The 70,191-nt window shown below is 33.6% G+C and overlaps 7 protein-coding genes across 27 annotated transcripts in view; 4 read left to right on the forward strand and 3 right to left on the reverse strand.

Annotated features, from left to right (window-relative positions):
* The window catches only part of LOC18098315 (uncharacterized), a 10,180-nt gene extending 4,599 nt beyond the window's left edge, over window positions 1–5,581 (forward strand). For 5 of the 9 annotated variants that reach the window (XM_024599859.2, XM_024599860.2, XM_052452470.1 and 2 more), the window contains 9 exons: window positions 1,283–1,477; window positions 1,621–1,890; window positions 2,381–2,775; window positions 2,949–3,152; window positions 3,248–3,340; window positions 3,419–3,526; window positions 3,852–4,214; window positions 4,330–4,377; window positions 5,159–5,581. In XM_024599859.2, the coding sequence (XP_024455627.1) occupies window positions 1,283–1,477; window positions 1,621–1,890; window positions 2,381–2,775; window positions 2,949–3,152; window positions 3,248–3,340; window positions 3,419–3,526; window positions 3,852–4,214; window positions 4,330–4,377; window positions 5,159–5,179 (1,697 nt within the window). In that variant the 3' untranslated portion in view covers window positions 5,180–5,581. Of the gene's footprint in view, window positions 1–1,282; window positions 1,478–1,620; window positions 1,891–2,380; window positions 2,776–2,948; window positions 3,153–3,247; window positions 3,527–3,851; window positions 4,215–4,329; window positions 4,378–5,158 lie in introns of those variants that run through there. The other 4 variants (XM_024599861.2, XM_024599862.2, XM_024599863.2 and 1 more) reach the window with 4 other exon arrangements.
* Window positions 5,582–7,337: 1,756 nt separating this feature from the next.
* On the forward strand, window positions 7,338–13,336 carry LOC18098316 (transcription factor GTE11). Of its 2 annotated transcripts, none has more exons than XM_024599803.2 (7): window positions 7,338–8,110; window positions 8,176–8,253; window positions 8,633–8,876; window positions 10,045–10,135; window positions 11,217–11,352; window positions 12,242–12,652; window positions 12,824–13,336. In XM_024599803.2, the coding sequence occupies exons 1-7, from the start codon at window positions 7,442–7,444 to the stop codon at window positions 13,025–13,027; spliced, it is 1,833 nt and encodes a 610-aa protein (XP_024455571.2). In that variant the 5' UTR covers window positions 7,338–7,441; the 3' UTR covers window positions 13,028–13,336. The 2 variants fall into 2 exon arrangements, with proteins under 2 accessions (XP_024455571.2, XP_006385032.2); XM_006384970.3 differs by having other exon boundaries at window positions 7,339–8,110; window positions 11,214–11,352.
* A 1,185-nt stretch (window positions 13,337–14,521) lies between these two features.
* LOC18098317 (YTH domain-containing protein ECT1) lies at window positions 14,522–20,305 on the reverse strand. 2 transcript variants are annotated; one of them, XM_024599914.2, is made up of 10 exons: window positions 20,129–20,305; window positions 19,545–19,598; window positions 19,363–19,409; window positions 19,056–19,236; window positions 18,010–18,074; window positions 17,229–17,585; window positions 16,403–16,945; window positions 16,043–16,255; window positions 15,250–15,423; window positions 14,522–14,930 (listed from the first exon to the last, which is right to left on the reverse strand). In XM_024599914.2, the coding sequence occupies exons 2-10, from the start codon at window positions 19,570–19,572 to the stop codon at window positions 14,754–14,756; spliced, it is 1,785 nt and encodes a 594-aa protein (XP_024455682.1). In that variant the 5' UTR covers window positions 19,573–19,598; window positions 20,129–20,305; the 3' UTR covers window positions 14,522–14,753. The 2 variants fall into 2 exon arrangements, with proteins under 2 accessions (XP_024455682.1, XP_006385033.1); XM_006384971.3 differs by having other exon boundaries at window positions 19,056–19,233; window positions 20,129–20,304.
* Window positions 20,306–29,179: 8,874 nt separating this feature from the next.
* Window positions 29,180–34,290, reverse strand: LOC18098318 (leucine-rich repeat receptor-like serine/threonine-protein kinase BAM1). Its single transcript, XM_006384972.3, has 2 exons — window positions 31,214–34,290; window positions 29,180–29,923 (listed from the first exon to the last, which is right to left on the reverse strand). The coding sequence occupies exons 1-2, from the start codon at window positions 33,780–33,782 to the stop codon at window positions 29,487–29,489; spliced, it is 3,006 nt and encodes a 1,001-aa protein (XP_006385034.1). The 5' UTR covers window positions 33,783–34,290; the 3' UTR covers window positions 29,180–29,486.
* Window positions 34,291–50,189: 15,899 nt separating this feature from the next.
* LOC18098319 (DEAD-box ATP-dependent RNA helicase 35) lies at window positions 50,190–56,324 on the forward strand. 3 transcript variants are annotated; one of them, XM_052452286.1, is made up of 4 exons: window positions 50,190–50,340; window positions 51,399–51,841; window positions 53,428–54,337; window positions 55,230–56,324. In XM_052452286.1, the coding sequence occupies exons 3-4, from the start codon at window positions 53,439–53,441 to the stop codon at window positions 56,092–56,094; spliced, it is 1,764 nt and encodes a 587-aa protein (XP_052308246.1). In that variant the 5' UTR covers window positions 50,190–50,340; window positions 51,399–51,841; window positions 53,428–53,438; the 3' UTR covers window positions 56,095–56,324. The 3 variants fall into 3 exon arrangements, with proteins under 3 accessions (XP_052308246.1, XP_052308247.1, XP_052308248.1); XM_052452287.1 differs by having other exon boundaries at window positions 51,710–51,841; XM_052452288.1 differs by lacking the exon at window positions 51,399–51,841.
* Window positions 56,325–60,684: 4,360 nt separating this feature from the next.
* On the forward strand, window positions 60,685–64,121 carry LOC18098321 (uncharacterized). 9 transcript variants are annotated; one of them, XM_024600053.2, is made up of 5 exons: window positions 60,685–60,715; window positions 61,955–62,052; window positions 62,135–62,211; window positions 63,078–63,509; window positions 63,887–64,121. In XM_024600053.2, exons 4-5 carry the CDS (start codon window positions 63,216–63,218, stop codon window positions 64,028–64,030), a joined length of 438 nt encoding a protein of 145 aa, XP_024455821.1. In that variant the 5' UTR covers window positions 60,685–60,715; window positions 61,955–62,052; window positions 62,135–62,211; window positions 63,078–63,215; the 3' UTR covers window positions 64,031–64,121. The 9 variants fall into 9 exon arrangements, with proteins under 9 accessions (XP_024455821.1, XP_024455819.1, XP_024455826.1 ...); XM_024600051.2 differs by lacking the exon at window positions 60,685–60,715 and adding an exon at window positions 60,824–60,969; XM_024600052.2 differs by lacking the exon at window positions 60,685–60,715 and adding an exon at window positions 60,995–61,785.
* Window positions 64,122–68,755: 4,634 nt separating this feature from the next.
* LOC18098322 (uncharacterized) lies at window positions 68,756–69,518 on the reverse strand. The gene has a single exon (XM_006384976.3). The coding sequence runs from the start codon at window positions 69,400–69,402 to the stop codon at window positions 68,875–68,877; it is 528 nt and encodes a 175-aa protein (XP_006385038.2). The 5' UTR covers window positions 69,403–69,518; the 3' UTR covers window positions 68,756–68,874.
* Window positions 69,519–70,191: the final 673 nt, after the last annotated feature.

Consider the following 70,191-nt stretch of genomic DNA (forward strand, 5'->3'; position numbering starts at 1 on the left):
TTTTTATTATGTGACTTTGAAATTCCTGAATCACAATTAACATAAAGGAATCCAAGGCAGTTGATTTTGAAAATTCATAAAGCATATTTTTTTTTTGTTTTCTTGAAGTTTGACAAAGAAGATAGAATAAAATTTGATTTTGCTGATATTCTTATATTTGTGAACGTTGTTTTTGTTTCATTCCCTCAAGCTTTAGGTCTTGGTTGAATGATCCACGCTACTATGACTTTTGTGTGTCTGTTCAATCTGCTACCTTTTCTGATGTATCTGCTGAGATCAGTGGTTGATTTGCCCTGGTCCATTTCCACATATGGTCTCTAATCTTTCTTCTCGTCCTTGTTTTCTGCAAAACATGAAGTGAGAAAACATGAAAGTGAAAATGTTCAAGAATAATCCATTAAGAGGAAAAAAGAGCTAAATGACATTACTTGTTGGGCGCGGAGGTGAAAATTTGAGCTGTCATATTCAACCCTAACTGTTTTTTCCTCATGTACCTTGATTCTTTTGAACTTGATGTTTGATATGAGATGTTGTGACCTTTGTCGAGGCAACCCTATTCAAGATAAAACTTTAAAGATTATTCAAGAGCTATGATGGATTTGTTATCAGAAGGAAGGGCTTAGATCATAGCAAAGAGGGAAAAAATGGATTCAATGACTTTACTGAGATAAGCTTTGGCAGTCTTCAAACTGTTATATTGAGGTAATTTAAAAAGGAAGACGGTTAGTGTGCCATGTAATTTATAGGATGTGGCATTCATCTTTGTCAAGATGGAATGGGATATAAAAAGAAACATTTTATAGAATGCGTGAAGGGCTTTTGAGGCTAGGTGCATTTGCCTTGGAGCCTTGGCACACCTGCCTTCTGCCACTCTCTCAGGGTAGGTGTTATTGGTGGCTAGGGGATCATGTGTGAGCAAACATTGCTGTGTTTGGCAAAATAGAAGGGGATAGACTGGATTGAAATGCTTCCAGTAATTTGAGCGAGGAGGCTTGCTGTTTATTAGGGATACGATGGTTTTGAAGAAATGCATATTCTCTGTTATGAAATTAGTAATGAAGGGACATTTTGTCCATTAGCCAAAGTTCAGGACAAGGGATGCTTGGTAGTTAGGTTAAGATCCATGGGGTTAAAGTGCAAGTTTGACTCTATTATTTTAATGTAATCATTGATTTGTGAAAGATCTCAGTATCATTTGGAATCAAACATGCAACATAAGGATCTTGTTCCTCCTGTCCATGTATATTATTTAACCTCTATTATCTTGCCATTTTTCTTTCAGGACATTCAAAATTAGCTGCTCTAATGGGTCGCTCCACGAGGCAGAAAAAATATGCAACCAGGCATTCGATGGTCTCCATGATGAGTGGCCCTACCCATTCCAAGCAGCAACAACCCCAACCAAGTTCATGTCATTTATGGCAATCCCAGCAAAGCACCTCCCAGGAACATGTTGGTGTAGATATTGATGGTGCAGGTATGGCATGGACCAAAATTTTCATATATACAGAGAAAGCTTCCTTTCTACTTCAATTCCATCCAATGTATCCATCCCTATCATCAACAGTGTTTCAATCATGTGTTTGTCTTTACAATTTGGGTTGCATCTACCATTTGTAGGACATCCGCCACTGCCTACAGTGGATTGTCCCATGGAGCAAAATGGATATGTGCCTGTGTGTCTAGTGGATCCTGTGGATTGTGCAATGGAGCACAATGGAGATGTGCCTGGGTGTCCAGTGGGCCCTGTGGTTGTCAATCAAAGTGAATTGCATGCCCAACAGCCCCCATTAAGCTGTAACCAACCAAATGTACCACATCAGCCTGAGTCAAGCATTGGGCAGCCCCAGCCATCTCAGCCGCTGACTAGTTTAGATATTTCTAGTCCTGGTATGCTGCTGTGAAGTTCATAATTTTGTAAATGAAATACTTTTCAGGATTCTGATGCCAGTACTGGACATTTTGATGTCTGGTTTGTGACTGAAACAATCAATAAAACCAAAAGAATATGTTCTGTGTCTTTTTTTCACATCAGGTCTCGGAGACAAGTTTTTATTTCTTTTCTTTAGTTTCCTTCTTTTGGTGTTTCCTCTGTGCATTTCTCTTGTACTAGGATTGCATTCCTCCTCTTTTGACATCTTTTTAAACTCAAGCTCTGTTCAGTTGTTATGGCCAGAAAACAGTCTCATAAGAACATAGCTTAGGCTTTATATTTTCCTTTCTCCATACCTGCATGGTAATTTTTTTATGTAAATCTTGAGTGTGCGTGCGTGCGTGCGTGCGTGTGTGTGTGTGTTATAGCCATCTTGTTTGTTGTGTTTTAGACATTTACAATGTAGTAATTGGTATTGCCTCTTTATTTTGGTATTCTTCTATGCAGGACTAGCAAACACTAGCGGGAGGGGGAGGAGAAATACACAGAGGAGCTCTGAGGACCCGTGCACCAGAACACCATTGGTTTCAGGCTGTCACTCGCCTCAGCAGCCCTCAGGGAGTCACAGCCATCCAGACAGCCCAGAGCAGCCAACACAAAAGACAAAGAAGAGGACTCGAGTTAGAGGCCCTACTCTGTGCCGTGACATGTGGGACATGTGTGATGGTGAACAGATAGCTGTTCCCATCAACACATTGGGGCAGCCTGTTGGTCCTGAAGCATCTAAGCTAAGTACTTTCCTGGGAACTGTTGCACGGAATGGTGAGATGGCACCCCTTACTTTTGTGGATTGGTTTGCAATGCCAGATGAAAAGAAGGAGAACATGTGGCAGTTTGTCCAGGTATTAATAAATAAAACTTTTGTTCTCAAGTGGCACGTGGACAAGGATGGGGGTAGAAATAGGTCCTAAGTTCATTTTTTACTAACAAAGGAAAAGAAAGAACTTTTTACTTCCTTAAACAATCATTTCTTGGTGTTCATTCATGATTGTTTCTTCTTTTTTATGCTTTACAGACGAAATTTGACATTGAGCCCGTGTGCAAAACTTGGGTACTGAGATCCCTCGCATCAAAATGGAGGAATTGGAAAGCAAAATTGAAGTCTGAACATTATTATCCTCATAAAACTGATGAGGAGCGCCTGAATGATCGTGATAGAAGAGTCCTTCCAGAGCAATGGGCAATCCTCATTTCCTATTGGAACTCTGAAGAGGCACAAGTATGTGCAAGCGATGATTGCAAGATCTGTGTTATACCATTGATATTCTCTCACATAAAAATGGGAAACTTAATTCTTTTATATGAAATTTGTAGTTGCGTAGTGCAAAAAATAAGGCCAACCGCTCAAACCAGAAGAGTACCCACACTGCAGGCTCAAAGAGTTTTGCAAGGATACGTGAGGAAGAGGTAACTTCTACATTGGAATCTTATTACTGCTCTCGTGATGTCTATTTTGACATGCAGACTGCTGTCATTTGAGGATAGAGGACAAAGAAGTCTGGTGGAAAGGAGCCAACCAGGGCAGAGCTATACATAAAGACCCGTACTCGTAAGGATGGACAGCCTATGAATAATGTAGCAGCAGAAATAATTGTAGGTTTAATGAACACAACTATGGAAATCCATTTTTTTTACCTTTATTGTAGTTTTTCAAAAAATTTCAAATACCAATAGTACAAGAAAATTTACGCGGCATAGAACTTGGTCTTGCTTTTTTTCTGATGTCATGCAATAGCTTTCTAGGGGTGTTTCTTTATCTGGTATTCAGTGGGGTTAAGTGTTGCTTCTTATGTTGTGATCTTCTTTCACTTTTGAAGATGTCTTGTTCTCTTAATTTTCTCTTACATTATTTTCTTTGTAATATATTTTTTCTTTCTTTTATAACTTTTATGATTTGGAACACTGGTTTTCATTCCAGTCTAAACTCCGTGAACAAGAAACTCAGAAACAACAGACTTCAAATGACAGTAATGACTGGGATGATGCTTTCTTCCAAGTTATGGGAGAAGAAAAAAATGGCCATGTGCGCACATATGGGTTGGGTCCTAACCCTTCTGATCTTTGGGGCCAAAAACTTGGCCATATTGAGCTCATCAGGATGGCATCTGAGGCCAAAAAATCAGCTAATGAAGAGGTAAGCAAGATGTTGGGTAAAATGGAGGCCATGGAGAAGAAGTATGCAAGTATGGAAACACAGATAGCTAGGATGGCTTCAAGCATGCAGAATTTCTTTGAGAAGATGGGTGCCGGTGAACCATCTAAAGGCTTGGGTTCAAAACAGGTACCTTTGGTGATGCTGTGAATCTGATAGTAAAATTTTATCTCGGGCTTTGCATGACATTCAGTTAAATGACAAGCTACCTAGTAACATTAGTGCTCATGATGATTCATTGCAGGCACAAGAACACTCCTCGTCATCAAGTCATGAAGTTCCATCAAATGAGGTGACAAAACTATTTTATCCCCCCCCCCCCCAACCTGGGAAAAACATAAACAAAAGGTCACTGATTGTGTCTCATAGATGGAAGGAAACGTAATGAATTGCCAGGATTCAGTCATTTTAATAACAGCAAACCTCTGGAGTTTTTGGCACAGTGAAACTTCATAATGTAGGAGTCCTGACGTGTCATTTCAAGAAGAAGATTGATTAATCCAAGTCACTCAGGAGTTGGTTGGTGTAATCTGCCCAATTTTCTATTGTGAACAGTAAAAATATTAACTTCTTTTTGCTGCTTTTAGATATCTAATCTAAGGCAAGGTCAAGAACCCTTGTCATCCCCAACATGAACACCTTTAGCTGATTACAAGTGGCCTCCTTATTTTCTCCATTTTTGCTTCCCTTTTGAGGTAGGAAGAGCTAGGTTATGTAATTATCTGGTCCATTGCCGTATCTAATTGGGACTTGTATCTGAAAAGTATGCCGAGTTTCATGTATCAATCATGTAGCATGGTGCTTTCTGTGAACCTCAACAAAGTGCTGAACTATTTGAATTTCATGTTAAAAATGGAAAAATAGATCATGCCTGCATTTAGTAGTGTGGGATGGGATTGCAGGTGTAGGAACTACATTACAGAAAAAACGGTACAAGAACCAGATTCTGAGAATTCAAAAAGTACCAGATGGAACAATACAATTAATCCATGTATTTTCAGTTTGCCCCAAAAATCACATACAAGTGCATATTTTTTGTATTATCCAGTTAAATTATTTGTTTTTTCATGCAGATTGATCGCGGAGAGATGTGATGCTCAATGGCCTTCACCAGCTTCTGGAACCATAAACAAGTTACTAGTCATGTATATTGTCTGTGGCTGAAATGGCTAGCTAGACATGCATTTTGTAATTTATGAAGGAGCATTAAACATATTTTGATGGCATATGAGATTGTAGGAGAGTGATGAGCTAATTCCAGTGAACTCTTGCTGTGTCTTGAAATAAAGATGCATGGATGATCAATGATGGTGTGTTGCTGGCACAACTGATCATGCAAGGTGGTGGTAGGTTTTCTTTGTTGCTTCTTTCTGGGCATGCCCTATTTCATATTTCCTCCATGATATATTTCAATTTTAATCAATTGAAAAGCTTGAACTCACTCTTTAGCTAATATTCTGTATTTCATGTTTTTCAATAGAATATGAAATTGGTAAGAGAGCGATACTCCGACTAGTAGTGGCCTATATTTTTACAATATTTTAATAATTGTGATTTTCCTTAATTTGAATGTAAAATACCTTTGTTGAATATTCTTACTATTTGATTCAAACAAAGCAGAAAACTGAAGTAATTGAAATCATGATGAAATTGAAGGTGAAGAGGAACCTAAATGGAAATTCTCTAATTATAGCGTTAGCTCAATGTTGATACTCTTTATTGTTGTGATTAAGGTAATGTTTAAGAGTATACTAGTAGTTATTTTTTAAAATATTTTTTATTTGAAAATATATAAAAATAATATTATAGTTTTGTGATTAATCAAGAAGGAAATGTAAAGAGAACTTGGATTTTTGGTGTAATTGTTAACACAATTGAAGTTATGTTTTTTAAAAATTTAAATTTTTTTTATAGTTATAGATTGTTTTGATGTGCTGATATGAATGAAAAAAAAATTATTTTGATGTGTTTTTAAATAAAAAATATTTTAAAAAACAACATTTGTTATACTTCTAAATACCCTCTTCAACTTTAAAGTAGCTTTAAAGTAGCGTGGTTAAGAGAGAAAACAATTAAAATAGAAAGGATATATTTTTTAATTCTATTTATTTTAAATGGATATAAATTCATACCAAAACTATTTCAAAAATAAATTTATTTTACATATTTGCTTTATTTTTTTAATCAAATATATTTTATCTTTTTTTATATTTATTTTTTATGCCATTGTACATTAATCAAATATAAAATATATTATATTCTTCCATTCAATTCCATTGCATTGGATGTGGTATGTTAAATATATGCATGCCATTGAAAAATTAAGAGAAAAGGCCCAAAACTTGATTTCTATTTTTTTTAAAAAAAAAAAAAAAACCAACAACGTTTTTCTTATAATTTCATGAAAATACTATTTAGTCCTTACGATGAATTCTTTTTTACAATAAGGTATTTGCATGATTCCTTTTAATCATGTAGTTCTTCATCTTATAGCCTTTTTTTAGTAGTGCTTGTATTGTAATAAATCATTATAATTTTAATAATCCATTATATTATAATGTTTATAATTTCATAAAAAGAACAGAACTAGAGATATAGACAGAATTCTATTTAATAATAAAGATATACAAGTTGGTATACAAGATAAAGTTAGAGTCACAATAATAAATTTGTTCTTATAAAAAAGAAGTAGGGTTTGTTAATGCAAAATCAAAAAGATAAAGTTGAGATTATTGAATATTTACAAGGAAATTATTGAAAAAATAAACAAATAATTGTCTTCAATTTCTATTTCCCCAAAAACTATCTTAATAAGAAATATATTATAAATTAAATTAAATTAAATCTCTGTAAATTAATATAATTGAGACCATACAAGTTTATTAATTAATCAATATATTATTTAAACTTTAATTTTTTTATTCTTATTCGGATATCCTCACATCTTTTTAAAAGGTGAGACTAGTCTCGTTCGAGGCTCGTGGTTGTTCCTCCCAATAAGTGCATTTTTTAGGGATCGAACTTGTGTTCTCATCCTTGCAGGGATATAATAATGTCTTAACTACTAGAGCAATATTTCATTTGTAAAAACTTCAAATTTAAGATCGAACAAATATTATTTAAAAGGAATCATTTTTTTCTGGAGTAAAGGAGTCATATAAATAAAAAGAAAAGTAGAGTGGTCACATAAGAAAATATCAAAAATAGAGGGACGAAATAAATACACTAATCCATAAATAAATAGTAGTCCTGTCTTTCTCTTAACAACAAACAAACGAACGACGCATCGCTTAGGTCTCTCTCTGCAAACGCCAAACTGTTACCGTTAGGGTTTACTGATTTTGATTTCTTAGAAGATGAAGAAGCGAAAGAGAGCGAGGAAGAAAGGAAAAGCAGCGAAGCCAAAAGCCGAAGCTGCGGTGAGCGGTGGCGAGGGTTCTGCCGATGAAGATCAAACACTTATCAATTTAATCACTCTAAGCAGGGAAGATCATAATGATGATCATGACGGTGATGATGATGATGATGATGATAATCAATCTCCAATGGAGGTCAATACACCTTCTTCCACCGGAACCGACCAGCCATTGCATCTTGCAAGTATTAATCCTGATGGTTCTATCGATAAGGCTGCTGCCACGGCAGCATCAGGAGGAGGAGGAGTAAAGGGTGTTGGGCGTGTGAAGGTTAAGCTAAAAAGTTCGAAGATTTTGGAGTCTCGGACTGATACGGATAGGAGTAGCCCAGTGCAGAACTTGGGGTTGGAGAAACAAGGTGAGGATAGTGGGAATTCGGTTGTTCCTGAAATTAAGATGTATGTTTCGAGGAGACCTGGGGGTATAAAGATTAAGTCTTCTTCGTCGACGAAGGTGTTGGGAGGAGGAGGAAGAGGAGGAGGTGCGAGCAGTGGTGATGTGGTGGTGGTGGAGGATGAGGATGAGGATGAGGGTTTGCCAAACAAGGAATTGGAGACGCCACATAAGGAGAATCGATATGATAAGAAAGAATTGGATTCTGCCTTATTGGTATGTTGGGAGTTTGTTTTTAGTTGTTGTTTTTGTTTGTGTGTAATTGTTTATCCTATTTGTAGGTTATTAAGAAGGTGATGAAAATGGATGCAGCCGAACCCTTTAACGCTCCTGTCAATCCTGATGCTCTTGGAATACCTGTAAGTTGGTATCTTGATTATTATGGCGCGATGCTTTGTTGTTTTATGTTTGTTTTGGAGTAGAGAGTTCTCATGTTAAGGACTCGATTTTGTGAAGATTAAGTTCCTATGCTGCTCAGCTATGGGTGTTATAGAGGAATGGTCTGAATGGATATCTTAGTTGACATTGCCTGCAAATACATTGAAGAGGTCTTATATTTTAGTTGCAAGGTTTTCTTGAGAATTGAAACTATGTATTATCCTCCATCTTCTATATTCATCCATACTGCCTAATAAGATTGTTTTTGAAAAATAAAAATCCACTGAGCTCTCTTTGTTCTGTATTGCTTGATATGTCCATATTTATCTATGATATCAAAATGACTTTCCTCTTTTACAGGATTATTTTGATATCATAGATACACCAATGGACTTTGGAACAATCTGCAGCAATCTTGAGAAAGGTGACAAGTACATGAATTCAAAGGATGTCTACAAGGATGTTCAATACATTTGGTACAACTGTTTTAAGTATAACAGCAAAGGTGACTATATCTTGGATCTTATGAAGCGTGTTAAGAAGAATTTTATGAAGTATTGGACAACAGCTGGGTTATACACTGAACTATCAAAAGGAAGTAATGGTGAGGATCTTATGGTTTTGTTCTTTCCAATCAATTCATTTTTATTTTTCTTCATCATGTTGAGTCATGAGTGTACTTAACCCTTTTGCTCTCATACTTTCTGTTAACAATGCATGGCAACTCTAGGTCTAAAAGAGGAAATCTGTCTTCTACATCATGTGAACACTAATGCGGTGTTTCTTTGGCTGGTTGTTTAAGCCGTTTAGCTGCCCATCAGACAAATTGGGTTTTTTGATTTCCTAACTTGCTCCATTGAAGGAAAAAATATCACCTCAAAAAGAGGAGTTTTTGTTCTGTATAAGTCTATTATTTCCTGGTTTCTTTCGTTTTCTCCCTTTTCCAGATTATATGTTGTATTCTTTTAGGGCTGTAGAGCAATGAAGCTTATATCTTTCTTTTGGCATGATAGTTCAAGACCATTATGGTGTTGCGCTCCTCGCATGTATATTTCTAATATGACAAGTCATCTTATTTAAAATTTAGCAATATATCACCTATCAGTATTCTGACAACAGTTAGCTTGGTGACACACATCTATAATTATTTCTTGCTGATGATTAATGGATGAATGGGTGGCAAAGTTCCAATATTCAATGTATTTTAGAGCAGTCAATGAGTGCTTAGACAGCACTGAGTTACCTTTGTTAGATGATTTCTGTGTGGTATAATTTGTAACTAGCATCACTTGTCATGGTAGGTGCTAAGATGGTACAGCTCATCATTGTAATTGATCTAGACAAACATTTCTTTTCATTGTTTAGTATACCAGATCTAGTTTATTCCAGAAAATGTAGATTTCGAAGTGTTCACATGTTCATAGCAGAGATTGCATTGGCAATCGCTACACCCACTGCTGGGTTAAACAGGAAGTACCCAATTAGAAACCTAGGATTAGGGTTATTAATTCTGTTTCTTGAAAGGCTGCATTTTGCTGCAAGTTAAAGTCCCATAGATATTCACTGTATCAATTTGTAATTAAGAAAATATATTTATCTGAGTTATACTTTATACTGACAGCTGAAATAGTTGATCAATATTCTTGTTTTCTGGTTCATGCATGTTGGCTATTTTAGGCAACATGTGTTGCTGCTTAAAATATGGAACTCTCTTGTATTTAGGCTCCATATGCCAATGGTGATCCGAACACTATTTGTTTCCTTTATGGTAGGTGATGAAGGTGTTCATGGTGAGGATGTTGCAGCTTCTAGTCATGCACATAATAAAATTGTGCCACCAAAGAAGTCAAAAAAGCGTCATGGGTATGTTTCTGCAGGATAAGTTTCTTTTTTCTGTTCTTGCATTGTCCTATTACTTCCTAGAAGTTGAGTATCCAAATTTCAGATGTCCATAAGGACCAATGGTAAACTAGCAGCATAAGTTTAACAGAGAAGAATTAGTAAACTAATGAAGTGGAAGACAGTTACTTGTCGGACAATGAAAATCTGTGGTACATGTAGTTAATATGGACCAGTTGCTAACACTGCTATTATTAGATCGTTCTTTCTTTTGTATTTTTTTTGGCTCATTCTAATAAATATTTTCTTGTATCACCCCTTCTCAAAAACTTTACCTCAAAATTTCTACTCCAGCAGTCTGAATTAACTTACCCTCACCTTTATGTCCGACTCTGGTCCATAAATAATAAGAAGTGTCCAACTTCCAATTATTCTTTTCTCTTCTAAATCCCTGGCTTCCAGTCATAGTGTCATTTGAGTTCTCAAAGAAGGCAGCCAGTTTAACATTTTTATATTTAATATGAAATGTTTTTTTAGGAAAAACAAGTTCTGGAGGCAACTTCTCACTTCAACGTTCTGAGTTTTCCATTGAGTGATTAATAGAAAAGGTCCAAACCTTTCTTGGTTCCTTCCCATTGCATATTATGTATGCCAATTGACATCCTCCTTTGTAATTACACATATTGCCAAGGTGGATGGTCTTCTTCTATATGGAATTCCTGATAACACATTTGTCATTTTATTCATGACTCTGCTTGTTGCAACGTATTATAGTGAATTATTAGATTTCACTCTCTTAGTTTGTCATTTTACTCTGAAGGGTTCCCTTTTCTTTTGGAGTATATTCTTTAGTTTTCTTAGGAGCTGTATGTTATATGTTTGTCTAAGACCTGGCTTCATTAACTACTCATTTAATTTGTCTAAATTGGTAACTCAAGCAATGAAAGGGGTAGGGCGGGATGGGAAAGCATGGGCCCTGATAAATGGATATCATATTTGTATTTTTCTAGTCTCTCTTTTCTCTCTCTTTTGAGTGCAGTAAGCGGGACTGAGCATATCATAAACTTGATTTTCATTTTATATGTGATTTTTCCTTTTGCAGAAGGCGCCATAAACTTGATTGTTTATGTGCCATATGTGTTCTAAAGCGCCGTAGAAGAGAGCGAGAAGAGAATGCTCGACTTGCTAAAGGCCAGATCGGAGTTTCTGATAACGAACTTGGTCAAGAGTTCAAGCAAGAGGTGCAGTTATGTTTTTAAACATTTATTGAAATTTCTTAAATGTGTGAAACAGTCCTGAAATAAGTGTTAACTATCCTGTGATTAATAATGCTCTAGAATAAAATATATTAACATAGAAGTAATAAGCTGGGTTGGTGTTTATCTTGGTTTTGAATCTGTACTTGGCTACCTAGCATGCTGTGCTTGTGGACAGAGATCAGTTCTCGATTTTGAAGTACTATTTTCCGTTGAATTTTCTAGAGTCACCATAAGGCTTTTGGTGGTGTAAATTATGAATGTAGATATGCACGCTTGATTGCCTATGATAATGAACATTTGGTGTTACAAATGACCGTTCTGATTTTCACAGCATTTTCCCTGAGAAAATGATTCTCCTTTGGCTTTGCACAAACTCACGATGCACTTCTGTTAGTCCAATAACATCCAGTAATTGGATCCAGTTTTCTTTGCATGTAACAGAAAAACAAAGATGAGGGGATTTTGCATTTGTAGCTTATATTGCATACAAATTGTCACAAGTTTGTTAAGAGTGCAAATGAGGTATCACAATAAGAAAAGACATCTAAACCTTTTCATTCAATTCTTCTCACGCTCTTCTAACTCTTTTAAAAAAGGTTCTCATTTGGAAGCGTTTGCCTTGCTGTGGTTTATTCAAAATACTATCTTTTGTACAGCTAAACTAGAAAATGACATTATGACTGCCTAGAATGAGAGCATGGATTTCATAAAAGCATGCTTGAGCTTGAAGTTCATTCTAATTAAGAACCCACTTTTTTTATATATTGAATTGTCTTTATTATCAAAGAGCAAATAGTTTGTGATGCTGTCAATTGAAAGAAAAACCTTTTGTTAAAGTTCATTCTATATATATTCTTTTCTTCTGCTGAAGGAATCTTCACTTGCCGGAAGTCCTTGTGAGGATTCATCATCAAATATGGGTGAATCATTGGACCCAGATGCGTATGTTGAAGTGGAAGGAAAAGCACATGAGGGGAAAGTGGAGGTTACAGAAAGGCAGCAGAGCCCTGTGGAGAAGCGAGAGGAGGAGGAGGAGGAGGAGGAAGAGGAGGAGGAGGAGGACGATGAAGAAGAAGATGAAGACAATGAGATGGAGATTCAGAAGCAAGGGAAGGATGAATTACCAGAGAAATCACAGTTTGCTGATGGATCTGGGAAGGAGCCTAATCAACAACCTCAGCCTGTAATATCCGAAAATGCAAATATCCGTATACATATTCAGAAAGATGCATTAGTGCTGCAAGAGGAAGAAACTATGGCAGTTCAGCAAAATAAGCGCAAGGTATTGGAGTTTATGAATTAACTTTACATGGCAAATTTATGCACATACAGCACTTTTGTGTGTATGCGGGGGTGTGAACAGGAAAAGCACTATGGGGCTTGTGATCGAATTTTACTATATATTTACACGTGTTATTGTCATGTTATATGTACTGATTTTGTCTTGCTACAGTTGCAGGAATTGCAAGAAAGGGAAGAGAAGGTTAAAGTGTTTAAGAAATTCTACATTGAAAATCCCTTGCTTCTCAGCCTATGTGGAACTCTATTCCCTGACAATCAAAGATCTGTCTGGAGTGGACCTCACTCGCTGGTTCAGCATCAGGATTCTGGCCATACAAGTTCCATTCATGCTGCCATTGAGACGTTTATGAAGTAGGTTTTCATAGCTGTGTCAATACCTTGACCACCTCCGTCGAGTGATGAATTGATGCAGTTTTATACCATGGATAGATGTGATGAATAGAAACAGAATGCCTGTTTATTACTGTAATGGTATCTCGCATCTGCTTGATACGGGATGCTCATCAGATGCTGTTAATGGATCTGCAGCGCATCCATTATTCAAATCCGAGTCGTTTTACTGACTAGTCTCCAGTAGCCTTTCTGGGTATTACTCGCTGTGAAAATACATGCTAATTACTGTAATGATTTATTATGCTGCAAGGATGATTTGATTAGTTCCTCACTCAGGTTGCTTTGCCATTTTCTATCACCAATATTATAAATGTTTTTCTTGAAAAGAAAATGATCAAATCCTTGAAAGAAAGAAAAAAAATCTAGTTCTTCCAAGTGTTTCCATGCAACTAAATAAGGCCTTGACCCGCAGGTATATGCTATGTAAATCATGGAAATATCTCTAGCGTTTGAAGAGATGATTTCTATTCCTATTTTATTTTAAATATCGAAGTTATTAAACTTGTCTTGGATTATAAATTAGGCAAGTTATCTCGGGTTGTGATATATTTTATTTTAGAAGAACAGGTTGAAACAAAAAAAAGATTTGTTTGCATATAAACTAAAATTTTTTTCCTGAAGGAAATGGTAAACTGTTGATGATATTTGTTTTTTTTTTTAGAATTATATTAAAATAATTTTTTATTTTTTTAGAATATTTTTAATATTATTACATCAAAACAATCTAAAAATAAAAAATAATTTTAAACTAAAACAAATTTAAATTTTAATGAAAAATTGTATAAAAGGCAATTACACAGCATGACAACAATGCAGTGCAGAAAACTTTGTGCATGTGACAGAACCTGCATTGCATTTTGTTTTTATATGTGGAGACCAACCCCTATTTAATACAAGATATTTTTTTAATTAAAAATATATTAAAATAATAATTTTTAATTTTTTTTCACTTTTATTGTTAGAGCATTAAAATCATAAAAAAAAACACATAAAAATACATTAATTTAATACGTTTTCAATCAAAAAACAATTTTTTAAAAGACCACGATAAAAAAAAAACCCTTCTTTAGTTTCATTTAAGTTAATTAGAAATAAAAAAAAAAAAAAAAACTACTAAAATTGGTACAACGACCACTTTACAGACAAAGTCAAAGCAGTCCACAAACCATTCTCTGGTTTGGTTTTTTTTAATGTCCTTGACAAAAAGGTTTGCAGGAAAAACTGCAAATCAGTTTTCACTTTCATAATTACAATGGAGCTGCAATGATATCTTTACCAACCAAACCAAGCAACAGGCAGGCAGTAACATCTTATTGAACATGATAGCAAGGTGATGATTGCTTGGAGGATGCACTAATTCATGCTGGATATTATGCACGCATGATTTGATTTTAATTCTTTGCCATTAAGGATCATACCTTGCTTTGTGGCTTTAGCGGTATGTAAGAGACCAAGGTTCAAAACACAATCAAAATAAATTATTATTAGATAAAAAAAATAAAAATAAAAAACTTCAAACCACCTGCTAACCATCTCCCTGATAAACTAAAGGAAGCTACTCACCTATAGGGGACAAAGCTCTTTAAATTGGCTTCAAATGAAATAAAACAGACAGCTCTCAAAAAGAAGGGATAAAAACTACTACAGCTACAGCACGGCAACAAACTTACTAATGCTCTAAAAAAAGCCTATGGTGCAGGAACAGGGGAGGCTGAATTTCCTATCGGCTTCTTTACAGAGTTACTCTTCTGGTTGTGACCATTGAGTGAGAGATTTTTAGTTAAATTGATCAGAGTCGAGGGATTGGTAGTTTTCTTGGCCCTTGAGTCATCTTCAGATATCTTTTCTTCAGCTGCTGTATGTTTCTGTGCAGAGGTATGAAACAATGTTACAAAATTTCTACACTCGGTAGATACATAAAGCATAAAACTTCCTAGCCTGAATTTGGGGTGGGAGGCACATGGATAACAAGAATAGTAGCTGGTATGGACATGAGAATTAAAACCAGTATGCTATCTTGTTGTCATGGTCTTAGTCTCGGTTAAAAAATAATATGATTGCACACAGGTGTTTCATAACAGAATTAGGGTAAACCAAAGATATCTGTATGAATTTTACATATAGTGGTTCAAAGTTGAAAAACAAAAGAGAGAAATAAACTAAAAAAGAGGACAAGGAACTTACAGGGAAATCACTGTTCTCAAATATTTCCATTCGCAAAGTTGCAGGTTTGTTGCTCTTTTTGGTATTAAGTGACTTCTCTCGATTTTCATAGAAGTTGAAGTCATCTAACATAGATGTTTTTGCAGAATAGCTCTTGAAAATATTAAGCATTTCCAAACCTTTCTCGAGTCCAATCTGCAAATTTACATGACAGTCTAGTCAGACCAACTGTGAAAACATTGAGCACAAGCGAAAGGTTTTATTTTGACCAGACTAGACACAAAATTCCATTTACAGGTAGGGTGTCTTGCAGAGATATCAAAGATTCAAATCTCAGATCCTAGTAGAGGGTGACAAACATCATTCGATTCCCCTCTCTCTTGAATGTTACCCTTAATAGGAGAAAAACACTAAATCCACAAAAGAAAATGCCATCTGCCAACAACTGGGATGAAAGAGCTATACTTTTTAGTTTCCAGTTGTTTTTAAATTCTTCTTTTTTTTATTTAGGAGCCTTTAGTCATTTCATGTGTTTATCAGATAACTTTTAATTAAGGATTTATTCTCCTGCAAGGATTGAAATCAAAGCTTTTAGCTGGTATCATTGAGCCAGTAGGGCTTTTACAAGACTTCTTTGTTTTCTTCTTCCAACCCCACATATCAAACAGAGGACATACAGCTATGATTTGGCTTGCATATTCAAGGAAACACGGCAAATTGTGGAAACACAGGTTTAGTATACTTCATTCAAGGACCAGACCAGGTTCCACAAAGAGGTGCCACGTGCATTTAAATAAAAGAACATAGGAGATACCTCTTGAGTGTCCCGGCTGAAAGTTACAGAATGCCCATCGTTATTCTCAAGCACAATATGCCGCAGCTGACCGTTAGGAATGTCTTTTATTACATGCCACTTAACTGGGAAGAAACCATTCCACTTGTCAATTTGCCAAAAATCCATGTCTTTATTGAAGTCTACCTGACCAACCATCTCAGCTAAGCCAACAAACTGTCCACTTCCATTTACCTGACATTATAATAAACCGAGGGCACAACCAAACAAAAAAAAATGACTAGGTCATTTAAAGTTTGATTGTATATAAGGGCATAATGAGTATTTAAAGAGACGACAAACTTTTCACAAAAAGAAAAAAAAAGTGTGTTTCCAACTTACTGAAAAAAAGAGGAAAATTGGACATTTGGTGCCGGTCTCACTTGAAACCTCTTCTGCATTGTGGAATGCAGCATCTAGCTTCTTATTGCCATTTGGGGTACTTGCCCATACATCATATTTAATGCTCTTGTGAATATCATCTTCATTGTAAGACTTGATAACAAAAAACTTGGCATTTGAATACTCAATTTCAAAATCTGGTAAGTTGTATTGCTCCTTATGCATTGCAAATCCCAACATGTCCTTCACTGAGGAGTCCAATGGAGCATTATTTTTTACCGAGTCGTCCAAAGGAGCATTTTTGATGGATGCCCTAGGACCACGAGTTAATTCAGTTTGGTTTTCAAAATCACCATTTCTATTGAATCTATCCCTTGGTTTGTTTCTGTAATTCCCATTCCACATTCTTACATTTTGCCTGTAGTTCAATGGACCACTGTGCGGGAATGGACCTTGTTTTTGGCCAGTAAATGGAGGAAACTTTCCCATAGGTTGGTATCCCTTGTAAAGGCCTGCTGAAAAATCTGAACCCAGCGGAGAAACCTGTAAATTGATTGGTCACATCAGCAAAACACTTCCAAAAAGAATCGCTTAACACAATGCATACCATACAAAGTTCAGTTATTCTTGAAACAGCTTTTATGATAAAATAAAGAAAGAAGTTCAAAGAATATTAAGAGTATCTAGAAATGGAAGGAAAAGAAATGCAGTTTCAAAAACTCACAAGCAATTTCCGCTCAACAAAACCACTGCTCCAATAAAAATGAGAAAAATGCTAAAGATGATTTCTGGAAAAAATTAAACATGCTCCAAGAGGGTTATATACCTTGGTCATAGGTCTGGCAGGTTGTGTATACATAGGCTTGGAAAATTTGCTTCCAACGTTGCTATTAGATTTTACAGAGTTGAATCCACTTGACTTGGCAAAAGCAGTGGAACCCGAGCCACTTTTTCCATTTTCAAAACCAGCATTTCCATTTGAGACATCACCAACATATGTTGAATCCCATGAATAACAAGGCATGGTTTCTAATCCATAGGACACAGGATGCTGTAGATATCCAGAGGAAGAAAAATATGGCTGTTGAGCAACACTTTGCCCCTCAACACCAACTACCGTCCCTGAAGCATATGGATAGCTAGGCCAATAATAAACCATTGAACCATTATCTGATTGCATACCCTGAAGAGGCAACCAATAAAGAGTATAAGAAGTAATATTTCATCAGAAGGTGATGGCAGTAGTGATGATATGCAGTGGCAAAGCTAGAAATTTTTTTCAGGGGGGGCAGATTTTCCCAATGACAAGAAAAAAGAAAAGTATGGGGGGGCAATTCATACATTTTAATTTTGATCTGTGAGAAAAGATAAAAAATATAAGGACTAAATGGGAAGTTCAAAAAATTAAGGGGGGCGGCCTTCTCTATAATGTAGCTTCTCCCCTAAAATATATGTAGTAGTAGTAGTATTACTCTATTGGATTTAGAAAAAAACAGACAAAGCCCAAACTTTTGCAAACAGATTCAAAACTTCAAAGTCAATGTAAGTTGGACCATTACAAGGTAATGACGCTCTGTGCTTCTATGTAAAAGTTAAGAGGAACATACCATATGAGAACCATCTGCTTGATAATAGCCATGATCATCCAATGGCGTGAAGGACCCACTATAGCCTGCAAAATAGAGTTAATTCTTCTAAAAAAACAAGTACAGTGATGACAAACAAAATGCTCAAATTATAAATTGGAAATTGGAAATCAAAGGTGAATAAACCCAATGAAAATTTCCCAGTAAATGCAGACAGCTCCAAATAGTAAAAGAAGAAACTTCATGGTTATAAAAATTTATTGTAGTATTATTTTAGGCAAAGCATTAACACAAAAAGGAATGCTTCTATGATGTCTATCATATAAAGCAAAGAGGCCTGGGGCTATCTCAAATTACTACCCAACTTATACCCAGGTCACAGCAGTGATCTTGTTGAAAGTGCTTTTGACGTTAAATCAGTCAGTATATACCAGGTATCAATTAGGACAACCCCACTAGCCACCTGCTACCACCTTGACAACTAGAAAGAGCAGCAAATGTGATTTGCTCGCTAAACCTTTTGAGTAAGCAAGAGTAGCATATAAGCCACCACTAGATGCTCCAAATCCTGACCTGCTTATACTCATTGACCAAACCCCAGGCGATCCCATTAAATTAGTACTGTACAAGTACTCCTACGCTAAACCAAAGTCTGACCAGCAATCTGTTACTATTCCACATGCTACCCAGCCCAGAATGGAAACTGAGGATTGATTTTTAGTCTGACCAGCAATCATTTTTTTTCTATCCAACAGTAGCTTGGCTTAATTAGACAACATCTTTTGATGTTCTCATGGTTGACAACATCCTAAGGTGAAGAAGTTCCCTTTTCCACATAATTGCACAGTGTAGCGTAAAACATTCCGACCTTATGGCAACAAAGTATCATATCAACAATAGAGATCACAAAAATCCATTAACTTTCAGTTTCATTAAATTCCTGAAAGAGTACCAAGTACACTACTTCGTTTAGCTGAAAACCTATTACCATAGTATATTTGCAATGGAGATTATAAATTTCCATGAATGCACATCTTAAGAACAAAAAAAACATTTTGACTACTAACCTGGGTATTGATAATTATAACTACTAGTAGGGGGGACAAAGGCAGCATGTGGCTCTTGATCACCCTCCTTTTTGGTGGTAGATGCAGCACTACCATTAACTTTGGTGTCAGAAGCACCACTCCCAGATGACAAAATGGTGGGAGTTGAATCTGATGGGATTCCATCTTTTCCAGAAACCTGCTTAAAAAGAAAGAAAACATTAAAAAAAAAGCCTTAAAAGCCAAAGCTTTTTCATCCCATAATTCTATTATTCCGGCCAAGCCGATTTTAACTGAAAAAAATGAAGGTAGGTCAAATGTCAAATACCACATTGTTGTCAACTGGTTTAGCAACAACAGGGTTTGGCTCCAATCCTGTCAAGACAGTCTCAGCTATATTAGATTATATAGTTAATGACTAACTCAAATCATCCATTATCAGATTTAATCAATCAAACAGGAACAGAAATCCAAGAAAAAAAAGACTTGAGAGAAAGGAAGGAAGGGTACGTTTCTCGAGTTTGGTTTCGGTGGCCATTGTCGATCTTCAAAACTCAATTAACCCTACAAAAACAACAAGAACAACAAGCTGAGACACCCATATATTTATTTATAGATATAAAACAAAAAATATTTCTTTTAGGACTGGAAATATCTTGGGAAATATTAAATTAATTTTTTTAAAAAAAACATGAACTGAGTCACGTTATGCATCCAAGCGCATGTTAGCATAATGCACGAAACTGGATAAAAAAAGAGTTTCTCTGATTCTTTCTTTTCTTTCATCACCACAACCATCGTTATTATTAGTAAAATCAAAGGGAAAAAATTCAATATTTTCCTAACCCCTTGATTGATTAGTGATTTCTCTCAAAAACAGTTTTAATTTTTTTCTTTTTGAGATATTTTTCGCCAAAAGATTCGATTTTTTTTAAAGATATTTTAAAAATTTTGTTTGTTTCCTGAGAAAAAGAAAGGGGGCACCAGTAACCACAGAAACTTCAAAATTCAAAAAGAAAACGAGAGAGCACTGAAGTTTCAAATTTTCAGAACTGTGAATGAATTCTTAGGAGAGAAAAAAAGAAGAAACGGACCTTAAAGAAAAACCGGATCGAGGCCGACCCGAAATCGAGAGACCCGATCTAACCGAAACAGAAAGGCTCTCTCTTTCGAGTTTTTTTTTTTCGGAGAAAGATAGAGGAGAATGGAAGAAGAGAAGGGTGTGGCGGATTTGGAGTGAAGGAGGTAGGAGTAGTAGTAGGGGTTATGGAGTGAAGGAGAGATCGTACGGCTTAGATTAGATCCCATGTTTTGTAATAACTATTATTAACCCTTGGATGTAGGGGTTAGCGGCTGCTTAACAGGTTCCTTCTCTTCAAGTTCAAACGTTAGTCGATAGAAAAAGTAGGATTTTTGAGAAACTTCAGTTTAGTCCCTAATGTATTAACTCATTATCAATTGAGTCTAAAAGTGTTTTAATTGATTATGAAAACATTTCAAAAGGCATAAATTCAATTCAATTTTATCATATTAAAATTTATTTCAAACATATGAATTTAATTAAGTAAAAAAATCATTTAATAAATCTGTTATTATATCCAAACTACTATTCTTTTAGAAATACATGTATAAATTGTATTTTAAATTATTTTACTTGCAATGAATAACACATTATTTAATTATTATTTCAGATTAAAAAAATATAGATAGAAAAGACATGTTTTCTCAGCACTTTGTATAAAAATTCAGTTTAATTTTTTTGAAATATAGATTTGTTTTATATTTTTATCTTTATCTATATTTTTTCAACCAAACATATTTTTATTAATGTTATTTTCATTTTTTTTGTTTAATGATAGTAACTAAACATTACCATATAAATCGTGTTCTATTTTATTTTATATTAGTGTGGTATTTATTTTTATACATAGCTCCAATACAAAAAAAAAAGTATATTTATATATACTGGAATACATATACACTATTCATACTAGAGATGAAGCCATATTAACACGACCTAATTGAAAAGGGGAAAATCATTGTTCTCCTTCTCTCGTGTTGTTGTTATTGGAATAGTTTTTTTTCTTCATATTCTAACAGTGAATTTACTGAAAGTTGAACTTTATAATTTATTTTAATTTTTTTATATAAGGTTATCATAGTCTTAAAAAACATCCTAACATTGGATTTGTCGCACCCTCGCAGCGGGTTGCGGCGTCGCGGCGACCCTTGATTGATTTCGGTTTATTTGTTTTTTTGTGTAAAAGGGAGTCGCCACCTAGTATTATGGTCACTAGGAACCCTAAATGGTCTTTCAGAGATTCTAAGGCAAGGGACTGGTTGCGTAAAGGGAAGGTATTAGCACCCCTAGTACGCCCTACCTAAGGTAAGCTGCTTGGTGTTTGGTTTGTCTTAAAATTGCTATGGTGTTGGTGTTTTCTAATTCCATCAGTTTTTCTAAGTTTGATTCTAACTAAATTTATTAAGATAGAAATCCAAGAAGATTCCATGTGCTTTAAAAGCTCATTTTTCCCTTGGTATTTCAAGAGTTTGCGACTCGTAAATCGCAAGGAGGAGGGACAAAAATTTAGAAATCTAGGGCACTTTAAAAGCCTATTTTTACCTTAGTGTTTTATACTCTCACGGCTTGTAAACCGTGGAGTAAAAAATTGAAATGTCCTCGATTATAATCAAGGCTTCTTTCAAGGATGTGTGCGGATTTATTATTCCTAGAAAATTATTTTGGATATTTACCACTCCGGGTTTCTTTATCCAAATATTAACAGTGAATAATAACAAATTATTCCCAATAATATTTTGGATATTCGTCCTTTAAGGATTTCTTTATCCAAACATTAGCGGTGAATAATAGATGAATTCCCCCCAAAAATAAGATTTTTATATTTTTTGGAATATTGGCCAATATCCTTTGGAGTTTTACAAACATGTTGTAAAATCCAGAAATGCAAGAAAACAATTTTTTTGTTGTGTTTAAGAAATCCATGCGAAAACACATTTTCAAAACTTCCAATATTTTTTGTATATAAAAAAACATTCAAAATATGTTAGGGTATTGGCCGTATGCAACACACAAGAAAATATTATTTTTATATTTTTTTCAAAACGCAAACATCACAATTAGATGTAAACATCAAAATGGAAAGTAGCAAGCTATCATGCATATTATAAGAATTACAAGAAGCTTGAAACAATTCGTAACAAAAACCCTTCAAAGCCAAATCAACTTAAAATTTTGTAACTGGAAAGGAATAAACCCGTATGCATGAGGGAGCCACAGTTTTAAAACTGAAATTTTGAATTCAAACCCCTATGTCCGTGCCTCACAACCCCATTATTTCCTCACCTTAAAAAGCAAATGCCTTATTCATTTCACAACGCCAATAGAGAGAAACAAAACAGAAACTGGGAAAGCATGCTTTATTCATGTATATAGGAAAAACAAAACCATGGCCGGCTAATCTCTCAAGAAACAAAAAAAAATGAACAGAAAAGGGAGCTGATGATGAAGAAACAACAGCCCCCCTCCCACGGTTCCTTATGAACCAGCGAAAGAAAGAAAAGAAGAAAAAAGAAACAGGTTTTTAAAACGTCAGGAACAACAAAAGGCAAGCGTTCATTGTAGTCTAAAATTGAAAACGAATGTGCAAAGCAAAGACAAAACAGGTTTTTAAAATGTCAACACAACAGATTTAAAGGCAGCAAAGGAGGAGAAAGTTAAGACTTATACCTGCAGGTCTCAACGTTTTTCTGTAGAAGATGAAATGGAAAACCAAGCGAACGTTGCTGTCAAGGTTTAGCAGCAAATCTCCCTCTCCGTCTTGTCTTTTTTCTCTCCTTTTTCCTCACAATAACACCAGAATGCAAGAAAGGAACTCCCTCTATTTACTGCGTTGTTTTTTACTCTGCCTCTCTTGCGTTTTTCTCCTCTTTTTATGCTCTTTTTCTCTCCGTTTTCACCTCTTTTTTTATGCTCTTTCTTTCTGCGTTTTTCCACCTCCTTTTAGGTCAGCAGCCGAGGCTTCTATATAACCTATACACAGCTTTATTTAGGAAACAAATATTACATTAACTCTAGGGTGTATTCTCGGGTGAGCAGAAATAGGAAACCAGAATGTTTGATTCTGATTTTGTGATCAACAGTGATTTCTTTCCTAGTTAGAGGATGGCGTGGCTCTTTTCTTTCCTTCCATAGGGCCAGCTGCTCCCTTTGAAATGAGGCAACAAAAACGTGGTCTTCATCTCCAAAAATCAGGCGTGATGAGAAAGGAAAACAGCAGAGAAAAAAAGAGGAAAGAAATCAGATGGAGGGTGCAGCTGCAAAGTCCTATTTTCCTTATTCGGTGTGGTAAAAATCCTGTCAATGATCCAGCCCCCCTCTCCAGCTTTCAATGTCCTTCTTCAATTCAATCCCTCAATTTAGCACATTTCGATTCAGTCCTTGGTCCAAAAAAATCCTTCGAATCAGTCCCGCGAACTTGGGCAAAAAATCCTTCTTGCGGCAGGAATCCCTGCTTTCACACTAGATATTCAAACCGGAATATCTTGAGCTTCTAATATCGAAATCAAGCGATTCAAAAACCCAAATTTATCTACACGTCTATAACTACAACTTTGATGAAGGAGTCGAAGGGAGATAAAATCGTTTTAAAGAACAGAATCTGGCAGTAATCTCGTTGGTCAAAAATGTTTTGATTTGACAATGCCGAGCATCCAAATCTGACTGAGAATCTGCCCTAAGAACAATGATCCCTAGGACCTAATAAAGGTGTACGTCAATTTTTCAACATGTCATGAGTGACAAAATATACCTAGGATGGTCAGATATCGTACGAAACCGAGTCAGAATCAGAGCCTAAATTGGAACAAAAAAATGTGACAACAGCAGAACCATTTTTTTATGCAAATTCTGAGGGATTTTTTTCAACTTTAAAGACCAGATAAAAAAGGAATAAATTTGGCATTATGAAGACTTCTGATCAAATCTAAGAAAACCTGATGATTTTGGCAGCAAAGGGGAAGGATAAAGAGAGCAGAAAACAGCTCAAACAGGGTTTCGAAAAAAATATTTCTTTCATCTGCTTTTGTCAATCTTCCAGCAAACATGGGGTCCAAAAATGAGTAACAACAGGATTGATGCTCAGTTTTATGATCATCTACTTTTTTATTATATAATTAAATAAAAAATGGTCTATTATATTGTTAGATAAAAGATTATTCCAAGAAAAAATATAATTATTATGAATTGGGTTTCAAAATTTATTTCAATTTATTTTTAATGGGGTTATAATGATTTAAACTTTGATCAATAATCATAGGACATACCATTAATCCCTCACTTAATCTAGAAACTTGTGTGTGCTTTAAAAAATTAAAACAGGTGACGCATGAGGTGTTGATCCACATTCAATATACAAATACATGTGTCATACGTACAAAAGAATGCATGTTGATAATAAAAATGATGCACAAAAGGCAGTAAAATTTTAAAGCACACACAAGCAGTAAAATCTTAAAGCGTAAAAAAAATAAAAATGTATATACTAAAAAAAACACAACATCAGACAAAAAGACAAAGTTTAGTCCACAAGAAGTCCCTCATGGATTCGTCATTTTGTTGCATGTGTACGGTGATCATTCTCCTAAGTTGGGATTATCATGAATGATGTGGGTGGAAAGGATGGTGAATTCTTGGCCTTTATAAGTAAAACAAGGGGAATGAGAGTCGCCATCTAGTATTTTAATCATTAGAAAACTCAATGGTTTGCGAGAGTTTGGGTAAGGAGTGTGATTGTGCAAATGAAAGACATATCATTCCTGGTGCACCTACATATAGTAAGTTGTTTTATTGTTTGTTCCAAGTCGTGTTTTTATTCATTAATCTATCTAAGGTTCGAGAAAAGTCCTAATCGATAAGGTGATCTTTATTTCATCATGTTAAAACCTAGTCATTCTAAAGTCCAGAAAAAGTCTGTTCAAGATTTAAGAAAAGATATCATTGGTAAGGAGATTCTTATCTTATCAAGTAAAACCTAACTATTCTAAAGCCCGAGAAATAAAAAAACATTATTTGAAATTTTGGTCAAATCCTAATGGATAATCGCAAACTTGTTGTGATACTCATTAACTGATTTTTTGTATTTTTTCAAAGTATAATGAAAATAAAATTTTTATTTTTGTATAAAATATGCATGAAAATTTTAGGATTTGTTCGTATGCACATAAAATAAAACATTTTTTTGTATTTTTGAAATGAGGAAATTGTTTAGAAATTTTTGGAATTTCTTGAAATTTCAACGAAAAACGGGTATTTTTAATACCATATCAGTATCTTACAATATAAGTCTACAATCTCGGTATTAAGTAAAATGATTGGAAAAATATGCGAGGGACCAAAAATATTTTTAAAATGGCCTTACAAAGTTTTTAGAATTTTTAAAAATTTCATTATAGAAGGGAGATCAGTAGCTCGTCCCATTCTAAGAGTATCCTAATTATTTGCCATTAATGATTATAAATAGGAAAAATAATTAAACAATAGAGTTATTTATGACTTTTTGATTAGTTCCCCACAGACGACGCCATTAATGATATTCTAAAATCCAAGATATGTAAATAATAGGTTATTTAGTGTTTAGGATAGTGATTAATTAATATGTCTAGGTAGTTGACTTTCTTATCTATAGTCAAGGAACACTAGACTAATGGTAGAAGCTTAAGTACTTGCAAAACAGTCCAAATCGAGGAGACTTAAAGACCTTCTGATGATAAAGTCAGTATCTTTATGGGAAAGATAATAAATGACTTAAAAGAGCTTTAAATTCAAAGAACACAGATGTTTGTTCTTGAGTTTTAAGATGGTTAATGCTCTGAAATCTATGAAAGTTTTTCTTAAGAGATGAAAAATTCTAAACCCTTACCTAGATGGTTTAAAGGGTATTTATACCCTCTAAATCTTGTTGTTTTCAGAGAAGAGAGGACTAAAAAGTCCTTTGCTTTTCGTGACATTAACGAGAAACAAATATTCATTACATATAATTAATAAAATAGTAAGTAAGACATATTGAGTTTGACTGATTGCCAAGCCTAGGTGTCTTAGGGCCGACACGTTCACCGAACCCATATTGCCTTGGGTTTTGCTGATTGTCAAACCCAAGTGTTTTTTTATCTAGCACGTTCGTCAGACCCATGTCGTTTTAAGACCTTTTAATTTATAAAAAATTAGGTCAAAACTACTGACTCATCAGAATTAATTTTTATTAAATCTTTAACCTTTTAACTATCAAAATTTACTATAAAAAAGGAGCGTGAAGGAAGAGTTCATAACTTGAATTTTTCATATTTTTTCACACTCTTTCTTACCTTATTTTTAGTGTTTTCATTCTCTTCTATGCTTTGATTTTTTCTCCAAAATCTAGAGCTTAGATTTATACTTTGTTGAGAGATATTTGAGTTCTTTTATTTTGATTTAAAGAACTTGTTTAGAAGTGCATCTAAACTAAGGTGATGTTGTTGAAATATTAGGAGACATATTACAAACATTCTAGTTGCACAAGTGAGGAACAATAAACCCTTAAGGACAAATAATTCATCATTGACAACAATAAAAGTTTCATTCCTTTAAAGTGCTTCAACAAGTAAATACTTTTGTTTTTGTTTTAATTGAAGTATTGTTGTTTTTATTATTAGTATGCATGTGAGGACATTGATCTTTTATATATATATATATATATATATATATATATATATATATATATTGCAAGTTTGAATATATGTTTAGTATGTAAGCATATATTCAAACTATATTATATTGAAAACATGTTTGTCTTGAATTTTATTTTATATGTTTATAGATTTAAAATTATATATATTGTAAGCTTACCTCGAATAATTTTTTATGTTTGTATGCTCTTGTTATGATAAACTAAATATCCTTACTTACTAATCTAATATAATACAACATATTTTAAGAACATTCCATGCATTGTGATTGTTGAGGCGAGAATATAATGGCATTCCCCAAACTCTAAGTTAAGTTGAAAGATTATAAGTTTCCACATCTTATTTTTACAACCAATCTCTAGACACCAAATGCTATAATTTTATTGGCTGAAATACCTCAATCACTCCCTATAAATACTTTTTTAATTTGGCATGTGTTTGGTATTGCGGTAGTTTTTTCGGTTGTATTTTAAAAAAATAGGTCTAATTATTTTTTAAATTATAGCTTTTCTTAATTAAAATTCTAATCAATAAAACTATAATATGTATTAATTAATTAATTATTTTTAAATTTATAGCTAGAATAAAACATAGATTACACCACATCCTCCAACAAAAAAAAATAGCGATAGGTACTCTTGGCTCATTTTCTAACTTGATGCTCAAATTGGACTTGAAAGCCTTTTCTTTACTAAGACTATTCTCCATCTAATGCCCGTAGCGTCCTAGGTGCTTAAATTTCAATAGTTCTTATTCATTTCACTACTTAAAGAGCATTATCATCTCATAATATTTTCTTGGCGCATACCCTTCAAATTTCTCACCCACTCGTGTGAGATCTTCTTAGATGGTGGCAGCTAATTATTGAACCTGAAATTGAAATACCATGTTGTTCCGTTTGTTTATTGAAAAGTAGTTTTTTAAAAAAAATTAAATTTTAGGAAAGTGAATTCCGGAAAAGTGAATTATTTTCCGATGTTTGATAGTGTAATGAAAAATAAGTTGAAAAATATTTTCCAGTGTTTGGTTATGTCATGGAAAATGAGCTGGAAAATAACTTATTAATGTTTTATTTTTTTCAAGTTTATTGAAATAATGAGAAACAAATCTTATAAATTAAAAAGTTGAATGAGAATGAAATTGAAAAAAATATAATTTCATAAATTATCTCAAATAAAATAAATAATAATCAAAATAATAGAGATCAAATCTAAAAAATAAAAAAAAAATTAAAAGATGAAGGAATTAAAATAATAATAATTAATATTTCATAAATTATTTCAAATAAAATAAGTAACAATCAAAAGAATGAGGACCAAATTTGATAGATAAAAAATTTCAATTAAAAAATGATAAGGGAAAAGCAAATAACAATTATAAAAATAAGAACCAAAATTAATATAAAAATTAAATTCTAAGGGATGAAATTGAAAAACAAATATTCAAAACAAAATATATATAGCAATCAAAAGTTTGAGGACCAAATTTGATATAATCAACAAATAATATGACATTTCTAAATTTTTCACAACTTCCGGAAAGTGTTTTCCACCAAAAATAAAAGGAAAACACTTTCCTGAAAATCAAGCCAAATTTTTCTTTGACTGAAAAGTGTTTTCCGTTGACCGGAAAGTGTTTTCCGTTGACCAACTTTCCTAAAGGCAAACAAACACAGGAAAGTTTGGAAAGTGGTTTTCCGAAAACCAGTTTCCAGGAAACAAACACAACCTTAAGCTTGTGTTCATAGGTGTTTTGTGGATGAAAATGGTTGTTTCTCCACTTAGTATGAGGTTGGTCCAGTCAGTTTTGTTTCAAGGATGTGTTTGAAAATATTATAGTGGTTATAATTTAAAGTATTTTTTATTTAAAAATATATTAAAATAATATATATATTTTTATTTTTTAAAAAAATATTTTTTTATATCAGCATATCAAAATAATATAAAAATATATAAAAAATTAATTTAAAACATAAAAAAATTTTAAATTTTAAAAAATACCATTTTACATCATGTTCTTAAACATGTTTTATGTTTTATCTAAAAAGCGTAAGCGGAGAGAGAGAGATTTGTGTTTTGGTAGACAAAAAAAAGAAATGCATGGGATGCCTAATATGGGATTTTTTAATCTTATTATTACTTTAAAATGTCTTTCCTTTTCCAAGAAATTAAATGCAAAGAAAGTATCATATTATTATTTTAAAATATCATATTAATAGTAAAATTAATAATTCACCTAATTAAATTATAATAATAAAGGAATGTTGGCTATAATTAATTAACTAATCAAATTATAATAATTAAACTCTAATAATAATTAAAGGGATGTTGGCTATAATTAACTTCATCCATATAATTAACTTGAATAAAGCAGCGGGAGAAATGGGAAAAAAAAAAAAAAGTAAATTGTAAAGAAATCAAACAAAAAGCATGTATATATATTAAGAGTACGTATATATATTAATACAAACATGGTCCCATTAAGATTTGCTATCTCTCTCCCTCAGCTAAATTCAAGAAGTGCATCGTAAATTATTCCTACATATCGATATGGACATGGAATCTCCTGTGCCTAGAACCTAAGTCAATAATTAATAACAAGAAAAAAGGAAATCGAAGGGAAAAATATACTTTGCACAAGGCAAAGGTTGTAACTAAATCAAGCCAGCTTTCAGACACAATTTAAGTGTAATAATAATAAAAAAAAACTGCCTTAAACCAAAAGATCCTGTTTATATTTCAAGCCATTTACGATCTCCTTCTTTTCAGTACCACTCTTCTTCATTTGTTGGGGGAGAATTGAAGAAGACGAAGATAGGTAATAATCTGGTGATGTGTGGCGAGGGAATTCTGAGAGCATCTGCACCACTTCTCTCATTGTGGGACGTTCGATGCTATTTTCTTGGCTACATAACATTGCAATGAAAAATAAATGCATGGCTTCGTCTTTTGGCACCATTGTTAGCCTTGGATCAACTATGTGCATGGCATCTTCTTTGCGACTGTTTGTTGCTCTTTTGCTCCATTGTACAATGTCAACTCCATCGCCGAAGTCTCCCACCGGCCTCCTCCCCGTGAGAAGTTCTAGTAGAACTACTCCAAAACTGTACACATCGCTCTTCTCATCGACCTTCAATGTGTATGCATATTCTGCATTATTTAATTAAGAGATTAGACAAAAATAATTTAGGAAAACGCCATTTGTAACGCAGTTACAAACTACCCTTCAAACCCGTAGCTAGTAAACAAACTGTACTGAATCAAAATAGTGCAAAAACAATCAAAATGTTCATAGAAAAGGAAAAAAATAAATCAAAACTATGTATTTAAAAGGAGCAAGACAAAAGGAGATGCCAGTATGCCAATAGAAACCAAAGCAGCCAAAAGGGACTTGTGGGTGGGAAACAGCAGGACAAGGAAAGGAACAACAAGAAGAAAAGATAGCCCTTTACACGTAAGATCAAATTAGTAAGGCACTGCTTCAAGGCATGAGATTTTTTTTCTTTAAGAAAAAAAAGGAAAAAAAAATTGATCAAAAAAAGAGAAAGAAGATGATGATGTAAATAGGTGTGCATGTCGGTTAGCTTTCACCAATCTCAACGCCTTGTTACGTTAGACATCATTGTCAGACAATAAGATTTCTGTCAGGATTTTAACATCTTAAATTCTGAGATCAGAAGTTTTGTAGGGTCCCCAGCAAGTGCTCTGCTTTTTTTTTTTTTTTTTTCTTGCTGTGGTTACCAAAAAAATTCTATGTTCCTTGTCTTGCTTGTCCCTCAGTCTCTCCCTCTGTGGCAAAAATCACGGGTGGTATTTTTAGCTGTTGCTTTAGCAGAGGCAGAGAAAGAGAGACAGTTTAGCTAATTAGTACAAGTGTACAGCACCCACACTTGCTTTTTACAGCGGGATAAGGGAAGAGATGATCAGTTATGTTATGACGGAAGATGATTGTGGGATTTGAATACTAGGTATCACAAGTCAGAGATGATGATGATGATGATGATGATGATCATCTGGAAACTTGAGCTTATTGTTCCCTACGTAGGATTATTACTTCATAATCATCTTTTATCTTGTTACTAATCCTAATTATAAAACCCAACTCAATCCCGCGGGTCATTTCAGTAACTAATCTAAGTATTATCTGGTTTGAACCAAGTCAATTGAAAAATCAATCAATAATAATCTGGCCCTGATCAATCCATGTCAAGTTTTATAACTATAGTGCTAATTAAGTTGACCAGTCCAAATTCTTTTATTCACAAAATCTTAGAATTTTCTCTAGGAAGCTTTTTAAACCAATGTAAATTGAATTTTTTTTTGTTTTCAAGTTTCAAATTTGTTAGATATTCAAGAAAAATGTAAGCAATTAAACATGTTGCAGAAAATGAAATTTAGTGAAGAAATTAAGATTATTAGGGAGTTGAAGATGGTAAGTACCAGGTGCTATGTAACCATAAGAGCCTGCAATTGCCGACATACACTGGGATGCACCACCATCGACCAAGAATTTCGCTAGTCCGAAATCAGCTACATGAGCTTCGAAGCTGGAATTCAAGAGGATGTTGTTTGACTTTACGTCTCGATGAACAATCAACGGAGAACAATCATGGTGAAGGTAGCATAGGCCTTTAGCAGCTTCAATGGCGATTTTGTACCTCAAGTTCCATCCCAAGAACAATGCACCTTTTTTACCATGCAGTGCCTCTCCTAAGCTCCCATTTCTCATGTACTCGTAAACAAGCAAGTTGGTGTCCTTGTTGGAACAGAATGCCAGCAATCTAACAATGTTTCGATGTCTAATGTTGCCAAGTGTTTGAATTTCTGCTCTAAAACCATGGTCGTGGCTGTTGTTGCCAAAACCAAGTAGTTTTTTTACTGCAATTTCGACCCCATTCGGCATTTTCCCATGGTAAACAATCCCAGCTCCTCCTCTTCCAATTACATTGCCATCTTTCACACATTCAATTATGTCTGTCACTGTGAATTCAAGCTTTTGGAAGGTTGTCAACTTCCAGGAATCGGAACTGCTTTTCTTGAATGTCTTGGCCTTGATTAAGGCAGCAGTTGCAAATATCAGAGAGCATATCAGCAGGCCTAAAGCAAAGATTAGCTTGAAATTGCTGGGGGCTTTTCCTGGTGTGTTGGTGACGGTGGTGAAATTGCAAGGGTTGTTAAGGAGAGGACCGCAAAGTAGAGGATTACCAGCAAAAGAAGAGGCATTGAATAATGAGAATTGGCCAGATTCTGGGAGCTTTCCAGCGAAATCGTTGAAAGAGAAATCAGCAACGGTGAGGCTTTTCAAGGAACCAAGGGATTTTGGTATGGTCTGGTTCAAGTGATTTCTTGATAAGTTCAAGTAGTTCAAGTTACGAATGTTGGACATATCTGATGGGATTGGACCGGAGAGGTTGTTCTGGCTCATGTCAAGAAATGTAAGGTGGAAACAGTTGCCTATTTCAGGTGGAACCGGGCCGGAGAAGGAGTTTCTACTAAGATCAAGCTTCAGTACTTGAAGGAGTTCTCCTATCATTGGTGGGATTGGGCCTGAGAATTTGTTTCCACTGAGTAGAAGAGTTTGGAGGGAAGAGAAATTTGAAAGTGAAGATGGCAATGGACCTGAAAAGAGATTGTTTGACAAATCAAGTTGCCCTAATTTAACAGGTTTCAAGGAGCTATTACCATTTTCTGATAATGTCCCAGATAGGTAGTTGCTTTGAAACTCTGCTAAGATCAGCTCAGGCAAGTAAATAAATCCGATCGGAATGCTGCCATTCAAGTAGTTCTGACCCAACCTCACTTTGGTAAGACTATAACATGCTCCCAAGCCTTCTGGGATTGGCCCAAAGAGGAAATTCTTGAAGAGAATCAGTATCCTCAACTGATTGGATGAGCACAGGTCTTGCGGGACTGTACCGGTGAGCTTATTGGAGGACAAATCAAGAAGCTGGAGCTTCCCATTTCTGCCGAGGTTGGGGGGAATCTCGCCGGTGAAGTTGTTCTTCCACAGTTGCAATGTTTCCAAATTGGGCAAGTCTGCAACGTAGTCTGGAATTGAGCCATGCAGTCTATTCAAGAAGAGATTTAGGAGGTTGAGTTGCTTGAGATTGATGAACTCAAATGGGATTTCGCCAGTGAGTGCATTGTACGAGAGGTCAAGATTCACCAAGTTTGTCAAGTTTCCCAACTCCTTTGGAATGGAGCCTGAAAGGAAATTGATATGCAAATAGAGAGTGTGAAGCAGCTTCAAGTTTCCAAGCTCGTTAGGAATCGGACCATCCAATCCACAGCTTGAAAGATCCATGTGAACTAGATTCACCAAATTGCTCAGCTCCACCGGGATCTCACCTTCAAAAACATTGTAGTTTGCCAAGTAAATCTCTCTCAAGTTAGTAAGATTGCCTAGCTCACCTGGGATTTTTCCTTGAAGATTATTTCCCATCAACGAAAGATACTCCAACCCCGCTAGTTCTCCATAGCTTGTTGGTATTTTGCCATAGAAATAGTTTCCACCAAGCTCCAAGTGCCTGAGTTTCTTCAAGTTCAAAATCCCAAGAGGAAGGAAAGCAGTGAAGTTGTTGTCAAAAGCATCAAACACTTCCAAGTCTGCAATACTCGTGTAGTTCCAATCCAAACCACCATTGAATTGGTTGTTTGAGATGTTAAGAAACCGAAGATTACTCATGCCGGCCAACTCAATGGCACCGCTAAAGTTGTTTCCTGCGAGAGATAAGCTGGTGAGTTGATCAAGCTTTGAGATTTGAGGCGAGACAGAGCCATACAGATTAAAATCCGTCAGGTCCAACGAAGAAACTCGACCGCGAGAGCAATGAATTCCAACCCAAGAACAAACTGAGCTCGGATTCGACAAATTCCACGTGTTCAATACAGGTTCAGGGAATTCAAATCCTCGTTTAAGTGAGACCAAGACACGAAAATCACCAACCAAAGAAGAATGACAAGTGGTGCTTAGAAGAGAGAACAGGGTCAAAACAATGAAGGGGACCATGTTTTGTTGGCAAGATTTCTCAGCAAGATTTGTGTTTGGAAGGACTTGGAGGAAAGGGTGAAGGGATTTAAGGAGTCGAGAGATTATAGAGTTTCTACAAAAGGAAGGAAAAGTGAAGGGAATCTGAAAAACTTCAAGCGCGTGTTTAGGCCTAAGGAATCAAACATCTTCACAGAAAGAGTCTTCAAATACAAGGAAGAAGCTTGGCCTCTCCTTTCTCTGCTCCTCTTTTCTGTTCATTTCTTTTTCTTTGGCTTTCTTCCCTTTTCTCTTAAAGAAGAAGAAAGGGAAGAGGAGAGGAGAAGATTGAAATTCTTCTGAAATTCTTTTGTTCAAGTTGCTTTTATGTCTTAATTAAGCTTTGAGCAGAGGAAGCTGAGAGAGAAGAGGGTAAAGATGGTGTGCTAAATTATTCTTATGGAATAGTAACAGTGTTTATAAAGGAAGAAAATAATCATAAAGCCGTTGGATAACAGAAATTTAAAGATGAGATAGACTAGGGGGAGGAAAAGTAAAGTTGATGCTGCTCGCTCTCTCGCTCGCTAGCTAGCAGCTCTCTCCTTTTCTTTTGTGTGACAAACCTACCCTTTAGCTTTAATCAAAGGATGCTCTTTATAGCTTTGATTCTTTGAATGAGAAATGGTGGAATTGCACTTTCAATGATTTGAAAAAAAAATGGCTGCATTGTCCTGTTGCTTTTCATAATTGACACCCATGGATCCTCATTTTCTTTTGCAATTCTCATCTCCGCATTATGATTGCCAACAAGTGGGCAAAATAATTGATGCATCAAGTTATTAATTGATTTCATTGTTATTTGTACTACTTTACCATCTTAAAATTAATCCAATGTTGCGACGAAAATTTAAGCAGGGCATACGAGTTTTATTTAAATAGTATTTAGTTATTGTCTCAAGATTCTTAAAAATCAAAGATAAAAAAAACAGAAAAAATATGTTTTCGTATAACTCATGTTTTAAAAACATATAAATTTATTCTAAAACTATAAATTTATTTTATGTGTTTCTGTCTCTTTGATTCCAATCATATGTGTTCTTGTCCTTCTCCTTATGTTTGGAGACATGAACCAAACAAAACACAATCTTATTACTCGGTTTTTGCCATTGTAGGTACTATAAGAGTGATCATTTGACAATTGTTTACATAGAATTAAATTCCATCAGCAATAGTATAGCTAGCAATGGTTATCTTTCGCCATGAACAATTTTTTTTTTTTTTTTATGAATTAGCCAGGAACATATATGTACAAATTGGATGGAAAAGCACTTTGACACCTGATGCATATTGGACCCATAAAAAAGCTTCCTGGTCATGTTATACGATAAGTTGGACCAAAGAAAAAGAGTGTACTTGATCAAGAGAGAACGTAGAATTTTGTGTACTTTGATGCAAATCCTACACACACAAACACATTTAAACTTGCGGGGGATGGTTTTTTAGGGTTAATTTTTCTTAATTTTATCTTGAGATTGCAAACATGTGCCTGCAACAAACAGTACTGGGCTGTAAGAAGTAAAAGATGATGATTATTAATATATCATTACTATGTTTGCTGAATGATCAATATATAATTATGTAGTATGGATAGGTTGCATGGAGGGAGGAACCAGTGGAAGCTTTCTTTTCTTTTTTCCATCAGCTTTATTCCTTCTTCTTCCTTGCCCTACAGGACTGGGACCAAAATTTCTCTTAGTTAATGTGCATTTGAGCTTTATTAGAAGATGGAATAGTCTTAAAGAGAGGGCTGAAAAGGAAAAGCAAGTGATATTTGCTTTTGATCTTCCACTTCAAAAGAAAAAGTAAAGAAAAATCCATGACCCCTCCTTCCCACTTCCTTCACATGGAAAAGAGTGCTCTTGTATTAGCTTGAACTCCATCAAGACCTAAGACCTCTCTCTCTCTCGACCCCTCGTACATGGGAAAGAGTGCTCTTGTATATATGAGCATGGACTTCACTCACTCTCTCCTCTCTCTTGCTTTCATGTGTGTATTGTCATAAAATAATGCATGGTTAATTGGCTCCACTTGTAGCTTGGTAGTTTACTCTCATGGCGCAAGGGGGTGATCTTAATTTTGAGGCGTCTCTATCTGTCTTATTGATGGGCGCAGGCCTGCCCTCTTTGAAGAGTCACTGTCTCGTGGCTTGCACCTACCCTTCTGTGGTCGGTCTCTCACTGTTTTCTTTGGCAATGACATGCTCGGGGTTCAGTTCTTGTATATGTTTAGCTAAATTCCAAGAGCTTCTCTACTTCACTTTTGTCTAAATCTTTCATGTCCAAATTCATGAAGCTACGACACCATTTTAAAGTGCCCTAACCTTCTCCTTTGTTGCAGAAGGTTAGCCGAATAACTATAAAGAGTATATAAGAAATGATCTTATGATCATATTTATATTAACCAATATATTTCATAGTATAAGTTGTTCAACTCCATTTGAAAAATAGTGTCCTCTCATATTTCTCACATAAAAATGTTCAAGAACCCAATGATATAATAAAAGTGTTTTCAGATTGAGAGAACACAAAATAAGGTCCCTTGCACATTGTTTCCCGAGAGATTATTGCTCGAGACAAAGTTATTATTAAAGGCAACCTATGTATGAACAAGACTCGGTGATGAACTGGGTGAATTGATCAAGATTAATCAAAATAGTACCATTAAAACGATGTTATCTTGAAAAATAATTAGAAGTTAAATTGAATTTTAATGAGATCGATAGAATCAAAGTTGACTCACCTATCTAGATTTTATTTTTCTGAAACCTAAACCTTACCAAGTTTCGAATCAACCCACTAGGCCGGGTTTAGCAACATTAGCTTGAGAAGGATTTATTCAATTAAGGTGGAGGAAGATTTATCCTCAATCAACAAGCCAATAGCACTAAATGAACCGTCTGGTAAAAAAAAGAAGAAGGGATCAAGCATGATATAATTGTCATTGCCAGTTGTGAATTAGATTAAATTTTGCTGAACAAGAACATGCTAACATATTGTGTTTGCACCGAATGAAAACATGGTATCCGACTCAAAAGCATTATCATGGAACATTATGCAATATTCCATATTATATGCAGAAGGAAAGGGGAAAAAAGGGAAAAAAGAAGAAGAAGAACAGTTGACTTTCTGCCATAGAATGTGAAATAAGGTAGCATACATAAAGATGAAGGAGAAGAAGGAGAAGGGGAAGGAGGGGAAGAACCAGGTTCCTTATCTTTCTTGAGGAATTATAGTTAAAAGCAGCTTTAGAAATCTTGGGCTGTGATATTGCTACAATGGCAGCTGTATCAATTCAATCAAAGCTGAAAGAAAGCACATTTATTTTAGTTTCTCTCATGGCAATCTTGTAAGAATAATTAATATGGAAATGGCAGCAGTATCATTTCAATCAAAACTCGTGCATGTTCGAACTTCGAAGTTAATTAGATCAGAACAGAATTTCAAGAAAAACGGTTTACATAATTAAGAACCATAGCGTTTACTTAAATAATTATTCTCTAATCACTTGCCTCTCCAAAAAGAATTATAATATTTTAAATAGTTGAATTTTACAAAGAAATAAAAATCAGAATCCCTAAACATATATGAAGAAATAAAAATCGAAATCGAAATTAAAGAACAAAAAGAAGAAAAATAGTTGACTTTCTGCCATAGAATGTGAAATATTGTAGTATACAAATAGAAGAATCAGGTTCCTAATTATCTTTCTTGAGGAATTATAGTAAAAAGCAGCTTTGGAAGTTTTAGCCGTTGTTAATTTGGAACGTGTTTAAAATAATGTTTTCTAGAAATTTGATTTTTTTATTTAAAATTAGTTTTTTATATATTTTTTTGCATCGTTTTGATGTGCTAATTTTTAAAATAAAAAATATTATTTTAATGAATTTAAAAAAAATAATTTGAAATACAACAGCTAATAACTTCCATGTTTCCAAACATTCTTATTAAATTATGATATTGCTACAATGACAGCTGTATTATAATTTCAATCAAAGCCGAAAGAAAACACATTTATTTTGGTTTCTCACATGATTGTAATCTTGTAAGAATATTTAACATGGAAATGCATTTATTTGTAGTGGAAATAAATAGGATATATGCATAGTCTGCTATGAGTGATTAAGTGTTCAAATTAAATTAAATTATGCATATTAATAATATTTTTATGTGTTTACTATTATTAGGTTATGAAATTTAATAACTTTGAAATAATATAACATGCTAACTAAATGATATACAGTTTTTATTTTACTGAAAAGTGAAAGTGTAACATTTTATTTTCTCAAATTTTAATAACAATTCATATTTTTCAACTCGGTGTATCTTATTGTTTACATGAAGATTAAAAAATTTTCTCATAAAAATAACTATATTTACATGCTAAATCACATGATTAGAAAACCCTAATTTACAGTTACAAGCTCTTATTTTAGTAAATGTTTCTTCAAACATCAATCAAATGATTTTAAAAACTGATTTTTTATTGGTGTAGCTTTAAAAATCACATGAAAATTTGCATAAATATAACTGTGAGTTTTATTAAATAATTATCTCAATTTAAAAAATTAATATATTAGGTGATATATCTATAATGATTATATATCATTTTGTACTATCCTAAAACTTGGCCTCACCCATCAATTCAAAAAAAAAAAAACTCTACATTTTTTAACCAAAACAAAGCCATCTTGGATTTTTTTTAAAAAAAAAATTTAAAGATTAAATTGACTTGGATCATCATGAATTTTTATCGCGAGGTAGGGCTTAATATTAAAAGTCCTTATATCATTTTGCACTATTTTAAAACTTGTCCCGACCCAGGTCAATCCAGAAAAAAAAATTACTTTATCATTTTTTTTTATCAAAACAAAGTCATCTTAATTTTTTTTAACAGTTTTACTAAGAAAATTTTTCTTTTGGCGTGTGATTAACATTTCATCGATATACTGTTCGTCGGTAATTCCACCATCTGTCGCTAATTTGTGGGAAAAAAAACTGATGATTTTACAGACGGACAATGCGCGCCTAAAAAAAAAAGTTCTCACTAGAAATATGCTGACGGAAATATTCCGTCGGTATATTTTCACTGGTGATAGTTGTATATGCAGTAATGTTTTTCAAACTCTCTAGAATATACCGACGGATAGATTTCATTTGTAGTCCCATTGGTAAATCATCGACGGAATACTGTCATCGGTGATTGTGGCATAGACAGTAAATTTGTTACAACTCTCTGGAAAATACTAACGGATGAATTTCGTATGTAAATCCATCTGTGATAATTAAAAAAAATTTAAAAATAAAATTGTATAAAATAATTAATATAAAATTGTATGGATAAAAAAAAGAAAATAATTAAACAAATAAATTTGTATAAAATTGAAATATGTAAAAATAAAATTGAATAATATAATAAAATTTTATATTAATAAAATCCAAATGTTCATTACAATTTTATTTGTACAAATAAAAATTAAACTAGAACAATGGCGACGCTAGAAGAGGAGGACGCGGAGGAGGAGGATGCTGGTTGTTCTCGGGACCATGCGACCAAAAAGGGAGCGCACACGTACCACTCATCTGTGATCTCATGTCTATGACTATTTGACCTGATCATAAATTAACTATTACCGATGTCATTATTAACATAATAATTTTGTATGTAACCCCGTCGATAATTCTATCAGTTTTTTTGACACATCACTATATAAACAGCCCGATTTTAATCTAAATGTAATTCTATCGGTAAAGCTATCTACAAAAATTTATACATCATCGCACAACTTTTTTTTTTTTGTTTTTTTTCTTTCATATCCGTGAGTCCATTTATATTTGTTGAATCTCTGGCAGTGGAAGAAGTCCTTGAATCGATGATGATCGCAGTCATGTGATCATTCGATATGATGGGAAAACAAGAGTACATGAAGAATGGCTAGCTGGTGGTGTCATCCAAAAATGACTGAGATTGGAAAGGTCTCCTGATCAAGATTTGATCTTTCATGAAGAAATAGAGGCGAGAGTTCTGTGCTGTGGTACAACACATATACATAGCCAGTGCTTCTGCTCTCTTCTTGTACTACTCTATCTATCATAGTAAAAGTTTACATGCATGATCATACACTATGGAATATATACAAAAATATAAATAAAAAAATATACCATATGATTAAATGCATGGGTGGTGTGTGAAGAGCACGATCCAATTGGCTAGGAGGAAAGTGCTTCCACATCAGCTGCCCCGGCAAACCCTATCCCTTCTCATGCCATGGAAGTACGATCATGCTACTGCCAACAACCATCGAATCCTTCAGTGCTGTTTCATATCCTTTCAAGCTCACTCAGAACAGAGAAATCTTACCTTTATTCTTTTCGTACATGTCCTTTCAATTAATTTTGTGCACCTTTTAGTTTGTTCATGTTCAATTCTTAGGGTACGAGTACCATTGAGCAAAACAACCAGACAGAGGAGGTTGGTGGCCATGATCGAACGGTGATTAAGCTGGTGGTTGGAATGAAGAGTGTGTGTGTGTGTGTGTGTGTATATATATATATATATATATATATATATATATATATATATATATATAGGTCTTGCTGGTCGAATGTGGACATGGGACATGAAAATACATTTTAAAATTGTTATTTAAAAAGATTTAGAGATGTTTTGTATTACGGTACAACGCGTTTTAATCTAGGATAAGAATGATAAAATATAAAAATAATGTATTTTCATTTCAACTACAGTTTCAATTGCGGTGTTACCGCATAGATAACAAGAAAATCTAACAGTTAGATCAAGATTAAATTTTTCTCTGGAGATAGTTCTCACAAATGAAGTCATTGTGTCGTTTATCGAATCATTAGATCTTCTAGAAATTATCAAGTTTCAGGCTATTAAGGATTAACCCGAAGAACTTAATGAGCTTATTTTGTGTTGAATTGGGTTGAGTAACAAGTCGGAGTCAAAAGCTTGTGCTAGCTCATTCAAACATGCAAGCTAGGCATGCATTCTTTTATGTTGACAAAACTGTGAAGAAACAAATTAAAGAATTAGGGTTCCAAATTTAAATATAAAAGGAAAGAAAAAAGTTAGGGCAATGGTGTTGGCTGGTTAACGGTATAATAGACAAAATTATTAGTATCACATATATATATATATAAACGTAATCAATGATGGCATGCTAAACAACATTATTGTCTCTTGACTGGCGGCACTCTCACTTGTGAAAAACAAAGCAAGAGCACAGAAAGATAAAGCTCGAGGAGCTTTCGGGCTTGAACCCTAGGAACACCTTTAGCCATGGCCAAAATAGCTTTTTTTTAAAAAAAAAAGAAGAAGAAGAGGATGACTCGTATTTATACTTGAATGACAAAAGAAGTATCATTGGGAGGTGGTAATGGCAGTGGTCCTCCTCCTGTTATGCAACTATGTAAGCACAGGGAAAGGGAGAAAAAAAAAAAGAGGAAAAAGGAAGGAAAGAAGTAAAGAAAAGATCAAAAGAGATGCTTCTAATAATTAATTCCTGTAAATAAAGCTATTTATATATTTCGGAGTGGATTTGCCGTCAGATTTCACAATATTTATATTCTAAAGATGATTATTTAAAAAATCTATACATTCAAGTTAATTCAAGTCAATATCTGTCAACTTTATATTAAATTGTAATTACTAATTAGCCACTGTATATATAGGGAGATAGATAGTGATGTGCTCTCTTGTTGTTCCTTTTTTTTTTTCCATAAAGTTTTTTGCACCTTTCCTAATTATTCCAAGAACGGTTTGATTCTATCGTTTAACAACAGGAATGACTTCCTCTACGTACAACTTTCAATTTTCATGGTTATTTTTTTCAAATTAGCTCGGTAAACAAAATAAATTAATAAAATAACATTCTTTTATCAAGTTACGCTTCAAAAACATGATATTTATTAAATATAGTGCGAGAAGATATTTAACGTGCTTCAGAATATTAATATTTAGTAAATGATGAAAGTGTGCTATCATCGAGCTCAACCGGTCGGCTCACCAATATTCACACAGTAGTGATCCTATGTTTTTCAATGTTAATGATGTAGTTGGATCTGTGATAACAGGTGATTTTAAATAGTTAGGTGTGAGTCTGCCATAATTAAATGAGGTATATTATTTATGGACTAGTGGGACAGATTTAGGTTCGATAGGAGGTTTGGTCGCACCAGACCATAATAATAAATCAAGGGGCCATTACTTTTGATCCTACTGTTGGATCACACTAAAAGTTTTACAGGAGTTTCCTGAAGCTGTTTTCCCTATAGTAGCCATTGCATCGCTATGCAGACCGTCGGGTCTTTAGATATTAAAAATTTCGTTGAGGCCCACCGATTTTGATAATTTTAATATTTTTCTTTATTATTTTTATAACTGGTCGACCGATTTCACTGACCATTACAAATTAGTCGATCGGTTAAGCTAGATAATGGAAAACTTTCACCTTGACGCAAATGTGATATTTTTTAAATGTTACTATTTTAAAGTGCAATAACTATTTTATTACACTTAGAAATAATAATATTTAATAAATATTATTTTTTTAAAACGCGTGAAGATAAAATGTATTATTTCATAAAAAAAAAAAAGAAATTTTAAAAGGTATTATTCCGCCGAATTTTAACATTTGCTGCGATAAGTGTCCAATTTATCCATTTTTATTACTCCGAGGTCCCACCATGCCTTTCCAAGGACGGTGCTGATGAGGGACATGTAGGCGTAATTATTAGCTTCTCTCAATTCAATCAATAATAATAATAATAATAAGCAATTAAAGGAAGGAAGGTCGAAAGAAAATAAAAGTAGGCTAAAAGATGCAAAATTAGTGGGGGTTCCTTTTTCTACTATACAAGGGCAACCATAGCTCCTTCATTAAAGTGGGCACAAACTACCCTGCAAAGGAACCTAAGTAGACTGCTCACAGAAACAAAGGAGAGAGCACATCTCCCTATAGTGGCATGGTAGTGACTAATACTCCATGATTCACACTAAAATAAAGCTACAAGTCATGACTGATCAATGGATCGCCTTTTATTTTCATTTATTTTGAATGTTCTAGCTATTCCATGCAAAGTTATTAGTCTCTTTTCGTTCTCGGATATAAAATCTGATCAATGGATCGTCAATCTAAAATCTAATTTATAGTTTGGATATGTTAACTCAAGTTGATCAAGAACAATTTAAAACAATATCATTTTAAATTTTTTTTAAAAAAATTAAGAGAATATCATTTTAATTTTTTAAAAAAAAACTAAAATCAGGTTTTGATGAGGTTGATCAGGCTACGAGTTGAACCACCACATTAACTAGATCATACTGAATCAACTCTTACTTAATTTAATTTGAAATCTAGCTCATCAGGTCAAGAGTTGAGTCGACAAAGCACCGATTTGATCCGTTAGTCCCGAGCCACGGTTAATAGCACTACTTTCATGGGTTAGTATACAACTTTGGGATTTTATTTACCAAACTAAAACACAAAGAAAGAACGAATTAAAACACTTGTATTCACCAAACCTCTCAAAAGCATAAACTCCACGAATATTTGTTGAGCAACAAGACAAAAACTCTTTTGGGAAAATCTGTGGATTTGTCACCAACCTCGTCATTTGTCAAAGATAAAAACAACACCTCATAATCTGCAACATTTTTGTCTCTTTATTATTGATAGGTAATATTTAATTATATTAACATTGCTTTTGGTTCTATGCTTCCATCGTAAACATTCCTAAGACCACCATCACCTTAAAAGATCACATTGATACTATTTTTTATTCAAGATTTTCCGGCAAAAGATCTCTCGTACGTGCTCCCCGGAAAATGTTAAATGCCCTGAAAAATGCATGCACGAAACTATACAAAGCACTTAATTATTCTGTGAAATTTTGCCATCTTTTAGATTATAACTAAATACTTGATTCGCACTCTCAAGTTGAGATCTAAATTTTTTTAATGTTAACAAAATGTTGACAAGGTTTATTAAGACGATATATTTTATTATAAATACTAAGATGATTATATATTGGATTAATTTGAGTAAACTAATGTTAATCTATCAAATTTTTTATCTAAGTAATGAAATCGTGACAACCCAATAAAAAATAATTTAAAATCAATTAAAAAAATTAAATTTTAATCAATCTACTAAAAAACAGTCTACTCAAAGTCTTAAATTAAACTTGAAAAAAAAAACTATTTTGTTAAAAAAAGTCCAATGGTTGCATACTAAATTGATAAATTCTAAATTACTATTTTATAATATATTAGAAACATAACATATATTTATAGATTTGATTAGAAATTTCATCTACAAACAGGAAATCAAGTCGATGAATCATTAAATTGATAATAAATCGATATAGATTTAACTAATACTATTTTTATGGGTTAGGATACAACTTTGGAATTTTATTCCCCAATCTAAAACACTTATTTAGAAAGAAAGGAAGAACCAAAACAATTTAATTGCAAGAAGAAAACACCATTTTGTATTTTTTTAAGGCTCTAGGCATTCGATAAACCCTTCCTTCAAACACCAAATTAGTTAGAAAAAAAATTGCAATGCTCTATAATATTCCTCTTTTATCTATTAGTAATAAAACTTGGATTTTCAAAACCTTTTTGTGTATTATATATACAATAATACACAAAGAAATCAAACCTCTCAAAAGCATAAACCCCACGTATATTTGTTGAGCAACAAGACAAAAACTCTTTTGAGAAAATGTTTGGAGTTGTCACTGACCTTGTCATTTGTCGAAAGCTTTGCAAGGTATAAACAACACCTCATGATAATCTGCAACGTTTTTGTCTCTTTATTATAATTGATAGGTCATGTTTACATTAACTTTTTGTTTTTGGTTCCATTCTTCCATTATAAACATTCCTAAGACCAATATCTCTTTAAAAGATCGCATTGATCCTCCTTTTTATTCAAGATTTTGGGGCTCAAGATCTTGTACGTGCTCCCTCCATGGAAATGTTAAGTTGCCCTGAAAAATGCATGCTCGGAGAACAGGAAACTCGAAAGCACTTATTCTGTAAAATCTTGTCATCTTTTAGATTATAACTAGGTTACTTTCCAATATTTAGATAAGCAGGAAATTTTGTCATTGAAGCGTCAAACTTAAAAAATCCATAATTGATTCCCTATTTGGTCTGAGTCTTAAATTAAATAATGTAGGAGTTAATTCGATATAGTATTATGTATTTGATAGATTAAAAAAAAAATCAAAAAGAAAAACTCAAATTATCCTTGATGAACCTGTCAATCTTATGGCTTGAGCAATAAAATTCAGTGGGTTTAATTAATTTTTTATTATATTATATGATAAAAAAATATAAAAACTAATTTAAAATCAACCAAATATTGAAGGAAAAAAATAAAAAAAACCAATAAAAACCTAATTTTTTAATGTGCTAATGTCGAAAATATGTGTTGTCAAAAAATTGGGTTATATGTGTTGACCAATATGTGTTGTCAAAAATTGGGTTATAACACCTTGAGTCACATTTTAAAAAAAAATTAAAAAACACTTGCATCATAAAATTAAAAATGTTTTTTAATTTCACCCATTTCTATTTTTATCTTTCAAATTCAGTTTCTATTCTTTTTATCACTATTTATTTTGTTTGAGATTATTTTTTAGATTTTTTTTCTTACAATTTCATCCTTCATGGGTTTTTTCTATTAAATTTTATCCTTATTCATTTTAATGATGTCTTTTTTGTTTTTGCAAGTTTTTAAAATTGATTTTTTTTATAATTTCATCCTTCAAAATTAAATTAGTTGTGAATTAGGTTTCTTGATCCAACTCAGATTCATGATTTCATGGGTTGTGAGTTTTAGAGATTAGACCAAGTTTAAGAGGTTTGCTTATTTTTTCCTTTTTTTTAAGCTGGTGTTTTTTTTACTGTTTTTTCTAGAGTTTTGCTTTGTTTTTTCTTGGTTTTTTATGTTGGGTTAGTCTCGGGTTCATGATCAAAGTCACGAATTTTAAAGATTAACACGAGTTGACTTCTTTTTTTGTAATTTTTTTAAATTTATTTGTTTCAATTTCATCATTCAATATTTGATGCATTAAAAATTGATCTTTGTTTTTTCCCTTTCCTTTCAAGTGGTCCTTTTTTTTCTACTTTCCTTCCTATAAAGTTATCTCAATCTTATGTTCATTGTCATAAAATTTATAAGTTGACCTAATTTCATCATTCAACACGAGTTTTGTTTTGTTGTGTTTTTTTTTTTTTTTTACAGTCTCACCTATCAACATTGAGTTTTTTTATACTCCAAATATGGGCTCATGTCGGGTTTGTTTTACCTTTTTGTGTTATCATTTTTTTATTTCATGTGATATTGTTACATTTTTTATTTATATTATTTAATTTACCAATTGATCCAATTACTCGAGTTTTGAATTTTATTCCTTAGCATTTTTTTACATCAAAAAAAGATTTGGCTGACCGTGGCGGAGCGCTAGCCATAAATCTAGTAAACGTACTATTTTTAAGTAATTAAGAATTTTTCATTCTCACCAATTTTTATATATTTATTTTTTTACATATCTTTCTTATTCTTTTTATTCATGAAAATGTGTCAACCCCTAACCATTGGTAAAATTAAAATTACACATAGTTTGTATTCGATTTATCCAACACATAAAGACTTAGGGTGTGTTTGAAAGTGTGATAATGATTGTTTTTCACTTGAAAATACATCAAAATAATATTGTTTTTTAAAATAAATATTTTTGACATCAACACATTAAAACGATTTGAAAACATAAAAAAAAAACATAATTTGAAGCAAATAAAAAATAAAAAAATCAATTTTTTTAAAAAACGCTTTTGAAACAAAAAAAAGCTCTTAAAAGGAACTAAAAGGAAAAAATTAATTATTTTATTAAGTGTGTGTTTGATAATATGGTGCAGTGTGCTTTTCAATTGAAAATGCATCTAATGATGTTTTTTTTTTAATTTTTATTTTCGATATTAGCACACTAAAATCATCGAAAAACACTATAAAAAATTAATTCGATGTTTTTTTAAGTAAAAAACAATATAAAAATACTTTGAAAATTAAAAATTAACACAATATCAATCATACAATAAATTAAGTTCGGTTTTTGTCCTCGTAAGACTAGCATGTGATGTTAAATGGCCTTAAACATATGTGATTCATACGTGAATTTTTAAGACTTGTGTTGATCATGTGACAGAAATTATCCCTAATTTATATGGAAACTTAACTAAATTAAAGGATAAAATTTACCCTAATTTTCTTCATAAACTATGTTGAAAAAATTAGATGGGAACTGTTGCGCTTTGATCAATAATTTATGGTGTCTGACATATTTTACCCTTGATCTTTCAATCTTTTTAGCATCTCAAGTATTTTACCCTTGATCTTTCGACCAAGTGCTAGGCACTGGGCTCTGTCCTTAGAACTGAGCTCGTGGATGATTAGGGCCAGACACGTTATATAAGCCTGTTGATTTTATAAGCTTTTGGACGCTTGGAGAATGTTTAGAAACGCGGTGTAAATAATATTTTTAAAATTTAAAATTTTATTTTTTTATTTAAAATAAAATAAAAATTATGTTTTCAAATCATTTTGATATGGTTGTTAAAAATAACTTTTTAAAAATAAAAAAAACTTCATTTTAATATTTTTTTGAGTGAAAAACACTTTAAGCTGTTATTACTATCACAATCCCAAATACAACTTTAAATATTTTGTTTTGAAAACTAATGATAAATCATCTAGAGGTAAATGCTATAGTTGAACCAGTACATAACACTATTTGTTTTTGCGTTTCAAAAGTGTTTTTAAAAAAATTTAATTTTTTTTTATTTTTTTCTTTATTTTAAATTAATATTTTTTTTGAATGTTTTCTGATCATTTTGATATACTGATGTCAAAAATAATTTTTTAAAATAAAAAAATATTATTTTAATATATTCCCAAGTAAAAAACACTTTAAAAAACAACCGCAACCACAATCTTTAACTATAACTATCAAAAACGTCAACACGCAACCACTTTCAGAAAGCTTTGTGAAGCTCGACTCAAATACAGCTATTTGTTCTGCAGGCTGTGGACTCGACATAATTGCCAGAGATCACCACGGAGACGCCCTTCCGAGTGCCCATAAATGGATTCAGCCCCATCTACCTATTGTCCTTGGGGAAGCAAAGGAAGCAGGATTCTCTAAGATTATGCTTGAATCAGGCTGTCTTCAGGGTTATCTTGGGCAAAGAAGATGAAGACTGCTAGTCAATGATTGCTAAAGATAGACTACTTTGTATCATCTTCTTCTCAAGCTTTTCTTCGTAAACACAGTCCATGACAAAATGGCCCATTTCGTAGAAATACAGCCATATATGCTGAACATGAAAGCATTACAATGGATGTTGTCCCTAATTCTCTGTGAGATATGTGTGGTTCAAAGTGATTTATCTCCATCTTCTTTATGAAGGAAATTGATGAATTGATAAAAACAACAGCAACAAGAAGAAGAAGTTGGGTGGTAAATTAATCTTTACATTTTTTTTTATGATATCGGGAATGGTTAGAGGAAAAATATAAAGGATGCTTTTTTTTTTTTTTGTAATGGACTCCACACCGTTTTGGAAACGCGGTACAAATTGTATTCCATAAAAATTCAATTTTTTTTGTTAAAAAATAATTTTTTTGATATGTTTTGGATTATTTTGATGCGCTGATTTTAAAAATAAAAAAAATTATCATTTTAATACATTTCAGCACGAAAAACAATTTAAAAAGCAATCTCAATCATACTCCTAAAAAGAGTTACCTTGTACAAATCTTTATAATAGTAGATTTAAAGATGCAGCATTGACATTTGTATGTTGTAACTTAAACAAAAAAAAAAACCAAATCAAATTATTTTTTTAATTTTATATAAAAAATAATCTAATAGATTTTAAAAATGATTTGAATTAGTTAAATTTATATCATTTTTACACATATTTCAAATAATTCAATTAATGTTTTTTTTGGATTCGAGGAAACCCCACCTCCCGGAAAACGCACTTTGTGGGTCCAGGTGAGTGAGTAAAACTCCGGCTGTCCCAGACTCTTACAAGAGGTGCACGCCCTGACTCGAACTCGAGACCTGCTATGCAGATCTTAAACCCTTTACCACCACGCTACGCCCCTTGGAGACAATTCAAATAATTCAATTAATTTCCTCACCTCTAATCCACATATTAATTTTGTTGTGTTTGTAATTGTAATTTAACCACATGTTCTGAAAAATTTTAAATTTTTGCCTTTTAGCTCTAAATTATTATTATTTTGATATTAAAAATAATTTTTTTTAAAAAATATTATCTTAATATATTTTTAAATAAAATATTTAAAAAATCATCTCCATCAAACTCTCACTCTCAGCTATACACAAAAACTGCTGCTAGGGCTAGGAACATAAAGCACAATTATACCTTTGGGCTTATAAAATATTATGATTAAAAAATTAGCTGCCTATTGGATCACGAGTAGGTCTGTCTCCCTGGTTGCCACGTCTCCAGGAGTCGGGCCCGCGGTTGGCATATCATTGAAGAAAAATCTCATTGATTCTCAGTTAAAAATAAATTCCAGTTAACCTGGTTAATTCAGTAAAAATTTAATTATTAATTTTTAAAAAAATATGTTTGATTTTATTTAAAAATATTAAATTTTTTAAATTAAAATAAAATTATCTTAATTTTTAAAAGATTTATCTATAAATTACCTAGCCATCCGAACCAGGTTTTAAAACTAAAAGTCTAAAACACCAACCATCCATCTACCAGACTTTATCAATTTCAAGTGAGTGTTTGGAAACGCTGTTGTAAAAATTAAATTTTTTATATGTTTTGGATTGTTTTGATGTGTTAATATTACAAATAATTTAAAAAAAATAAAATTTTTTTTATTTCGATTCATTTTAATATAAAAATAACCACAACCATACTACTAAACAGTCAGATCTAATCTTAACTATCAAATTTTAAAAAAACAAAAAAAACAGCCAAACAGATTTTTTTTATCCATTTCACTAAGGGTGAGCAAAAAAAACCAAAAAAACAACAAAAACTCCTCTTTTTATGTTTTTTATTTTGAAAAATAGAGTAAAACTCGTTTTACTCTATTTTTTATAAATTAAAAAAAAAACCTTTTGATTTTTATTGGAAAACATTTTTAGGATGTTTTCCAAAATTTCTTCTCAGCTAAAAAATCACTTCTCACATTAATGGTTTTTTCCGAAACAATTAATGGTCGAACCTGGGCAAGACCCGGCATATATATATATATATATATATATATATATATATATATATATATATATAACTTTCCTTTGAGTCGCAGGCAGCAAAACGAAAGTTGAAGAAATAATTAATTAGTCCCTGCCCTAATTTCCTGAGAAGAGCAACCCGCCCCTCATTTCCTTCTCTGTTATCTTTTGTTATCTTTTGCAGAACAATAACAACCAACAGAGAGTTATAATCACAGGTGCTCTATCTTCCTTACACTACTTACTTTTTTATGTTTTTTTCTTTGTTGAGATTTCTTATTGCATACAATTGCTGCAGATTTTGAATGATTCCCTCTTTTTTCCATGCTTTTTAAGCTCGTCTTCGGATTGAAACAAATAATTGAAAAAAGTATTCATTTAACAACCATCCTTTAGATCACCACTAGTTTGTTTTGGGTCCATAGTTGATTGCCTGTGGGCACGATGCAACACTGGAAGAGTTGTTACAACTTACAAGTAAATCAAACTCAGTTCATTTAAACATAAAGAAAAAACAAGGAAGATGATTGAAATCTCTTTTAATATTGTAGTGATTATGGAGTTACTATTGGTAATGGTTTCTGGGTTTTTACCTTTTTCTTTGTTTTTTTGTTATAGCATCAATGTATTTTGTCTGAACCCTGTTGTGGAAGAGGTAGCTGTTTGCATATATCTTGGGGATTCACTTCTAGAATAGGAAGTGTATCAAAGATGTACTGCTAAAAGCTTTGGGAAGTTCATATTATTCTGTTTCGGTTTGGGAACTGAATAATGTTAATTAGAATCGAATTTCTTTCTATAATTGCACTTTGATGTTAGAAACCGTAACTTTTGAATCTAACCATTGAAACATCACAGTTATGTGGTCTTTTTTGTTTTTCCTAGCATAAAGAAGATAAATTCCTATCAAAAGGTGCTGTTACTTTGCATTTTAAGGCTCTGACTTTACCATTTCTTGGATCTTTTTTGTAGAGAACTTGTTCATGCATTTATTTATTTTAATCAGACAATCTTTGAATCTGTTTTCAGTCTTTTTTTACCTTTGCAAACATTAGTATTATCAATTCATGCTCTACGTCCTTTCCACAAAATCTTGAGCTGATTTTGTGTTTGTTCATAAGTATTTCCTTTCCGATAATTAAGTTGCGAATTTAAAAAGTCATTTTGAAAACAAATGCACCTTTTAATCTATTGATGTTAATTAATTATGCTAGTATATATGTTAATGTGATATTTTATGCTAAAATAACCATGTTAACGTGTGTCTTGGTTCTAGATCCGGGTTGACCCGAGTTGACCCACCAAACCCATGACCCGGTCATTTTACCCGGTCAATGGCCGGGTCAGGTTTTATAACTATGCAATAAACCCTGTACTTTTCAGAAAATTCCAAATATACCCCCCTCTATCTCTCTCTCTATATATATAACCCTTCTCTTGTCTGCCATCCATTCTCCCAAAGCCTCCGGTACACCCATATGGTCAGAGCAACTGTGACGGACTGACGGGGTTGAATTAGATTCAGCCTTTCCTTCTTTGCAAGTGATTGCCTAATTCACACCTCAAGGTGTTTGCGATGCCTTGTAGGCAGAGGGTAGATTGTACACAACACACAGACGGATTTGTGTTTTCCTTTGCTAATAAAGATTAAGTGTGTTCAGCACAAAAGCGAGCAGCAGCCAGTAGCTCCAGCACAAAAGCGAGAAGAAATTGACCTAGGTATGATTAATTTGGTCTTGCTTTTTTGATGTTCCCAGATTTCTTCTTTCCTCTGTTCTATTTCTTGATTTGATGGTCTTACATCGATTTTTTCTCCTTCTATCGGATCATTTTCTTGTCTGTAATCATCGATGGAAATCGCGCTTCAAAAACCCTCTCTTCTTTTTCTACTTGGGTTTCTATAATTGTGAACTTCAAACATCAAGCTCATACAGTAATGAATTCATTGCTTGGTTTAACATTCCTTAGTTAACATTCTAGTATAGGGCAACAATGTTCAACTTGTTGATGCTATGATGCTATTATGATGGACTTGCTATAGTATTATGTCAGACAACAACTAGCTAGTATGCCCGGGCAATGCTTCAAGCTTTTTTCTTTTTTTAATTATGTGATAATTAAAATAAATACCACTCAACTATACTAAAAGACTTGGGAAACTTAATGGATTCAACTTGGTTACGCCAGAGTAACTCCCAACCGGTTTAAATTATCCTTGGCTGCTCACACCAGCATCATCTATTCACCTTAGGGGAACAGCTTGCAAACATTGTTGCTAGGTGCAATTGATGTCACCTTTCTTGCCATCATATGGGAGTAAAACCATCTACTATTAGACAAACGATTGACAAGCAATGTTTATTTTCTTCTATTTTATTTTCACTCTTTTAGTGGAGGTGGAGATTATCTTAGTACTATGAGTGATAATGACATTCTGATACTCACAGGGTGAAATTGGGGATGGGAATTCTGAGTGCCTCACTAGCGACATTTTTGGATAAGCTAGATGTTAATTCCAATTGCTTGTTGCATGTTACATAATTTTGTTTGGATGGAAGGTAGAGGGGATCGATTATTGATAGAGAAGGATTTGAATTTCTAAACGAGGACGATACTAGTGTAGTGCAAGAAGGCATTCAAGGTGATATATCTCAACAACAACAAATGAGTTTGGTTAAGGAAGCCATTGCAGATCAATTGTGGAATGATTATAATAATCATTAAGAATTTATTGTATCTTAATTAATATTGTTCATGGGTGTAAGACTTCATTATTAATACTCTCTAACAATGAAAATATTATATTGTTATGTTCATTCTTGTACCTCATTCAATTTAATTAGGTGGAAAATTTATCTCAAAACCTTTCAAAATAATGATAAAAAATATTTGTGTATGTCAAGATAGCAAGAATATCATAGAAAATGTTTAATTTGAATACAATTTTCATTTTGCCATTTTTCTCGAAATCGAAAACAATAAAAAATGAACACATTTTCCAGTTTTCTGAGTTGGAAAAATGATCTGAAATTTTAAGAAATGAACATGTTCTCTATTGGAGAAGAAAAACTAGAAAAAGAGAAGAAAATTGAAAATGATAAGGGAAAATTGTTTTGTGTTATTGAACAGGGCCTAAGTGGCTTATTGCTAAACTTGGTTTTCTTTTTCTTGTTATTTTATGTTGTGTTGTCATGTTCGCTTCCAACAAGTGTAAATTTGGAGGACCTGCAGCGTGTTTTTGTTTTGTGTTTTTTTCATTATAATTTTAAAATACAGTGGTTGCTGATGGATTTGTGTTGCTACAGGAAATTAAAGCATGGAGGAAGAGGATAACTACGTGGAGTATGTTCCTGTGGCGAAGCGTCGAGCATTGACAGCTCAAATGATTCTTCAGAGAAGGGGAAATATCTCTGCTTTAGAGGATGAACTTGAAAAATCAAAACTTGCAGAAGCCAAACCCAGTCTCCTGGTCAAAGCATCTCAGCTCAAGCGTGACCAACCTGAAATTAGTCAGACGGAGCAGATTGTGCAACAAGAAAAAGAAATGATAGAGCATCTATCTGATAAGAAAACACTCATGTCAGTTCGTGAGTTGGCCAAGGGAATCACATATACGGAGCCATTGTTGACAGGATGGAAACCGCCGCTTCCAATCAGGAAAATGTCCAGGAAGGAATGTGATGCAATTCGAAAACAGTGGCATATAATAGTTGATGGTGAAAAAATTCCTCCACCGATTAAACATTTTAAAGATATGAGGTTTCCCGAGCCTATTTTGAAAATGCTAAAAGCCAAAGGGATTGTGCAACCTACTCCTATTCAGGTGCAAGGTCTTCCCGTTATCTTAACAGGAAGGGACATGATTGGGATTGCCTTCACAGGATCTGGGAAGACGCTTGTTTTTGTGCTTCCACTGATTATGATTGCCTTACAGGAGGAGATTATGATGCCCATCATGCCTGGAGAAGGCCCTGTTGGTTTGATTGTCTGCCCATCAAGAGAACTTGCCAGACAAACTTATGAAGTTGTGGAAGAATTTTTGATTCCGATGAGAGCAGCTGGGTATCCAGAACTGAGGCCATTACTATGTATTGGTGGAGTGGATATGAGGTCACAGTTGGAGATTGTAAAGAAGGGTGTGCACATTGTAGTTGCAACTCCTGGAAGGTTGAAGGACATGCTAGCAAAGAAGAAAATGAGCCTGGACAACTGCAGGTTTGAACCATTTATTTGTGATACAGTATTGTTTTAAATTAATGACTTTGTTCTCTATTGTTATTGTGATAGTCATGGATTCTTACTTTTATCTTGTTGAGAGGGTCTCTATTTGCTATATGCATCCATATAGATTTGATACCAAACTAAGCCCCTGCCATAAATTTCCTCTTTTTATTCCAGACCCCTTATCAATTAAGTATTTTTTATTATCCTTTTTTTTAGTTCTGCAGACATGCAACCTCAGCTGACATTCCTCATCTCAAAACTTTTTTCAAACTCAGATAATGTCTGCTCGCCGGTTATACTTCTAGTCTTGCTAGACTTCAAAACCTTAAACTTGATCATATTTGCTACTCAGATTTAATTTGGCTTTTTCTCCACAAGCGGTGCAGTTGAGTTTGACTTGGTTCCTGTCATTTGAGAAAGCCACAAAGGACATTGCTAATAAGATAGCCTTTAACATCTTAGGAAGTGATGGAGGAACTTGTGGTGTCTGGAGAATAATTTCATATTAGTTGCTCAATGATTCTTTGAAGATGTGTGTGTAGTCTGAATAAACTTTCTTGGTATTGTATCTTCAGCTTCCTTGTGTAGCTATAAAGATGACATCTTGAATTGAAAATGTTCGATGCAGCTGTATTTAACCATGCATATAAGAGTTGGTGTTGCCATTTTCTTGTTTCTATTCCCCCTTAGTTTCCTAGTCTTGCAGCAAATTGTATGGCTTTGCTATGTTTGCTCGCTTGATGCATTTTTTTTCATCCTTTCATATAATGTCTGATACACTTTTCTTCTCTCTCTAGCTCTCTTTTTTTCTTTTTTCCCTGAAGATTTATTTTTTATTCATCTGCTAGCTACTTTCTGTTAAGATTGTTGCCATTGCCTTCAGGTACTTGACATTGGATGAAGCAGATAGATTAGTGGATTTGGGCTTTGAGGATGACATAAGGGAAGTTTTCGACCACTTCAAAGCCCAAAGGCAAACTCTTTTATTCTCTGCCACCATGCCCACCAAAATTCAGAATTTTGCTAGAAGTGCTCTCGTGAAGCCTGTCACTGTTAATGTGGGAAGAGCCGGGGCAGCAAACCTTGATGTGATTCAGGAGGTTGAGTATGTAAAACAGGAGGCAAAGATTGTTTACCTTCTTGAGTGCCTACAGAAGACACCACCTCCTGTATTGGTATTTTGTGAGAACAAGGCTGATGTGGATGACATTCATGAGTATCTCCTCCTGAAGGGAGTGGAGGCTGTTGCCGTTCATGGAGGCAAAGACCAGGAAGAGAGGGAGTATGCGATTTCATCATTTAAAGCAGGCAAGAAAGATGTCCTGGTTGCAACTGATGTCGCCTCAAAAGGGTTGGATTTTCCTGACATTCAACATGTAATTAACTATGACATGCCTGCTGAAATTGAAAACTATGTACATAGGATTGGGCGAACAGGAAGATGTGGTAAGACTGGAATCGCAACGACCTTTATAAACAAAAACCAGAGTGAGACAACACTTCTTGATCTGAAGCACCTCTTGCAAGAAGCGAAGCAGAGGATTCCTCCTGTTTTAGCTGAGTTAAATGATCCAATGGAAGATGGAGACACGATTACTAGTGCAAGTGGAGTTAAAGGGTGTGCTTATTGTGGTGGTCTCGGTCACCGCATCCGTGATTGCCCCAAGTTGGAGCATCAGAGAAGCCAGCAACTTGCAAACTCCAGGAGGGATTATTTCGGGTCTGGTGGTTATAGGGGAGAAATCTGATGTATTTGTACGGTCTTTTCAGCTGATCTGGCGTGCATATTTCTTTACTATGTTTGTGTTGCTGTATCAGAAGACTGTATGTTCTTTTAAATGGCAGGGTTGCAATAGAGAGGCTTTAGTTGAAATTTATGTTGTCCGTAAATGTAGTTAAGATAACCAGTATTGGAGGATTATCTTGTTAGCTAACATTTTTTTTGAATTTATGATCTCTTGCCCTGCTTATTGAATCATCATGAACTGCAATACTGCACCGGATGCGAAGAAAAAGTGTACCATGGAGAAGGAGATTTGAGCAAGTTAATAATATTATTAATATCATAAATACTATTAAACTCATTAATATAATTAAATTTAAAATAAATTTTATTAATAGAAAAAAAAACATAGAAATTTGAAAGGTAAAATAAATAAATAAATAATAATAATAATATTAACTTGGGTCTGATATGTCATTCCTAACCCATAAAATTTGGAGTTGGAAAGGGACATCTGATTCAAGTTGTTTGGGAGTGGCAGGGCACAGATTCAAGTTTCTTGGGTCTTTGCATCCCTCCATAACCCAAGACACTTGGGTCCGTCCAGACTCAAGTTTCTCGAGTTTAGTGTCAGACTTAAGTTTCTTCGATCCTGTGTCCTAACCCAACTCTAATGGGTTCCGATTACAACCAAACCCAAGACTCTTGTTAATATTATAATTAATATTATTATTTCTATTATAAATATTATTATTTGCCTTAGAAATATTGTTATTTTTATTATAATTAATATTGTTAAAATTAAAATTAAAATTATTTTTATTTTTATTAATATCATAATTAATAAATTTAAAAAATATATCATTAATATTAAAAAACAGTTATAGATTTGATTTGAAAGGTAAAATTATTATTATCATTATTAAATTTGAAGAAAATATTATTACTATAGAAGAAAAACAATAAATTTTATTTGAAGGGATTAAAAACTATAAAAACTTAGACCGGATAAGTTTAATAATATTATTAATATCATAAATATTATTAAATTTAAAATAAATTTTATTAATATAAAAAAATATAGAATTGATTTGAAGGGTAAAATAATAATAATAATAATAATAATAATAATAATAATAATAATAATAACATAATATTATTATATGTATTATAAATATTTTTAATTTTATTATTATTATTATTAATATTAAAAATATTATTATTTGTATTATAAATATTGTTGTTTTTATTATAATTAATATAGTTAAGATTAAAAATATTATTATTTGTATTATAAATTTTCTTATTTTTATTATAATTAATATTATTAATATTTTTTTATTTTTATTAATATTATTAATATTAAAAATATTATTATTTGCCTTAGAAATATTGTTATTTTTATTATAATTAATATTGTTAATATTAAAAATATTATTATTATTATTATAAATATTATTATTTTTATTATAATTAATATTATAATTAAGAAATTTAAAAAATATATCATTAAATTTAAAAAACAACCATAGAATTCATTTGAAGGGTAAAATTATTATTATTATTATTATTAACAAATTTAAATAAAAATATTATTAGAATCGAAGAAAAACAAAAATATTTATTTGAAGAGATAAATCAAGACAAGTTTAATATTATTATAAATATTATTAAATGTTTTAAAAAATTATTATTATATAAAAAAATATTGATTTGATTTAAAGAATTAATTATTAATTATTATTGTTATTAACTTGGATTTGGATTTGGCATGCGGATAGGAATTTGTCTTCTTCTTCAGAGCATCAGGGAAATTCAAGTTGGGCAGAAGGATGAGTTGTGTTGGCTACTAAATGGAGGAGATGGAATGGTACTATTTTTGTAAATCAGGGAGTCCATGTTGTTAGAGCTTCAAGCAAAGATTCAGAAGCCTTCAACTTCAGATGAAAGAAATGAGCTAAAAACACTCTTATCTCAGATCACCGGGAGACTAACAAGTACGGTGGCTGCAATCTGGAGGATTGTATCCTCCAATGGTGCAGTCGGAGGATATAAACGTGAATCCTCGGAGATGATGCATTGAAGGTATTGTAGTTCTGCAAAATCTGACTTATTTATCAAGTGATCTCCAACTAGAATGTCTAGCTCTGTTTTAGCCTTCTTCTTCAACACTTCTGGATGGTTTAGTAGATTAGCTAATGCCCATTCCATCAAATATCAATTTATTTCGTCGAATTCCGCAAAAAATCCAATAGGACAATGTGAGAATTGTTTGATGCTGGAACTTTAACAAGAAAATACGAATGAATACACCAATAAAATATTTTTATTAATAGATTATGGTGAATTTTTTTGATATTCATTAGTAAATATCGATAAAAATATTTTCTTGATATATACCGATAGAATTATAATTGAAAAAAATCCCAAAAAATACAATGATATGTTATTTTTACAAATAGAATTACCTACAAATTTAAAAAGTTCTGGAATTGTTAATTTTTGATGTGCAAAATTACACAGATGATGAAAAATAATGAAATGATTAAAATAGGCTAAATATATTTATTTTTTGGCATTTTTCTAATTTTTTTTTAAATAAAAACAAAAATAGGGTTAAAATTATATTGTCTCTTTGACACTCGTTTTCTAACAACATAGAAGCGTACGTGGGGAAGAAGAGACCTCTATTTCTTGCTTTCTTTTTAGAAGGACATTCGTTTGTCGTCTTTGATATTCATTTCTTGCACCATTTCACTTTATATATAAGCCCACGAGTCAAGCCCAACACTATAATGGGCCATCCCAGGAGCCCTGCTAACATGGTCCAAGCCCAAACCCAAAGAGTATTGAAGCCTAGAATTGGACTTGTGCTCTAACATTCACTGAGGATAGCCCACTTGAAATTAAAAGTTGGTTTTTATTATATTTATACTTTAATAAATATTTATATTATATTTATCAAGTTTTGGATATACAGAGTATTATTTATCCAAGGTATATATAAATATATTAAATAGAAAAGTTATAATACTCACAATTTTAAGATATGATATTTGATTTAATAATTTTCAAATCTTATTAGTTATTCATCAAATAAAAAAAATATTTTAAAAGACTCCTTTTTTATTTGAGTCATTCGGGTTGCTATAGTTTTGAAACCCGGCCCAGCCCGGCGGGTCGATCCGGGACTGGATCCGGGGCGGATTAAAGAAAAAATAGAGGAAGGAAAACCCGGTGACCCGGTAAGACCTGGTCAAAAACTCGATTGCAACCCATTGAGTTTTGTTTTTTTTTTATACTAAAATAACATCGTTTTGATTTTTTAAAAAAGAAAAATTAACCCAAGTAACCCGGTCAAAACCCGGAATCATTGTGCTTAAGTTAAAAAGAATTAAAATTCGCACTTAATATGTAAAGGGGGAGAGCAAATTAGGGCAGATTATTTTAGTTTTTGTTTATTTTTGTGGTGATATGATATGTCTGTGTATTTTTAAAATATTGACTAAAAAAATATGGTTTAACATTTTATAAAAAATAAAAACCAATTTTCTTAAAATTATTAGTGCAAAATCTATTACTACAGTGTCAAATACTTGAACAAACGAAGAATAAACTGTTCAATTTCCTGCTCTAGGTAGGTTCTCAAGTGTGCTCATGTACTGAGCAGCACAAAACGTTCACATTGATGAAGTCTTGAGACCTTGGATGCCTCGATTATTTCAGATGATGGCACTGAAAACAAAAACTTCCAGATTCATACACAGTATTAGAGGATTCATTTACGAAAACCGTCAATGTTGTACAAGAAAATGGAAATGAGCGGGCAGTAGATTAAGAACAGGATAATTGGTTGGTAAAAATGGTGGGAAAGCAAAGGGTTGCTTCGTTTGGAGACTAGTGTTTGAGAAAGATGAGAAAATAGAGAGACAGAAAAGAAAAAAGCTGAGAAAAACATGCTTCAATCTATTTTCAACGGCTGCTTTGGAGTGCTTTCTTGTCATGGGACCCTTCTCTTTCTTTTGCAAATGTCTTACATGGAAATGGGAAGCAATCATCTCCCTTTTGAGATGACCTTTGTGCATGAAAATACAAAATTTGCTGTAATTTTGACATTTTTTTTTAAAAAAAAAAACAAGAAAGGCACTTCTTGATTTGATAGAGCACCATTTCTTGGGATGGATTCTTTTTTTTTTTTTTTTGAAAAAACAAAAAGAAGATCACAAGATATCATCCGATCAGGAATCAGGAAATACATCATGACCCCGAGTTTCTCTAAATGTTTTTGGATTATGTTAGCATTCTATTGCGTTGATGCTCAATTATATCTAATAATATGTAGAGAGAGAGAGAAAGAGATCTAATACAAGTTTCATGAAAAGGTTATGGAATTGTAAGATTGGCCATCTCAAAGAGATAATTAAAGAAGCTCGGACTCAAAAGAAGAAATCATGGGATTTTTGTTCATACAAATGGTGCTTCGAACCTGGAACGAGCTCAAAAAAATACTTGTAAAGAGTTAGGAAAATAAATAATATATATATATATTTGGATTTTAATGAGAAAGGTGAAGATAAGGCTTTCATTTCATTCTCGGACAAGGTGATTGTGTGGTTGACGAAAGAGTCTCAATCAATGTTTTGGAGGTAAAATTAAAGAGCTTCTTTCTTTTTCCTGGCTTCTTTTAATAATTTATGCTGCAATTATTACTCCATTTGTTTTCCAAAACTAAATAATTCAAGTTTTCTTTTTGTAGCTGAGAGGATTCTTAGCTTAATAGTAATCTCTCTCTCTCTCCCCCTCTCTCTATGTTTTTAAAAGTTTTATATTGTTAAAGGTAAGGGTTTTCGTGGCTCTAGTGTTAGTTTCTGACAAAAGTTAAGGGGTTCGCTCTCAACAGGTTGTTAAATTTTACTTTTTTAAAATTTTTTTATTTAATTCTGGATAGCAATGTGGTCTAGATCATCAACCTTTTCAAGATTCATTTCTTCTGGCCACACAGCCATTTCTTTCTTCTCTTAAATCATGGCAGTTTGGTACTGCATAGCTGTAAGGTCTCGAAGACATTGATTCTCTCTCTCTGTCTTTTGGCCACACATGCCCTTGTTCTGTAGCAAAGCCCTTTCAGATTAAATTATGCACATGGCTTGTTGCTGTTGCTGTTGTAATATATAACCTTTTGATGTCCTAGCAGCTTCTTCATTCTTTCTATTTAATGGTAGATTACGTGAGATATTGCCATGCCTTTCCCATGATTACATCTTGATATTTAAGCTGGATTTGAGCTGGGAACCTAGGCATTAATCCCGTCAAAATGAGCTCTAAACTTGAATCCAGAAGGTACGTGATAATTAATAGTCAAAATGAGCAATTAGTGATTTCCATTAGCACTAACCAGTGTGTTTTTCTTGCTGTAATATGGCATTATTCTTGATGATGATTATAATCATACATCATGTGAAAAACTGATCAATGGTTGGTCACTTGGTGGTCATAATTATTTGTCAGTTCATAATTACAAGAGTAGTTGATAAATCATAAACTCCAGCAGCCTACAGGTTAATTAATTGTGGGGTTATTAAGGTTAATGTAATGTAATTCAGCACTCAAAAGGTGACGACTTTTTTAAAGGCACCAAGAGGCCTTTCCTGTTTTCGGCTCTCCAGACATGAAGGCCCATGCTTTTGATTTCTTAAAATATGCTTCTTGAGACAAGGTATAGTAATCAGTAAGTTAGGCATCCGGATCTTGAACACCAAAAATTGTACTGCTGGCCTTTGATTATCATATAACTTTGTCTTTACATTTTCTGTTGGAGTATAAAGCTAGTTCGGCTACATGACGTAAAGTATTCATTGAGAAGTGTAAATGTCTTGTGTTTCCAGGGCAGCGAATACCCTCTAGAATCTCAAGACTTGGATGATGCATGCTTCTATTTCTCAGGGCCAAATTCAAATGCCTTCCAGCTCCACTAAATGATGAGGTCAGGTTACACTTTATATAGCTATCTATGATCATAATAGTGTATAGCAAATTAGCAGCTCACCTATTTCACCACACCACAGGAAGAGCAGCATCAACTGAAGATCATCAAAATCCGCATCACCTTCTCTTGAATATCTGCGAGCAAGAAAACTTTCATGTTAGTTCTAGTTCTATCTGCTTGTCATTGGTTTTTCTAGCTTGAGCTTCTTCGTTCAGAATTACATTTTCTCAAATATCTTGGTGTTACCTGACCTCAGATCTGGTATATCACAAGTGGCATCATCATTTTCACCCTGTCTTCTGAGTTTAGTCTTTATCTGTGTACTCTTGTGTATATAGACAGCAATTATTTAGTGGGATTAGCTGATCCTCTGGAAATATACGATCTCTGTGTGCTGATGAATGTCCACAGGCATGCTTGTCTACACAATGTAATTAGTAGGCGGCATGGTCTTGCTTTGTAGTGATCATTACCAATCTTTATGTAGTGTGATGGGAAATGTTTATGACTTAACCATTCCTGTGAAGGGCAATGTTTATGAGAAGTTAGGAGTAATTTAATAGGTGTTTCTTGACACATAGTTTGAAATTAAAACAGCAGGTAGCCTAGTATGCGACAGACAGAGAAAGACCATTGTTGGAAATTGAAGGGCAGTAGTTGAAATCCAAAGGCAGTTGCAAAGGTCAAAGCTCCTCTAGAAAAATGGCATTCTTGTCAAGATTCACATGAACACTTCCTTAGGAAGGTCAGGTCCCCTGGATTTTTTAGGGGTCTGGTTTTAGAACTAGACCACCAGTTATTCACTTGCCTGTTCACCTAGCTTACGGTCAAGTTTTCCTATCTGTAATCGTATAGTCATTTTCCTCAGCATTGTGTTCACTTTTGTTCTTACTGTTGATGAAGGATGATGCCTTCTTCCTTCACATTGTAATTGCTAGTGTGTGCGCGCGCGTTAAACTTTTGTTCTCTTTGTTTGCTAAGCAATTCCGTTATTCATCAGAGTGCTAAATTTTTTGCTTCAGGGACAATGACTGACCACAGGACCAGAGACAGGACACAACTATTGGATTTCAGTCTCAAGAAGCTATAAGTGTACATTTGATACTTCAGAGTTGTGCTACCCACAATAGCCCTTCAGGAAGAAAGAAAACAAGAAGACAATGAGTGAGCTAGGTTCTGAAAGATCAAAGCCATGGAACATATACACAAGTTCAGACCCTGCACCATCTCAAACAGGAGAAATTGATAGGGAAGCTCCATGGAAAAGTTTTGGAACGTCCATGAATGCCATTTCTTTTGGTTTTGTTGCAACAGCAATCTTGATATCAATGTTTCTGATAATGGCCATCTTCGAACATCTGTTTAGGCCTAATCCTTCTTTTTCTACACCTCAAGAAGTCACCGATGGTTCTTCAGAATCAAGACCACTACACAAACTTGGCAACCCTCAAACGGTAAGTCCTCACTAAGCATTTAAGTTGTGTTTCACTTTTTGATAAAAAAAAGAAAACCATGTACTATTGTAGCGATTGGTTGTTGTCCCGAGACAAAAGAGATGGAGATATTAGAGATAAAGAAGATATGTCTCCTGTACTTCTTATTTTGAAAGGACAGAAATTCATTTTAAAAATATCCTAGAAACATTTATTTTATATCTGTCTTGATCCCTCTAACTAAACACGTATTTGTTCTTTTTGTATCTGTTTTTTTTTTTAATTCTGAAACACTAACCAAACTCAATCATATATTTTTCTTCGGCCTAGTGTGTAAGAAGCCTGCTGGTTATATGCTTCTATGGATTGATGAAAATAAGTTCTTGGCTTTGTGACAGGTCCCAGCAGCTTATGCATCAGATTTTGCAGTAGTGATGCCTGGACAGCAGCTTCCAACTTATATTGCCCAACCAGCACCCTTACCTTGTCCAAGGGAAAAGATTTATTGGCCTAACCATGAGCAAAACCTTGTATTTCCTTGAAAACATAGTGTAATACTTGCATTTGATTATGCAGCGGAAGTTATGTTATACTATCTATCTATATCAAAATGATTCATCACTATTATGCACTCCTCATTTCTTTGGCTTTTGTTACCAGATGAGACTAATTAATGAAAATCTGGCCATTTTTACTTGAAAAATCGACCATTCCTGATAAAAAAAGAAGAAGAAGAAGAAAGAGAAAGAAATAGCCCTCCGTTGACCAATCATGCCACCTTGAGTGGGCAATTCATGGGTTTTGCCTTTCTTTAGGATAAGATGCTCTGTCAGAAAGACTTCGCTGTATTTCTACTGTTTGAATCATCACAAGGATTTCCAGTGTTGGAAATTTTTTTCATCAAAATGTCAATCAGCAAATTATATGCTATAGTACGATGCCTTGTAAATTTGTCAGTGTAAATCTGCACACGAACTTGGCCATTTTCCAAGTATCATGTGTTGAAGAAGCACAATGTGTTCTACAAGATAAATGTTACAGAAGACAATGATGATTCAATATTCCAATCCCACACCAAAGCTTTCATAATAAATGGCACAACTTTGGCTATGATATCCTTTTAGATCCTCAAAAACTCCCTTTCCTTTGTTAGCACACAAACTACAGCAGCCTACTAAGGAACGATTTTTGTCCCATAGGTTCTGCTCTTCTGTATCCTATCTGCAGTTAACATGATAGCATATATCTCTTGAACAGAAATCACCTGGGAGAAACAACAGGTTGTTACGATTCAGGATGGCAGAATAATGGTGGGAAACAACAACAAGAAGAAGGCTGCTGTGGGAAGGCAAACGTCAGGGACACGCAACCTGCTATTAGTTGTAGAATTCTGTTAGTTAGTTAGAGTTAGTTGGATTAATCTGTTAGTAGTTAATATTGATCACTATAAAAGCGCAGTGTATGGATCACATTGGATATGAATAGATTGCAGTCCAATTTCGATCTCATTTCTCTCTTCTCTGACTCTTCTCTGCTAATATCATTTCTCTCTTCTCTTGACTCTTCTCTGCTAATATCATTCTGCTTCTTAGCCTCATCTTTTTCTTGATTTGTTAAGTGATCTTAACAATTGGTATCAGAGCCTTAAGATCTAACACTATGGTGGAAAATCATAAGCTGAAAAATGTTGAAGAGCACTGCAAGAAACTGGAGGAGCGAGTGCAGATCCTTTAACAAGAATTTCAGGAATCCTTGGCCGATCAACAAACTAAATGGCAGGAACAACTTGGTGAACAGAACAAGAGGACTGATCAGATTAGTGCACAAATTGAAGCCCTGTCAATTCAATTTCAAACGTTCCTTGCTAATCAAATGACAGGAAAAGATTTGGGAAGCACTTCCAAAGGAATATTACAGACTCCAGCAAGGGACAATCTAGAGGGAATGCTATCAAGGGGAAAAGGTCCTGCTAAGGGAGATCAAACCTATGGCCAGGAGCAACAGAGAATGGTGCATAATGTTGTCCTTCCAAGAATGGATCTGACAACATTTTGGGGAGATAACCCTAGGGGTTGGTTGAGGAGGTGCAAGAAGTTTTTTAAGCTCAATACAACTCCCTTTCAGCGATGGGTAGAACTAGCATCTCTTTATCTGGAGGGAAAGGCAGAGATCTGGTTTGAAGGCTACATGTGTGGAGTGGAAGGTGTTGTTGATTGGGAAAAATTCTCAGGAGCCATATGCAGCCGGTTTGGTAATAGAACTGCCATTGTAGAGGAATTTAACAAGCTAATGCAAGAAGGTGATGTTGATGAATATGTGGAAAGGTTTGAGGAGTTAAAGTCACTAATGCATTCATTAAATTCATTGCTTCCTGAATCCTACTATATCTCCAGCTTCATTAGTGGATTAAAGGAAGATATCAAACCTATGTTGAAGATATTAAAGCCGGTGACATTGATGATAGCTTTTGATCAAGCTAAATGGCAAGAGGAGTCAAACAATGTGTTGGCAAGAAACAACAAGTTCATGCCCAGGCCAGCAGCTGTGGTGCAAATGGGGATACTGATAGGTAATCGTCAAACCAATTATGTGAATGATAACTAGCAAAAACAAAAAGTTCCAGAGACCATGCATGAACAGAGGCGAAGACTGGGGCAGTGTTTCAAGTGTGGGGACAAGTTCATGCCGGGGCACAAATGCAATGTTAAAGAATTACACATGATCGAAGGCAATGAAGAAGAAGGTAGAGTCAAGGTTTACCCAGTAGCCATACTAGAGAGGAAGCTTATTAAAAAAGACAATAGAGCTGTAGTGGCTGGTTTAATTCAATGGTCCAACTCATTTCCTGAAGACGCAACATGGGAAGAACTGACAGAAATTCAATTGCAATTTCCAGAATTCAGTATTGACCCTTAGTTGTTTAGATCTGCAGATTCTTGGGTCAAGAATCTTTTTGAGGAAGGGGTATTGTTACGATTCAGGATGACAGAATAATGGTGGGAAACAACAACAAGAAGAAGACTGCTGTGGGAAGGCAAACGTCAGGGACACGCAACCTGCTATTAGTTGTAGAATTTTGTTAGTTAGTTAGAGTTAGTTGGATTAATCTGTTAGTAGTTAATATTGATCACTATAAAACTATAAAAGCACAGTGTATGGATCACATTGGATATGAATAGATTGCAGTCCAATTTCGATCTCATTTCTCTCTTCTCTGACTCTTCTCTGCTAATATCATTTCTCTCTTCTCTTGACTCTTCTCTGCTAATATCATTCTGCTTCTTAGCCTCATCTTTTTCTTGATTTGTTAAGTGATCTTAACACAGGTGAACGTTGAGAATGATTTGGTGGAAGTATTAATCTAGCTGCATGATCCCTGACTGAAGTTCATCTGGATGTTCAATCTATTTAGGAAAGTCATAATCATGTTAATTCACTCGAGGCATCATAATGTTGGGAGTATTTCATGGCACAGTTCCATTTTGTACCCTTTTCTGTATATTCTCTTAAATGTGCTGTTTGCAAATGGTAAATCATCAGCTAACAATTGAACCTTACTGCTCTGAACGATCCTTGTGACGAACTTGCTGGAACTAGGGTTTTCGGACCTTTTGTTTGAACCGATATCAAAAACTAATGCTATGGTTGGACCCGTGTAGATTTGGGAAATAAAAAAACTTGAGCAGAAGAAAGTATATGCTGAGATTCAGAGGAACAGTTGCTTACAACATGCATGTGTTCCTGTTCATTTTGTTATATGGAGAGATGGAATCTAAGCTGTCTGGCTGTATCTCTCGCACGCAACTCATTGCGGTCTTAGCGATATGTCCTGCATAGGTTCATGTATTGGTCTTTCATATGAATGCAACTTTACTTTTTCCTATCTGCGGCATAGGTTCATGTATAGATGGTCTTTCATATTAATGCAGCTATACTTTTCCTATCTGTGAAATAAGAAGTCATATCACCCGCTTCGAAGAAACACACCACTTGAGAAAAGCCTGTTCTGATTTCCTTTGTGATCTTGTAGCGGCTCAGAAGCCACTGATGCCCATGTAAAATGCCTACCAGAGAGGCACTGCTGTCCTGTTATGAATCTCCAGCGATTTTCTCTGATGCAATTAAGTAGATGATGCCAATAACAATCAAGGGGATTGACCATGAAGTTAACCACGAGCATTCTCATCCTCTGTGAGTAAAATACGGTGCGTGGTAAAGCTTTGAATACCATGGTGTTTCAACTTTCAAGTGTTTCGACATTTGAAAAAAGAACCAAAAACCTCAGATCTGTTTTTTCACTCCAAAAATGTCTTTGACCAACTCAACCTCCCACAATCCCAAGTAAACCTTGACAGGGAATTTGCAATTGATGAGAAGCAACACATTTTGTGCTCTTCTTTAAACATGTATCCTAGCAACAACACCAACCCTAAAAGAATATAACTAGAAGAACCAGCAATAACAGCCTCCATTGCATACAAGCCAACAAAACAAATATTTTGAGAAAATGTGTCTATGTTGATATGAAACATGGCATTGATCACATACCAGACTAGAGAAATCTAACTAGAAGGACATTGTTCTTATGTGACACGACCTATCCAAAAATTTAGAAAACAGAGAACAAATGTGAGAGGGCAGAAGCCGCCTCTCAGGTAAAAAAGATGTCAATTTCATGGAAAAATTAGTACCAAAGCAATCTATCTTCAGCACAAGTTTGTAAACTACAAATCTTTACATACACCCTAAACATCCAGTTTTTAACATAAAACTCTGAGTTAATGTTTTCAATGTATGAGGCAAGGTCTAAACTAACCATGTCATAACCATTGAGGACAAATTTAAGTTGTAACAAGCCAATAACAAAACCAACTCGAATCCTTATCCATCAATTAATCAACAAAAATCTCCAGACTTTGGTGTTGTTGTAGTTCAACTAGCATTAGTTTCCCCCTCCTCCAAACCTCCCTTGTTGTCTAATGCACTAAAAACTAATCGACAAGCAATCCTAAAATCAGATTTCAATCGCTCCAATATTTAATAGTAACACAAGAACCAGATTCAGAGAAAACTAACTCAAGTCCTTATCCATCAATTAATCAACAAAAATCTCCTGACTTTGGAATTTTATAGCTCAGCTAGCATTGAGTTCCAACCTCCCTTGATATCAAATATCCTAAAAACTAATCAACAAGTCCTAAAATCAGATTTCAATCACTTCAATATTTAATAGTAACACAAAAACCACAATTTAGAGAAATCCATGATAACCAAAATGGCATGCTAGGTCCTCCAAATTTCTCCATGATCATTTAAGTTGAACAATACGTTATTCTACATCGCAATTCACCAAAAATAATTTTGATAGATAAGAAAGAAAACAAATTCATTCAAGTACCACAGTAGCTCCCAATGCTTTAAGTTTTTCAATAATGGGACCAGCCTCTTCTTTAGTAAGACCCTTCTTCAAAACCACAGGCACTTTCTCCACCAAGTCCTTGGCTTCCTTCAAACCCAAATCAGTAAAAGTCCTAACTTCCTTTATAACCTTGATCTTGGCCGCTGCATCAAACTTCTCCAACTTAATATCAAAGGCAGTCTTCTCAGCCGCCGCAGCTGTCTTCACATCCCCGGAGGCGGATCCAGGTGCAGCCGGGCCTGATAAAATGGCCCCAGAGACAGCAGGGCCATAACGACCAAGACCCATTTTATGTCTGAAGAGAATGGCATAGTCGTGCCTCTCGATCTTTGTTAGGTCAAGAAGCACGTCAGCAATGCGTTCAAGTTTCTGGGTTTGGGTTTCCGAGGAGGAGGAGGAGGAGGAGCGGGAGATGATGGTGATGGGTTTCGGTGTGAATGGGAGGAGTCGTCTTTTCAGTGTTTTAGAGGCAAGGTTTGTGGTTATGGAGCTCATCTTCTTCTTTTTTTATGGAAGAATTTATGGGTTTAGAGTGAAGGGGGAGGAGGAGGAGGGTTTTTCATGTTTTTTTTTTTTTAAAAGGAAATGGAGAGCTCACTGTAGTTAGGGTTGTAGGCGCTAGGCAGCATAAGAAGACAGGGTAGTTTAGGTATTCTCTTTTTATTTTATTTTTAAGGTTTTGTTAAGTATACGGAAAAGTGTTTGGAAATACTGATATTAAAAATAATTTTTAAAAAGTAAAAAAATATTATTTTTATGTATTTTGGTATGAAAAATACTTTAAAAAGTAACCGCAACCATACTCCTGAACAGTCCCTTAGAATTAGGATAAACCCGGGAAATGCCGGTTTGAAATTTCAATTCATTTTAATTTTATTTATAAAAAATAATTAAAATAATATTATTTTTAAAAAATAATAAGTTGGATTTTGATGTTTTAACTAGATTAAATAATTTTTTATTTTTTATTTTTTCTTCAACTCAAATATATTCAGGCTATGCATTGTGTACGGTTTCTCAAATATAATCCTTCAAAATAACATGTAAACAAATTAGTGAATTAAATTACATGAAATTACCTATAGATTTTTTAGTGAGATTATTTACAATGATTATGTATGTTTGTATTCATATTCATAAAATTGTCGTTAATAATTGTTTGAAAAACACCTATTTTAGTTCAAAAGATACTTTTCAAAACAGGATTTAAAATATTATGTAATTGAAAAAAAATACTTTATAATTTAAAGATAGAAAATCCCTAATGAATATAGAACTTTTTTT

This window comes from Populus trichocarpa, chromosome 4 (assembly GCF_000002775.5).
Source record: "Populus trichocarpa isolate Nisqually-1 chromosome 4, P.trichocarpa_v4.1, whole genome shotgun sequence".
NCBI classification, from domain to species: Eukaryota; Viridiplantae; Streptophyta; class Magnoliopsida; order Malpighiales; family Salicaceae; genus Populus; species Populus trichocarpa.

Excerpts from the sequence above, each read along its gene's own strand:
- LOC18098317 (XM_024599914.2), bottom strand. The coding sequence starts at position 19,572 with ATGGCCACCGAAACCAAACTCGAGAAAC. Across the intron at positions 17,586-18,009 it reads AAGCAGATGGTTCTCATATG|GGTATGCAATCAGATAATGG; the intron begins GTATGTTCCTCT and ends TTGCCTCTTCAG. Across the intron at positions 15,424-16,042 it reads TCAGCCGGGACACTCAAGAG|ATTGGACTCGAGAAAGGTTT; the intron begins GTATCTCCTATG and ends GTAAATTTGCAG.
- LOC18098321 (XM_024600053.2), top strand. The coding sequence starts at position 63,216 with ATGAGTGAGCTAGGTTCTGAAAGATCAAAGCCATGGAACATATACACA. Across the intron at positions 63,510-63,886 it reads AACTTGGCAACCCTCAAACG|GTCCCAGCAGCTTATGCATC; the intron begins GTAAGTCCTCAC and ends GCTTTGTGACAG.
- LOC18098322 (XM_006384976.3), bottom strand. The coding sequence starts at position 69,402 with ATGAGCTCCATAACCACAAACCTTGCCTCTAAAACACTGAAAAGACGA.
- LOC18098319 (XM_052452286.1), top strand. The coding sequence starts at position 53,439 with ATGGAGGAAGAGGATAACTACGTGGAGTATGTTCCTGTGGCGAAGCGT. Across the intron at positions 54,338-55,229 it reads ATGAGCCTGGACAACTGCAG|GTACTTGACATTGGATGAAG; the intron begins GTTTGAACCATT and ends CATTGCCTTCAG.
- LOC18098316 (XM_006384970.3), top strand. The coding sequence starts at position 7,442 with ATGAAGAAGCGAAAGAGAGCGAGGAAGAAAGGAAAAGCAGCGAAGCCA. Across the intron at positions 10,136-11,213 it reads AAGTCAAAAAAGCGTCATGG|AAGGCGCCATAAACTTGATT; the intron begins GTATGTTTCTGC and ends TTCCTTTTGCAG. Across the intron at positions 11,353-12,241 it reads GTCAAGAGTTCAAGCAAGAG|GAATCTTCACTTGCCGGAAG; the intron begins GTGCAGTTATGT and ends CTTCTGCTGAAG.
- LOC18098318 (XM_006384972.3), bottom strand. The coding sequence starts at position 33,782 with ATGGTCCCCTTCATTGTTTTGACCCTGTTCTCTCTTCTAAGCACCACT. Across the intron at positions 29,924-31,213 it reads TTATGGTTACATAGCACCTG|AATATGCATACACATTGAAG; the intron begins GTACTTACCATC and ends TAAATAATGCAG.